The sequence below is a fragment of the Oryctolagus cuniculus genome, chromosome X, assembly GCF_964237555.1.
Source record: "Oryctolagus cuniculus chromosome X, mOryCun1.1, whole genome shotgun sequence".
NCBI classification, from domain to species: Eukaryota; Metazoa; Chordata; class Mammalia; order Lagomorpha; family Leporidae; genus Oryctolagus; species Oryctolagus cuniculus.
Window position 1 is genome coordinate 117794750 of NC_091453.1, and position 72089 is coordinate 117866838.

A 72089-nucleotide genomic window follows, 5' to 3' on the forward strand; every position below is an offset into this window, starting at 1 on the left:
TATGAAAACTCTTAAGACCCAGTTATTCTGCTCCTGGATATAAAACCCAAGTAAATTATCACACCGTTCTATAAGCCTACTCAAGACTGGGTATCCATTGTGGCATTATAATTTGCCTGTGGAAGCAAAGAGTTTTAGGCAATATGGATGTCAACCACTATAGGAATAGTTAGGAAAATTGTGGTATATATGCACACCGAGCAGCAGTTAGGAGCATTAAACTAGACATGTAGAAGGCACCAAAAATAGTCTTAAAATAATAAATAGCTGGTTTTAAAAGTTAAGAAACACAATGAGATATATAATATACTCACATTGATACCGGTTAAAATATTATATAAGGTTATGGTATTTTGTAGCACAGTGGGTAAAGCATTGCTTGTAATAACAGCATCCAATACAAGCATATGCTGGTTCAAGTTTTAATGCCTTTGCTTTCCATCCAGTTTCTTGCTAATGTGCCTGGAAAGACAGCAGAAGATGATCCAAGCACTTGGGTCCCTTCCATCCATGTTGGAAGACCAGGATGAAATTCCCAATACTTGGCTTCAGCCTGGCCCAGTCCTGGCTGTTGCAGCCATTTAGGGAGTGAACCAGTGGATGGACATTTTCTGTTATCTCTCTATCTCTCTCCCTCTCTGTGTGTGTGTGTGTGTGTCTGTATGTGCTCTCTCTCTGTGTGTATGTGTGTGCTCGCTCTCTCTCTCTTTCTCTGTGTGTGTGTGTGTGTGTATGACTCTTTCAAATAATAAATAGATCTTTAAAAATACCATACATGCATGCTAAACAGAATGAATTATTTAGAAATACATGTATGGGGGCAAATGATATTTTAAAAAGGAGGCAAGATAATACTAGGGATTAGTAAATGAATAGTGTTGAAAAATTCTATATTCTTATAAAACAAAAACCCCATAATTATTACCTCAGGCCAAATATAAAATCTATTTAAGCTATATGATAGCCTAAAACATAAAAGTTAAAACTATAAATCTTTTTAGAAACTCAGTGTCATAAAGGTGCTATATGTTGGCCCTCTCAGAGGCAGCAATAGTCAAAAAGGACTTCAGGGAGAAGGCAATATTTAGTACACACATAACATCAGTGATGGACTGTCAGTTTTTTACTTCCATATATCAAATTACCACAGACTTAGTGGCTTAAAACACCACTCCTTGGGGCCATTGCTGTGGCATAGCAGATAAAGCCGCCACCTGCACTGCCAGCATCCCATATGAGTGCCAATTCGAGTCCCAGCAGCTCCACTTCCAATCCAGCTCTTTATTATGGCCTGGGAAAGTAGTACAAGATGACCCAAGTCCTTGAGGCCCTGTACCCATGTGGGAGACCCGAAAGAAACTCCTGGCTTCTGGCTTCAGATCGGCCTGGCTCCGGTCATTGTGGCCATCTGGAGGGTGACACTATGGACCAAGTGGACCTGACTGATATATGCAAAACTTTTTACCCCACAGTTGCAGAATATACATTCTTCTTATCAGTACATGGAACTTTCTCTAGGATAGACCATATGCTAGGCTAAAAGCAAACCTCAGCAAATTAAAAAAAAAAAAAAAACACGAAATCACACCATCCATCTTCTCTGACAACAATGGAATAAATCTGGAAATCAACAACTCAAGAATCTCTAGATAATATGCAAACACATGGAGACAAAACAACATGTTCCTGAATAAACAATGGTTCATAGAAGAAATCAAAAGAGAAATTAAAAATATCTCTAGAAACAAAGAATATGACAACACATCATATCAAAATTTATGAAATACAGCAAAATCAGTTTTAAGAGGGAATTTTACAGCAATCAGTGCCTACATGAAGAAATTGGTAAGGTACCAAATAAATGAGCTTTTTGAAACCAAAAGAATACAAAAAAAAATCAGTGAAAAGACGAGCTGTTTTTTTGAGAAAATAAACAAAATTGATACAACATTGGCTGAATTAACCAAAAAAAGAGGGAGAAGACCAAAATCAATAAAATCAGTGATTATAAAAGGGAAATGTAACAACAGATACAACAGAAATATAAGGAATCATCAGAAATTACTACAAAGTGCTGTATGCCAACAAACTGGGAAACCTAAAAGAAATGGAAAAATTTCTAGATACATACAATCTACCAAAATTGAGTCAGGAAGACAGAAAACTTAAACAGACCAATAACCAAGATGGAGATTGAATCAGTTATAAAGACTGTCCCAACAACAACAACAACAAAAAAAGCCCAGAACCCGAGGCTTCATAGCTGAATTCTACCCGACATTCAAAGAAGAGCTAATTCAAATTCTTTCCAAGCTATTCAAAACAACTGAAAGGAAGGCAATCCTCCCAAACTCTTTCTATGAAGCCTGAATCATCTTCATTCCTAAGCCAACAGAGGAAGAGTACTATAAACCAATATCCCTGATGAACACAGATGCAAAAATCCTCAACAAAATATTAACAAACCAAATCCAACAACACATATGAAAGATCATTGTTCCAGACCAAGTGGGATTTATCCCTGGTATACAGGGATTGTTCAACATTCACAAATCAATCAGCATGTTACATCACATTAATAAACTGAACAACAAAAATCATATGGCTATCTCTACAGATGCAAAGAAAAAATTTGATAAAAATACAACATCCTTTCATGATGAAAACCTTAGGCAAATTGGGTATAGAAGAAATATTCTTCAATACACTCAAGGCAGGCCGGTGCCACGGCTCAATAGGCTAATCCTCCGCCTGCGGCACCAGCACACTGGGTTCTAGAGTCCCAGTCAGGGTGCCGGATTCTGTTCTGGTTGCCCCTCTTCCAGGCCAGCTCTCTGCTATGGCCCGGGAGTGCAGTGGAGGATGGCCCAAGTCCTTGGGCCCTGCACCCACATGGGAGACCAGAAGAAGCACCTGGCTCCTGGCTTCGGATCAGCGCGATGCGCTGGCTGCAACGGCCATTGAAGGGTGAACCAAGGGCAAAAGGAAGACCTTTCTCTCTGTCTCTGTCTCTCTCTCTCTCACTGTCCACTCTGCCTGTCAAAAAATAAATAAATAAATAAATAAATAAATAACAAAAATTTAAAAAAGAAAGCAATACACTCAAGGCAATCTATGAAAAAGCACGGCCAGTCTCCTATCCAATGGGGAAAAGCTGGAAGCATTCCCCCTAAGATCTAGAACCAGACAAGGATACCTACTTTTGTCATTGCTATTTAATACAGTCCTGGAAGTTTTAGCTGGAGCCATTAGGCAAGAATAACAAGTCAGAGGGATACAAATGGGAAAGAGGAAATCAAACTATCCCTATTTGCAGATGACATGATCCTATGTATAGGAAATCCAAAAGACTCCACTGAAAGATTACTGGAACTCAGAAAGGAGTTTGATAAAGAGGCATGATATAAAATCAACAAAGAAACATCAATAGCCTTTGTATACATAGATAATGTCATGGCCAAGAAAAACATTTGAAATCAGTTCCATTCACAATAATTAATAAAAGAATTAAATACCTTGAAATAATTTTTTTTTATTTTTTTTATTTGACAGAGTTAGACAGTGAGAGAGAGAGACAGAGAGAAAGGTCTTCCTTCCATTGATTCACCCCCGAAATGGCCGCCTCGGCTGGTGCTGCACCAATCCGAAGCCAGGAGCCAGGTGATTCTTCCGGGTCTCCCACGTGGGTGCAGGAGCCCAAGGACTTGGGCCATCCTCCACTGCTTTCCTGGGCCACAGCAGAGAGCCGGACAGGAAGAGGAGCAACCAGACTAGAACCCTGTGCCCATATGGGATGCCGGCACCGCAGGCGGAGGATTAACCAAGTGAGCCACGGCACCAGCCCTACCTTGAAATAAATTTAACAAAGGATGTCAAAGATCTCTGTGGGGGCCGGCGCTGTGGCATAGCGGGTTAAGCCACTGCCTGCAGTGCTGGCATATCATATGGGCACTGGTTCAAGTCTTGCCTGTTCCACTTCCAATCCTGTTCTCTACTATGGCCTAAGAAAGCAGTAGAAGATTGCCCAAGTCCTTGGGCCCCTACACCCGCATAGGAGACCTGGAAGAAGCTCCTGGCTCCTGGTTTCAGATCAGCACAACTCCAGCAGTTCCAAACAACTGGGGAGTAAACCAGCGGTTGGAAGAACTCTCTCTCTCTCTCTCTCTCTCTCTCTCTCTCTCTGCCTCTCCTTCTCTCTCTGTGTTACTCTGACTTTCAAGTAAATGAATAAATCTTTTTTAAAAAAACATCACTATTACAGATGGTTTTTTAAAAATATCTCTGTTGAAAATCACAAAATAATAAAGAAATAGAAGAAGACATTAAAATGGAAAAATTTTCCTTGTTTACAGATTGGAAGACCCAACATCATTAAAATGTCCATACTAACAAAGGCAATTTACAGATTCAATGAGATTCCAATCAACATACCAATGTCATTCTACACAGATCTAGAAAAAATGATGCTAAAATTCATACCAAAACACAAAAGATCCAAATAGCTAAAGCAATCTTACACAACCAAAAGAAAGATGGAGGCATCACTATGCCTGATTTCAAGATATATTACAGGACAGTTATAATCAAAACAGCCTAATACTGGCACAAAAACAGACTTGTAGACCAATGGAAGAGAATAGAAACTCCAGAAATCCATCCATGCATCTATAACTAACTTATCTTTGACAAAGGAGTGAAATTCAATCCCTGAAGCAAGGACAGTCTCTTTAAAAATAGTGCTGGAAAACTGGGTTTCCATGTGCAGAAATATGAAACTAGACTGCTACCTTACACCTTACACAAAAATCCACTCAAAATGGATCAAAGACCAAATCTGCAACCCAATAATATCAAATTACTAGAGAACCTTGGAGAAACTGCAAACTATGCATAGAAATAGGCAAAGACTTCTTGGAAAAGACCCCAGAAGCACAGGCAGTCAAAGCCAAAATTGACAAATGGAATTACATCAAGATGAGAAGCTTCCACACTGCAAAAGAAACACTCAGCAAAGGGAAGAGGCAATTGACAGAATAGAGAAAAAAAATTTTTAAGATTTATTTTATTTTTATTTGAAAGACAGAGTTATAGAGACAGATAGAGACAGAGAGAGAGGTTTTCCACATGCTGGTTCACTTCCCAGATGGCCACAAGGGCTAGAGCTGCGTCAAACCAAAGCCAGGGGCCAGGAGCTTCTTCCAGGTCTCCCACGTGGGAGTAGGGGCCCAAGGACTTGGGCCATCTTCTACTGCTTTCCCAGGCCATAGCAGAGAGCTTGATCAAAAGTGGAGTAGCTAGGACTAGAACCAGGACCCATATGGGATACCAGCACCTCAGGCCAGGGCTTTAACCCAACTGCACCACAGTGCCAGCCCCAGAGAAAATTTTTGTAAACTATGCAACTAATAATAGGTTAACATCCATAATCTATAAAGAGCTCAAGAAATTCAACAACAAGAAGAATTTGAATAGCCTTTTTCAAGAGAGGAAATTCAAATGGCCAACAGACATTTGAGAAAATGCTCAGCATCACTAGCCATTAAGGAAATGCAAATCAAAACCAAGGTGGGGTTTCACCTCATTCCAGTTAGAATGGCTCTTATACAGAAATCAACAAATGAAAAATGCTGCTGAGGATGTGAGGACAAAGGGTACCCTGGTCCACCTTTGGTGGGAATTTAAACTCGTGCGGCCACTGTGGGAAACAGTATGGAGATACCTCAGGAATCTCAGTATAGGCCTACCAAATGATCCAGCCGTCCCACTCTTGGGAATTTACCCAAAGCAAAATAACTCAGTATATGAAAGGTTTATCTGTACCCCCATGTTCAGTGCAGCACAATTTACAATAGATAAGATATGGAATGAACCCAGATGTCCCTCAACTGTTGACTGGATAAAAAAATAATGGTATATATACACTATGGAGTACCACTCAGTTGTAAAACAAGAGTGTTAAATTATTAAGTCAACAACAGGAGTCACTGTGTACTTACTCCTCATGTGGGATCTTGGTCCTTAATGTGTTGTCCAATGTGAATTAATGCTGTAAGTAGTACTGAAACAGTATTTTACATTTTATGTTCTGTGTGGGTGCAAACTGATGAAATCTTTACTTAATATATACTAAATCAATCTTCTGTATATAAAGATAATTGAAAATGAATCTTGATGTGAATGGAATGGGAGAGGGAGTGGGAGATGGGAGGGGTACGAGTAGGAGGGAAGTAATGGGTGGGGGAAAAGCTATTGTAATCCATAAACTGAACTTTGGAAATTTATATTTAATAAATAAAAGTTTAAAAAAAATGAAATCCCATCTTTGGCAACAAGATAGATGCAAATGGAAACTACCATACTTAGTGAAATATGCCCAACCCAAAAAGACAGATATCATATGTTTTCCCTGATCCAAGGTAACTAATAGAGTACTTGAAATATTATGCATTAGATGGCCGGCACCGTGGCTCACTAGGCTAATCCTCTGCCTGCGGCGCCGGCACACCGGGTTCTAGTCCCGGTCAGGGTGCCGGATTCTGTCCTGGTTGCTCCTCTTCCTGTCCATCTCTCTGTTATGGCCCGGGAGTGCAGTGGAGGATGGCCCAAGTCCTTGGGCCCTGCACTCCATGGGAGACCAGGAGAAGCACCTGGTTCCTGGCTTCGGATCAACGCAGTGCACCAGCCACAGTGGCCATTGGGGGGTGAACCAATGGAAAAAGAAGACCTTTCTCTCTGTCTTTTCTCTCTCACTGTCCACTCTGCCTGTCAAAAAAAAGAAATATAATGCATTAGAGTGAAATAGATATTTTGCAATTCAGTGATTGTTTATAGCCCTTGTCTGTTCCATTGAAGAACAGTGTTTGGTTTTGTTGTTATTTGTTTTTTGTTTTTTTGTTTTTTGTCTTCATACTATTTGTTGAACTCTTATTTAGTGTAGGGTTAACTGTACAATCATTAAGTAAACTGTAAATAAATCTTTGTAAAAATTAAGAATGGGAATGTGAGAGGGAGGCAGAGGAAGTATTGGAGCATGGGTGGGAGCGAAGGTAGTGTGCAAAGTGTCACTATGTTCCTAAATCTGTATATATGAAACACATGAAAATTGTATAACTAATTTAAAATTTTTTTTAATCTTTTATTTAATGAATATAAATTTCCAAAGTACGACTCATGTGTTACAATGGCTTCCCCCCCATACCGTCCCTCCCACCCACAACCCTCCCCTTTCCCACTCCCTCTCCCCTTCCATTCACATCAAGATTCATTTTCGATTATCTTAATATACAGAAGATCAGCTTAGTATACCTTAAGTAAGGATTTCAACAGTTTGCTCCCACACAGAAACATAAAGTGAAAAATAATAGATGATTTTTTTTAAATGATGATGAAATCAGATCAGACCTATTGTCATGTTTAATCCCAGTGAGAGTCAAGTTGGGAATTGATAATTTCTTTCTTTTTTTTTTTTTTTTTACAGAAGATCAGTTTAGTGTACATTAAGTAAAGATTTCAGTCGTTTGCACCCCCATAGAAACACAAAGTGAAATATACTGTTTGAGTACTCGTTATAGCATTAAGCCTCAGTGTACAGCACGTTAAGGACCGAGATCCTACATGAGGAGTAAGTGCACAGTGACTCCTGTTGTTGACTTTACCAATTGACACTCCTGTTTATGGCATCAGTAATCTCCCTATGCACCAGTTATGAGTTTCCAAGGCTATGGAAGCCCCTTGAGTTCTCCGACTCTTATCTTGTTTAGACACGTGTGCAAAGTGTCACTATGTTCCTAAATCTGTATATATGAAACACATGAAAATTGTATAACTAATTTAAAATTTTTTAAAAATAAGAAAAAAAGATTGTTCAATCAAAAGTAATAACAATATAGAGTTTATAACGTAGAAGTAAAATGTATCATAGCATCACAAAGAATGGCAAGTAAGTAGTTGTATACTGTTAGGAGTTTCTAATACTATATGTAAAATGACATAATACCACAAATTAATATGTACTATTACATAGTAATATTCATACATTTGTTTCATATGTATAATATAGTAGTGTGTATACATCTACATATATTCATCCATTTGTTCTGAGTCAGAACAAATGGGTCTGTATCTTGTGTCATATGGAGACATGGCACAACAATGATTATAGACTCCCAATTATGAGAATGAGCATGAAATGTTCCATCAGGTGACTCAGGGTATGTATTTTTTTAAACATTTTTTGATTGATTGATTTGAAAGGCAGGGCTACAGAGAGAAAGGGAGAGACAAAAAGAAAAATCATCTATCTGCTGGTTCACTCACCAATTGGCTGCAATGGCCGGGATGGGCCAGGCTAAAACTATTTAAAATTCCATCTAGGTGTCCCATGTGGGTGCAGGGGCCCAAGGACTTGGGTCATCTTCTGCTGCTTTCCCAGGCACATTAGCAGGGAGCTGGATCAGAAGCTGAGGACCAGAGACTGCAATACATGTTCATATAGGATTCTAGCTTAACCCGCTATGCCACAACACTGACCCCAAGGGCATGTATATTTTAAGTTGTTTTAAGGTCAGTGATCAAATAAATTTGTTCTTTCCAGCTCTTTACATTTAAACTATATGACATTAGTGAGCCCTGACAAGTATAAGGTAGGTCCCATGGATTAATTTTGCTGCCCCAGCAACTGTAGCCACCAAACTTATCCTCAGTCTGAATGTAAGTTACTTGCTGCTTCCTTCTCAAATAATCCACAGTGTCAGAGGCCCAGCATTCAGAGGTGAAGGTTAATGATGACCACTGGCCATTTTCATCACCTGACCCTAAAGGCCATTGTAAATAGCCCAAGGACCCACTGAGGGAGATGGACATTATTTCCCAGAAGTAAATACAGCTCAGCTTGTACTTTGGAACAATTGACCAACCTTGCCACTTGCACAACCTACTAGCAAAGGTTATGCAGTTCCTGAACACAATCATGGCAGAATCACCGGGCCTCATCACCATTTGCCTTTTGGGGTATCTACTCAGTGCTGAATGTACAGGTTTGTTTCCTTTTTAAAATACATTGAGTATGCTTGTGTTTTAGATATAGATATGGATGGTGTTATCTTTTTCTCTAAATAATGATTACATGATTTGATAGCAATATTTGAGATCCTAGCAAAGAGCATGTGCATTGGTAAGTACTGACTCCCCAGTAGCTGGGGTTTCTTCCTCATTATTAAAACTAAATAGAATTACAATGCTTCTAATTCATTTTTATTTAATGGACTCTGTGAAACTTATGATTTGACAATGCAATTTCTCTTAGAAAACATTCATCTCCTTAATTTAACAAATTGTTACCAAGTTGGGTAACAGGTTAGCAAGGAAACAGCAGAGTACAGAGAAAAATATGTTACATTTGCATTTTTTGGACTCACTACTTTGAATTAAAAATGGTAAACATTAAAACCACAACTGGTTTTATTTACACAAAAATCTGGTTTTCAGGTAGATGATATATTACAAAATTTAACAACATATAATGATATACATCTCTAATTTTGAAAATTACAACTAAATTTTAGTTGAAACATGAAGGTTAATCTTCCATTAGTAAGTTGTTGTTCACCAAAGTATTTTGTGTTTTGGGAAGAAATCCTTTGGTCTCTAATTTCAAATGTGTCAGAGTTGATACTTGGGGAAACTCAATACTCAGTTGAGCTCCCTAGAGAAGAGAAGAAAGTTCAAAACTAACATAAAGAATAGAAATGAAGTTAATGTAACATATATTACTTTGTTTTTTTCACAACTAAAGTGAATTTATATTCTCCCCAGAGGAGAGCAGACAGAAATGAACTTATCCCATTTGAACAAACAGCATGTGCTCACAGGAAGCATTTATCACACTTACTTGTCAACCTACTAGAATCAAATCTAGTGGGTGACTATGCTGGGATCAGGGGTGCCAACCCTAAGAATCCCCAGAAAGCAGACTGTCCTTGTGGTTCCCACTCCAGACATTATGTCAGCTAGGAAATCAGACCGAAACACTGAAATAATGATGCAATAATGCAAAGGTTAAATTGAACCAGCAAAGTAGGTAGAGTTAAAGTATAAGAAAATTTGTTGAAAAACTCACAAAATACATAAACACAAGTCATTACACATATCTGGGAAGACAAAGGCTCTAAAGCCTTCTTTAAGATAAGTAGTGGGATAATGGAAGTTGTTACACAGTGATTGTCCCCATGAAGAGCTGAGATGTTGGCAAAAAGATAGGGACAAAAGAAGAGGGACTAGGATTTCAGAGCTGGGGAAATATGGACTAGATTTAAACCTGAAGGAAGGTTAAATATATAACTCCCAGACAATACTGAGGAGAAAGACAGTATGATTCTGGAGCCACTGGAGTCAGAGATAATAGACCTTTGAGGAGAGGGCTGGGGGACTTTCCCTCAGGATGGACATTACTCTTCTGCTGCTAAGCTGTCATTGGCTTCTAAAAAATGATTTTGCATTTGTATAACTGCTGTCCTTTTATCTTATAACATCATCCAGGGTGACACAGGAGCCAGAACCTGGACAGTAGCTATACAGAGAAAAGGGAAATTCCAATGATATTAAAGAAGTAGAAATTGCAGCCTGACATTGTAGCATAATGGGTTAAGCTGACGCCTGGGAATCCAGCATCCCATATAGATGCCGGTTCATGTCCCAGCTGCTCCACTTCTGATCCAGATCCCTGCTAACAACCTGAGAAAAACAGAAGATTGTCCAAATGTTGGGGCCCCTGTATCCCTGTGGGAGTCCTGGATGAAGCTCCTGGCTTCAGCCTGGCCCAGCACTGCTCATTGCAACCATCTTGGAGGGTGAACCAGTAAATGGAAGATATCTCTCTGCCTTTTCCTCTCTCTCTGTACTTTCAAATCAATAAATAAATATTTTTAAAAAGAAGTGGAATTATACAACTTAATAACCATCTGAATGTGGAAGATAAACAGATTTAGGGCAAATACATAGAATATGTCTTAGACATTTCAAATCTGATATGATTAACAGGACACAGCATGGTACCTAAGAGCATGGGTACTGTATCTCAATGCCAGAGTCTAAATCTTGGCTCTAGGGGCAGGTGTTGTGGCACAGTAGGTTAAGTCACTTCTTCGGACACCTACATCCCATGTCAGAGTGCCAGTACTAGTCCCAGCTACTTCACTACCAATCCAACTTCCTGCTAATGCCTCTGGGAGGCAGCAGCAGATGGCCCAAGTACGTGAGTTCCTGCCCTCACATAGGAGACTTAGATATTGTTACTGGCTCCTGGCTTTGCCATGGCCCAGCCCTGGCTGCTGCAGGGATCTGAGGAGTGAACCAGTATTTGGAAGATCTCCCTGACTTTCTTTTACTATGACTTTCAAATAAATTAATTAATTTAAAAAATAAATCCTGGCTCTGATGCTCTAGCTTGTTACATTGGGCAATATATTTAACCTGCATGAATCTCAGTTTTCCTCGTTTACCAACCAGGATGACAGTATCTATCTTATGGAACTACTGCAATGATGAAATGAAATAATAGAAACAAAGTACTAACTATAATTCATAGCAGAAATACTACATAAACATCAGCTATCACTGGCCATATTATGTTGTGCAGTTAGGGAACTGGAAAGATGATCTCCAATTCAGAAGCTACATCTGGTTAGAGATTGGTACTTGGAATCCAGTGTAATATAAATAGTAGTTGCATCCATGTATGTGTGAGCACCAAGGGAGTGAGCATGGATATTGTGGCACCTAGTACAGTACTTGGAAGTCAGGGCTGAGTGCTAAGTAAATGTAATGAAAAAGGTCTGGGCCAGACTTAGGTACAGCAAGCAAGGCCACTATTTACACACCATGAGAGTGAGGGCTCCTTAATGTTGTGCCCTAGATGCCTTGTTTCCCCACCTTAATCCTGGTGCTAGCAAAGACATATAGAGTGCAAAGGAAAAAGACGGGCTAGATCCTGGGAGAACCATGACATATAAGGGTTAGCCAGAGAAAGGCAAGTTAATATATTCAAGAAATAGATGAATAACATCAGCTAGAGCAAAGAGTGGAGTGATTTCATGGAAAGACTTTCCAAAATGTATGAGATTGACAACTAGAAGTGCTTTAGAGGAGTCAACATTGTGATGCAGCAGGTTAAGCCACCACTTGCTATACCAGCATCCCACCCCATATTGGAACGCCATTTCAAGTCCTGGCTACTCCATTAGCTTTCTGTCAATGCACCTAGGAAGGCAGCAAAAGATATCCCAAGTGCTTGGGCTCCCACCACCCATATGGTTAACCAGGATGGAGCTTCAGCATAGCCCAGCCACCTGAGAGATGTGGCCGTTTGGGGAGTGAAATAGCAGATGGAGAATCTCTCTCTCTCTCTCTCTCTCTCTCTCTCTCTCTCTCTCAATGAGATAACCAGTATACACCAGTATACCAATTATCTCACTGATCCTGTTGACAACATTATGAGGTAGGTATTCTTATTACTGTAAAATCCATTTTACATTGGACAAAGTTAAGGTTCAGAGACAATGTATCAAAGGTCACACAGTCACTAGTAGGTCAATATGTCATTCAACCCCAAATCTGTCTGACCAGATTTAAAACCCTTTTTTTCCCACTCAACCACATTGTAAATGGATGCAGCCATAACCGCTACATATGGGCACCTAAGGCCAAGTAAATAAATTAACAAGAAGAGAGGTATGCCTGGTAGGGTGGGAGGGGACAACATGTGATTTTCCCCTATGGTAATCAGTTACCACAGAAAAGTAACAGGCAGATGGTTACCCTGATGTAGCGTTGGGTTTGTAGGGAAGGACTACTATTGACAAGAAGCAATGGAAACTGAGAAATTGGCAAATGAACATAGAAAAGAAAAATTCTAAGCTAAATGCAGAAAGTAAAGGCAAACCCAAAGGAGATGTGCAGAGCAAGAGATAAGCAAGGATGTCAAGGGACTAGAATTATCCATAAAGTGAACAGCTACAATGAAAATAAGGGAAGAAAATTTAGTTTATTTCTGGAATTTTTTTGAGCTAAAGAGAAAATAGTCCCAATGCCTTGGAAAGTTTATCTTATAAGCACTTGGTCCTATTGAGATAGTATCAGATACATTGCTGGTCTCTTGAAAAAACCAACTCCAGTCAACTTCTTGAGTATCTCTTATTAATTATATGTATTTGATCTGCTGTGGATCAAAAATTTCAAAAAAAAATCTGTCTCATTACTTGACATGTACCAATCATTTTTCTTGTCATTATTTCATGAATAACAGAACATAAAAACTAATTTATATAACATTTACATTGTAGTAATGTTAAAAGTATTTCTAGAGATCAGTTAAAGTAGATTGGAGAGTATGCGTAAGTAATATGAAAATATAGTACTATATCATTTTATGTAAGGGACTTGAGAATCCATGGGTTTTGAATCCTTAGAGGAGTTCGGGAATTGCCCATGGTTACCAAGAGTTGCCTGTATATACAAACATATATTCCTTTATACATTCACATATGTGTGTGCAGACAGAAGCAGAGAAACAGGCAAGGAAGAAAGAGGGAGGACATTTGATTCTCAATCTATCAAAGTTCAATAATATCCCTACAGATTAGACAGTCTTGGCAAAAATAAACCATGTCCTGAATTCCAGAGAAGTGCTTATATCACAGGAATTCCTGTAACACATGCCAAATGAAGGTGGTGTGTATCTGAAAATGAACTAATAATAATGCAGTGGTTTTTCATTAAAACCTAATGAGAGACACCAAGGTCTAACTTATAGCTGGGCCACAGTTAGGCTTCTATATTCTTCAGGACACATTCATTGCAAAGTCATTTAGGCAACTGCATCCTGAAATACAGCCCAGTGAGGGTAACGGATCACCTTGCAAGGATCTGCAATGAGCTATTTTCAAGTGATGACAGAGTGTGAAGTTAACTGCTTATTTAAGAACTTTCTTTTTCATCCAAGTAAATTCAAATATGATGGAAAACGTGACCCTTTATTAATGGAGCTCTTTGACTAAAACAGTAAAATTGAATTTTAATTCCTAAATCTGAATGTGTATACAGTGCAGTGGGAACATCGCTGATTTTTGGCTCCATGCCCCAAAGAGAAATTGGCTTTGGGATTAGTTGGATTAAAAACAAAGTCTTTCTTAAGAGATGTATTCAATTTTCATGATGTTTTCTTTTTTCTAAAGCTAAAGAATACTTCTTTTAAATTTCAGTTTTTCTTGATCATGAAAATGCCACCAAAATTCTGAATCGGGCAAAGAGGTACAATTCAGGTAAACTGGAAGAGTTTGTTTCAGGGAACCTTGAGAGAGAATGTATAGAAGAAAGGTGTAGTTTTGAAGAAGCTCGAGAAGTTTTTGAAAACACTGAAAAAACTGTGAGTATTTCCACATAATAACTTTTTTTTTTATTTTGACAGGTAGAGTTACAGACAGAGAGTGAGACAGAGAGCACAGAGAGAAAGGTCTTCCTTCCGTTGGTTCACCCCCACAATGGCCTCTATAGCTAGAGTTACGCCGATCCGAAGCCAGGAGCCAGGTGTTTCCTCCTGGTCTCCCATGCGGGTGCAGGGGCCCAAGCAACTTGGCCCATCCTCCACTGCCTTCCCAGGCCACAGCAGAGAGCTGGACTGGAAGGGGAGCAACCGGGACTAGAACTCGGTGCCCATATGGGATGCCGGCGCCACAGGCGGAGGATTAGCCAAGTGAGCCACGGCGCCAGCCCCTCCACATAATTTTCAAAAAAAAAAAAAAAAAAAAAAACTTGAAAGAAAAAGATACTTCTCTTTGGGTTTTTAAAATAGCCTTACATATAGATGTTACAAAGGAAAAGGAATCAATAACAAAACACTTTAAATTCTACCATTGACTTATATTCTTTTTTTCCCTTTATAGACTGAATTTTGGAAGCAGTATGTTGGTAAGCAATTCATTTTATCCTCTGGCTGATATACAACATATTCAAGAACTCTTTTTTTTTTCTTTGTACAAATAAATAATATATTAAACTGTCAAAAGGACTCAGGATATTCAGTCCAACCCTTTAACTCAAGATTAAGTGGTAATAGAGTACAAGTTTTTGCCAGCTTGATAAGTATCAGCTGGCAGATAAGTTCACTCCTCCCTAGGACTTCACAAAGAACATTGTTCCACCCTAGAAAGCTGGAAGGAAGAAAGTGAAATGATTGCATCTTTGGACTGAATGACAATTTGCAATCCTCTATAAACAATCAGGAAATGCTGATTGCCTTAAATGTTTCTTGTTTAAAAGTCCTCCTGCTTAATGATGTCCTTCAAGGCCATGATCACCTGTCCCCCCTCCTTCCTGTTGTCTTTCTGATCTCTTCTTTTGCTCTCCTTACACACTTGGCTCTAGCCATCCCAGCTTTCCTTCTGTTCCTTGCCAACACCAGGAATACTTGCATTTTAGAGACTATCTAAATGTTCCTATTAACTGGCTATTTCCAGCTTCTGCTGGCTCACTCCCTCACCTCCTTCAGTTCTTCTTTGCCCAAATGATACCAATCTCAGTGAGGCCTACCTTGATCATCTATTAATATTTCTTTTTTTAAATCAGTATACCCACGTTCTTTTTTGTGTTTTTATTTCTTTTTTTAACTTTCATTTAATAAATATAAATTTTGAAAGTACAACTTTTAGATTATAGCTGCTTTCCCCCCCATAACCACCCTCCCACCCGCAACTATCCCATCTCCTACTCCCTCTCCCACACCATTCTTCATCAAGATTCATTTTCAATTATCTTTATATACAGAGGATCAACTTAGTATATACTAAGTAAAGATTTCAACAGTTTGCACCCACACAGACACATCTATTAATATTTCAACCTGTCCCCTAGGCCCCACTACTCCAAACTCTGAAGTATTTTGCTCTTTACAAATGCAGGTTATGTATCCCTTACCCAGAATGCTTGGGATCAGAACTGTTTGAGACTTTTTTCATATTTTGGAATATCTGCATAGACTTAATGGGATATCTCAGGGATAGGACCCACATCTGAATATAAAATTCTTTTATGTTTCATATGTACATAACCTGAAGGTAATTTATCAAAATATTTTTAAATAATTTTGTTCATTAAACAAAGTTTCACAATAGGAAGCTTTCCATTTATTGCATTATGTCAACATTCCAAAAGTCTCAGATTTTGTAGATTTTCAGATTAGAGGGCTTTCCACCATATAATATATTCTACCATTTTCTTATACTACTTGGTATTTATTTTCCCAACTCACTAGAATCCAAGCTTCATGTTGACAGGAGTATTCATTTTGTTTAATGATTTATTTTCAGCACCTAGAACAATATATGAAACAGAGGCACTCAGTCAATATTGGTTCCATAAAATGATGTAAAGAAGAAAAAGCCAAAACTTTAGTGACAACTAATTTTAAATCTTACTTAAAATCCAGAAGTAGGATTTGAGGGAGTGTAAATTTTACAGGCTGACTTACCCAAACCATCTGCATGACTGGGAACAAATTAACCTGGACAACAAATCCATGGAGTCCCATCAATTTGAGACCCAATTCTATTTCCTTATTTCCTGTTCTGTATATACTACTAGATATTCTCAGAACTCATAATTCTTCCACTTTTTTTTCTAAGTCAAGAGAAAAAAGTTTTCTCTGTTATATTGCTTTATCTACCTTTCCTTACCCATAGTGATGAGTGCTACCATGCCTATTTCTACTGGGCTACCCTCCTATACTCCAAATCTTTTTATTCTCTATTCTTCTTGAATTTAACACTTTGAATCTCATGACTTCTTTTGAAAAGAAAATCAGTATGTAATTTTCAAAAAAAAAAAAAACACAAAAGTCCTGATTATATTTAAACTTCCATGTTCCTTCCCTTTATTGTCCACTCCCTAAACTACAGCCCCAGCAGTATAGTTTTAGTTGGGCTCCTGCCTTCTAGGTCACACAAGTACATTATTTTCTATACCTTGGGTATAGATACTTGGAAAGCATCAGGACCATGATTATGTCACTACTGCTTTGTACAACAAAAAATAAAGCAACAAAAGTAATAACTGAAACAGAAATAAATTCCATGGCTCTTTTCACTTGCAGTGGAGATTCCTAACTACCACAAAAGTAGCTGTCTCTAACAAATAAGAACCCAGGTCCAGGCTCCTCATTGCTGTCCCCTTCTCTACCATCAACTTACCATTTAAGCTTAGCTGAAGAACTATCACAAAACATGCTAACTAGCATCTGTCAAGCACTTTACAGTTTATAGAATACCTAATACATATAACCCTTACACTACCCCTGTGAGCAAAGTATTATTAATTCCATTTTACATGGGAGGAAACTTGCCAAAGGTCAACCAGTTAGGGAGTTCTGAAGCCCAGAAGCGAACCTCAACTCTCTAATGCACAACTCCTTGCTTTCATTATTTACCCCCATGGTCTTCAAATCTAAAAGCAGTTATTCATTTAACAGGAATCTCTCACTTGGCAAGGTCTTGTCTCTTGTTGTCTTTGACTGCTACTGTCTATGGCTTTGCCTCAACCCAAAGTACACACAGACAAGAACCCAAAGGACTAAACACGGGATAAAATGACACTCATTTTAAAGATATGTCAGAGCAAATGAGGTCCTGTGTAGCTGGCTGGAAGCCCAGACCTTTTCAGTTAAACATCCTAAATAATTCAGATTTGTTGGTCTATAATATAAAGTACAAATGTAGCTTATTTTTTAGACTAGTCCTGAACATTGATAATAGCATACCAAAGATATTGCATTTTTTTTCATAGAATTGAAACAAATTGAAGGACCTGTGTAAAAGCACATTGGATCAAGGAACAGAGGATACAAGGTCTAATTTTTACAGCAAGCAGATTTTTCCAGCGAAAGAGATATTAGTCCCTTAGTCAATGGAATCTGGATACATGCTTCTGACAGACAAGGGAGAAACAAGCAGGAATCCACACACTAGATGTCAGGGGACTTTCCTCTAAAGTATGATTGATAATTTGATATTTCTCATTGATTTCCCTCCCCATTTTTCTCATTCTTGGATTCTTATGGTTATCCTTATATTTTACATTTTGTTTTTATATATTCTTACTAATTTAGCTCCCATTTTTCCCTCAGGGCTATTATCCTTATTTCAAAATCTGAACCATTCTCCCTGCTGATTCTATTCCTTCTTTTCTTTTGGAGCTTCCTAAGAAGTATGAATTGATGCAGAGTGCTAAGAAACTAGACTTAACGGTTCCAGTCTCAGGCAGACCCATCTGCACTTGGCTATTCCTTCCTCATTTTCATGCCACTAATGTCTTCAAATGATTTCAGCAACTCTGTAAATGTAGAAATTCGGAATAATAAAATGGAAATACAGCCTAACCATATATAAATAAAACATACTGCACAAATTATTTATTATATATTAAACATTTTTTACTTTACTTAGACTATTTGGAATCTAGCTGGTAGATACATTACCTTGAAGCAGTAAAATATACTTCTGGCACATTATCTACTGCCTTGGAATGTCACTACATGGGATACTTAAAAGTTAAATGACAATACAAAGGAGTATATGCATTTACTCCAGGCCTATGCCATCAGTTCCTTGAGACAAGGCAACATACTATCACCTAGTCCATTTTACTCTGCAAACTTACAATGAAGTAGGTCTTGTATGACATAGAGGTAACACTTGTTGAAGTGACTTTATTTGGTTTAGAATTAACTCTGTCATCATTCTATAAGGAAGGATTGAAGAGGGAGGAGATGTACAGTTTGGGACATGCTCAATCTGACTTGCCCCAAATGGCAGAGTTAGAAACGTGCCAGGGTATTCCAATTGAATCCCATCAAGGTGGCATGTACCAATGCCATCTCACTAGTCCCAGTGATCAATTTCTGTTCACAATTGATCATAATGATAGGTCTCAGAGTCAAAGGGATCACACAAACAAGACTAGTGTCTGCTAATACTAACTGATAGAATAAAAAGGGGAGAGAACGATCCATCATGGGAAGCAGGATACACAGCAGACTCATAGAATAGCAGATGTCCTAAACAGCACTCTGGCCTCAGAATCAGCCCTTAAGGCATTTGAATCTGGCTGAAGAGCCCATGAGAGTATTTTAGGCATGGAAAGCCAAGACACTGGCAAAAAAAAAGAGGACCTAAATGAAAGTTCTCTGTGAGTGAGATCCCAGTGGAAAGAATGGGCCATCAAAGAAGGAGGTACCTTTCTCTGAAGGGAGGAGAGAACTTCCACTTTGACTATGATTTTGTCTAAATAAATAAGATCGGAGTAGGCAAACTCAAAAGGCTTCCATAGCCTAGGAAACTCATGACAGGAGCCTAGGGTGATTACTGATGCCATAAACAAGAGTGTCAATTTGTTAAGTCAACAACAGGAGTCATTGTGCACTTACTCCTCATGTAGGATCTCTGTCTTTAATGTGTTGTACAATGTGAATTAATCCTATAACTAGTACTCAAACAGTATTTTTACACTTTGTGTTTCTTTGTGGGTGCAAACTGTTGAAATCTTTACTTAATATATACTAAATTGATCTTCTGTATATAAAGAGAATTGAAAATGAATCTTGATGGGAATGGAATGGTAGAGGGAGCAGGAGATGGGAGGGTTGCGGGTGGGAGGGAAGTTATGGGGGGAAAAAGCATTGTAATCTGTAAGTTGTACTTTGGAAATGTATAATTATTAAATAAAAGTTAAAAAAAGAAAATCCTTCTTGTACCAATACAGCACATTTCTACACAAGATATTCTTTCTCTTCCCTTGGATTGCATAAACCATGTACATGTCTCCCTCTGAACAATTTTCTAGAACAGTGTTAGAAAGATCCTTTGTTATGAGATCCTTTGCTTGGGTGACTTTTAGAAACTCAGGAACACAGGAGCATGATTTGCCTACAGGCAGCTGGCTTCCAAGCTAACAGTTCTAATCTGACTAAAGAGTCAGACTCGTATCTCAGTAAGTCTATGTAAGGGATGATGGGCATTCTGAGAAACTTATCTGTTAACTTAATTTCTTAACTTATCTCAAAGATGGAGATCAGTGTGAGTCCAATCCATGTTTAAATGGTGGCAGTTGCAAGGATGACATTAATGCATATGAATGTTGGTGTCAATATGGATTTGAAGGAAAGAACTGTGAATTAGGTAAGTGATTATTTTTTAATTACTTGTGGTTCAAAGTTTCCCTTTGAAGCCAGATAAAACTGGAAAATGCAATATTTATGTATCATAAGTTTCTCTTAAAAACATACTTTCAAAGCTTATAAATATTCACTTCATCTCTAGTCACAGCTTTCATCTTATCAGTTCAAGAAATCATATTCAGAGCTAAAACAATATTTGGTAACTAATATAAAGTGGTAATTATGTTCCACTTACTTTATTTATTATCCCCACCCTATGCAGATGAGAAACCTGAACCTGCAACAGCTTAAAATGAAAGGCATATAGATAGTTGAATCAAGACTCAAATTTCAATTTTATAAAGACCCATGCTTGTAACTACAATATTCAAAAGTCAGAGAAAACTGAGCCCATAAAATTGTTTGAACTAATGGCTCATTTGCTGTCAATATAGGCAGTGGAAGTCAAGTATAGAACTGAGCTATGACAGGCCAATTATCCCATATAATAGGAACTTCTTCACACATGCAAACTGCTTCACATTAAATTTATGTACAAAAATCAGAGCTCTTTCCTCAACTTGACTATATTGGCTACATCAGAGGGGCTACATAGCAACTCTAGTATCACTGTGTACCATCTCATACCCTAGAATACTTTTTCTGAGGTTTTGCTAATTAGAGCAATAAACCTAAAATCCTTTACCTACTTGCCTACTTGATTGTTACCTCTGGGTGCAATATTGCTGGTGTTTTGACTCTAAGCAACACACAAAATTATTGAGGGGTTCTCTTTCTACTCTGAAATTTCAGGAAAATAGAGATATAATCCTAGGGAAAGAATTTAACACCATAGACTACATGAATAAGGACAAAGAGTGGAAAATTAGCAGGACACTATTAAAGCATTGAAGCTATCCATCTGACAGAAGAAAAAGGCATAAAATGAAATAAATGTAGCTGCTGCACTTGTCATATTGAGAAAGAGAAAGAAAGTCACCTATAATATTGTTCAGAAATCCTTTCAGTACTGAAAAGAAATGCATTGATCTTCATTTGAGATCTAAACCACCTTAGAAGATAAAAAAAGAAAAGGAGACAGGATAAAAGCATTTTAAAAAGAAAGAAAAGAGTGTACGCTGGTAGATTAAATAATACACCTTGCTTGCACTCCTATTCCCTTATGCTTCCCAGTGTGGGGACAAACCAGTGCCTGGGTTACCTTTCCTGTGGGTGTGTTTATTAGTTCAACATCTCTGAAGTGCTACTTTCATCTGAAAGGCTATAATTTTCAATTCAAATTTACCTAGATAAATTTGATCCAGCTATTATAGAAACCTACAGAAATCCTGGGAGTGGTTACTCATTATCAGCTTAAATAATATAGCTAGTAGAATTGAGGGCATAAGTAACACAATTAGTCTCAGTTAAGACTGAAGGGTACATTATAGTAAGGTTTAATTGAATAAATGTCTTTGTCTAGCTTAAAAGGAAATTTGAAAGGAGAAAGAGAATAGCCCTGAGAAATGTATATATAAGTACAAAGTTTCTCTAACCAAGTTACTCCACTTGTGAGATGATGGTCAATAGAGCAAAAATGCTAAATCTACAACTGGTACCATCTCAATCATATCAGGGCCCCACATCTCAGTTTGATTAGGCCTCTCCAGTTGAACTGCAGTCACCACACATCTGCCCTCTGGGGTATATTGATCTCACCTGGCCAATCTGATCAAGGTTTAGACAAATCTGTTCAGTTTATTTGCTTGAGAAACAAAATGGAAATTCAAAAAGTTCTAGAAGATACTAGAAGAAAGCAACAATAAGAGCATATATGAACTCCCATTTAAGCTTGTTGCTTCAAACTGAATTAAAGACTAATCTCAAAAGTTACTAGATAGTACAATTTGTAGAGTATCTGGGAGCCAACTCTCTTGCCTTACCCTAGCTTAAAAAGGAAAGATTTCCATTAAGACTTAGTTGTTTTCTTTTTCTCTTGTTTATCAGGGTCTTCATCAAGAGAGAGCTGCAAACAAGGCATGATTTCTAGCTAGAAGAATAGCAATTAACTAGCTACTGGTCACTTTTCCTAGAATAAAGAACTCCATATGTCCCCAGTGGCATAGAAAATGGAGATCACATATAAATCCAGATCTGTAAAAATGTAATCATTCCCATTCCTTCTTAAGAGTACCAGAGGCATTTTCCCATTATAGAATAGGATTGAAAGAAAAAGTAAATCACAAGCAAGTAAACATTTGTTTTCATTTTTGTAGCATGTCACAGACATTACTACCTTAATTTGTGTATTTCTGTTGGGGGGGGGGATAAAATGTTGAGCTTAGCTATATAACAAACTACTGTGCGATAAGCTTGAGTATCTTTTGTTAAATAGATATAGGTTGGCACATCAGTGGATGTATCTGGGAAGATGAAGGCAGAGTAAAATAAAACAGAACGTGTAACTTTTTTAAGGTGGTATGAAGGGAATTAGAAGTAGTGTGTGCTAACATGGAGGAACAGTTGCTTCCAGATGATCTTCAACAGATATTCTAGGTGCTGAGACAAGACTCAGCACCAGAAATAACCCATACCAAATGCACTGCCTGGTATCTAAGTGTTTAATAATTGATCCTTAGGTCCTACTCTACTGACCTATTCCCTGAAATTCCTTGTACTGTTTCTATTTCTAGAATTTTGAGTCTTTTTTCCTGAGGGCAAAAGACTGCTGTTTAGGAAGAAATACTTCCCACCACATGCACAAAAAAAATCAGAGAGAAACAGTACCAGCACTAGGCTAAAAGGGACAATGACTAATGAGGAAAATGATATAGAGGACTGGTTTCTCAACCAAGGACATGGAATCAGAACTGGAAAAACCACACTGAGTTTACTTATTCCCTTGTAAGTGTGTTGGACAAAACCAAACTGTTACCAACCTCCTCCCTGTGTTAACTTAGCCAAGTCTCATATTTACTGAACAGTGTCTACAGGTGATATGTGATTTGGCTAAACACTTAAGTATTGCTTGGTAGTAACAGAAAGATAGGTAGTAACATGAAAATAACCAGGAATTTTATCACCATTAGTAAAGAAAAAGTTATTAGCCAGCGCCGTGGCTCAATAGGCTAACCTTCCACCTGCGGCACCGGCACACCAGGTTCTAGTCCCGGTCGGGGCGCCGGATTCTGTCCCAGTTGCCCCTCTTCCAGGCCAGCTCTCTGCTGTGGCCCGGGAGTGCAGTGGAGGATGGCCCAAGTACTTGGGCCCTGCACCCGCATGGGAGACCAGGAGAAATACCTGGCTCCTGCCATCGGATCAGCGCGGTGCACCAGCCGCAGTGTGCCAGCCGCAGTGGCCATTTGAGGGTGAACCAACGGTAAAGGAAGACCTTTCTCTCTCTCTCTCTCTCTCTCTCTCTCTCTCTCTCTTTCTGTCCACTCTGCCTGTCAAAAATAAAGAAATAAATAAAAAGAAAAAGTTTTTAAAAATATGGACCAAGTGTCATCTTCTGAGACCAGGCACTTAGTGGATTATAGGCAACAAAGTTTACAGGTCAGGCTGGCAACGGTTGATTTATCTTACCTTATCTACTGAAGTATCAATAAGGACTATGAGCTAATTATTACATTAACCTATGTTAGTATATATAGAGTTTAAAATTTTAGATTTGTCACTCAAAAAATCATGATACTCCAAAACTACATGGTCACTCTGTTATCCCGTGTTCCTCCTAGAAAAACAAAAACAGCATGTGGCACAAGCTTGTTTATTATGGTGTGCAGTCCTTGGGGAGAAGGGTAATGGACAGGAAGCTGAAACAGTGGGGAAAAGAGAACCAATAAGAAGAGTTACAAAATCACTTGCTCATAACTGTAACTAATTGCTAGATCTCTTGGGACTGTCTCCAATAATCTATATGAACTGGCCTCCAGATAGTCTACCTAAAAAGATGATTTAAAAATGTGTCCACTGAAATCTGTCTCCCATTAGTTAAAGTTTTAGCCAATGGGACATTAACTCTCCCACATTTCCCAGCTGGGCATGCTAGCACCCAGAGAGTCATATGGCATCTTGTGCCTAAGCATCAACAGGGAAGCCCGGAGGCAAGAGGTGAGAGATGCCCAGTGCAGATACAAGCCAAAACAATTCAAGGTTATACTTCTATGCAGTTCATTGAAGTCCACCTAGAGCTAATTACTATAGAGTCTAAAAAAAAAAAAAAAACACAAGTGAGGCTAAGAGGAACAAAAGTGGTGCATAGGAGATACCTAATACACTGTCATTCATTTTCACACTTTCCATGTTATAATTGTACTCACAATTGAGCATTTCTATTGAAAGGGGTACGCTGGTTGAACATGTAGTTAGAAGGGAAGGCATCTTAAATTCATTGTGTTCCTGTGCTGTCCTAGGGACAGAAATAGGCCCAACGACTGAGCCTATTTCTCTTAACTCAGTAGGTCTCAGAGAGTACACCCTGAACTATGTTACTTCCTATTATTGAGACTGCAAAGAAGAAACAAAAGGAAAGCACAGTAATTAGAAAACACAAAATAAAATGGCAGGAATAAGCCAAGTATGTCAGTGAATTTGGATTAAACTAATATATTAATAATATTTTCATTTTGGAGTTAAAATTCTAATTGTGTATGTGGACAAAAGAGATGTCTAAAATAAAATCACACAAGGAGGCTAAAATAAAGGAATGTAAAAAGAACTACCAGGTAAACAAAAAGACATGGGCAAAGCAATCTGAAAATCAGACAAAATGGAATCCAAAATGAAAAATTTTACAAGAGGGGCCAGCTTGTAGCGTAGCAGGTTAAGCTGTTGCTTGCAATGCCAGCATCCCATGCAGAGTCCTTGTTTGAGTCCTGGCTGCTCCACTTCTGATCCAAATTCCTGCTATTGAGCCTAGGAAAGCAATGGATAATAATTCAAGTACTGGGGTCTCTGCCACCCATATGGAAGACCAGGATGGGGTAAGTAGCTCTTGGCATCAGCACGCCCCAGTCCTGGCTGTTGCAGCCATTTCGGGAGTAAAGGAGTGAATTAGCTGATGGAAGATTCATTCATTCATTCATTCTCTCTGTGTGTGTGTCTCTCTCTCTCTCTCTCTCTGCCTTTCAAATAAATCTTTTTGAAAAAAAAGAAAAATTTTGTAAGATACAAAGATATGTATTTTATATTAATAACAGAGACTGCATAGTAAAGAAAATGTGGGCCACTGGAATGCTTAGCACCATCAATACATACTGTCTTTGCATTCTAGTCAACTTAAAGGATGCTGTTTTATACTCTCATGTTTGATATCCACTTTTGCTAACTCCAATTTGCTTTTTGGCCCCAGTAGACCTCCCCAAAACTGAAACTTCTAGGGATCTCCAGATTTTACTTCTGGAGGTAACTTGTTAAACTGTCTACCTCTGGAACTCAAGTAACTTCTAGTATACTAAGTATAGAGACCACACTTCAGTGCAGAGAGGCAATGTCTACATGAGATTATGTAATTGTTGTTATTTTCTTATTCATTGAAAGATATAAGTGAAACTATAACTTTCAGAAAGATGATTATACAGATAGAAAACCCAAAGCACCTGAACAATTACAGTAAACAAGTACAAAGTCAATATACAAACATCAATTACATGTCTATGTATTAACAATTAGAAAGTTATTTTTATAATAGCATAAAAATTAAAAGTGGGAGATCACACAGTCTAGCAGTTCAGACGCCAATTACAATAGCCATATCCCACACTGATACTCAGTTCTGACTCCAGCTTTTTGCCAACATGGACCTTGGGAGGCAGCATTGATGATTCAATATTTGAGTCCCTGCCACTCATGTGGGATGCCTGGATTGAGTTCCTTGCTCCTGGCTTTGGCCCAGCCTGGCTCTCAAGCCCTGGCCAAGAACTATGGACATTTGGGAAGTGAGCCAGTGAATGGGAGTGCTTTCTCTCTGCCAATCATAGAAATTTTTAAAGTGCTTGGAAATAAAAGGAAACAAGATGTGGAAGAACTCTAAAAAAATTTATGAAACATGATGGGGAAGAATTAAGGAAGACATAAATAAATGGATAGGCCATGTTCATGGAGTAATAGATACAATATAATAAAAACAACTCTCTCAATAGATTCAATGCAACATGACTCAAAAGCTCTGATAGATTATTTTTAGTGATGGGGAAGGATTGATAAGCTAATTCTTAAATGTATGTATAGTGAAATGCAAAAGGCCAAAGATAGCCAATATATTTTTGAGAAAAAAAGCAATAAAATTCGGGTATTTACACTACCAAATATCAAGACTTATTATAGACAAATATTAATTAAGAGAGTATGGTATTGGCACAAAGATAGACAATTTGAGCAATGGAACTCAATAGAGTTTAGAAACATACCTGCTCTTGTATGGAGGTTTGATTTATGATAGAAGTGCCACTGCTGTAGAGTAGGGAATGGTTGTTTTTATATATATATATATATATATATATATATATATATACTGATGTATCATATGTTCTCCCTGATTGGCGACAACTAACTGAGCACCAAAGGGGAAACTTGTTGAAGTGAAATGGACACTATGAGAAACAGTGACGTGATCAGCTCTTGTCCTGACTGCTGATGTACAATGTAATACTTTATCCATGCCGGTGCCACGGCTCACTAGGCTAATCCTCCCCCTTGCGGCGCCGGCACACCGGGTTCTAGTCCTGGTCGGGGTGCAGGATTCTGTCCCGGTTGCCCTTCTTCCAGGCCAGCTCTCTGATGTGGCCTGGGAGTACAGTGGAGGATGGCCCAAGTCCTTGGGCCCTGCACCCCATGGAAGACCAGGATAAGTACCTGGCTCCTGCCATCGGATCAGCGCCGTGCGCTGGCCGCAGCGCACCGGTCACGGCAGCCATTGGAGGGTAAACCAACGGCAAAGGAAGACCTTTCTCTCTGTTTCTCTCTCTCACTGTCCACTCTGCCTGTCAAAAAAAAAATACTTTATCTATTTTAGTATTTTTTTTTTTGTTCTAGTACCATTGGTTGAACTCTGTAATTAACACACAATTATTCTTAGGTGTTTAAATTTTAATTGAAAAGTGATCCCTGTTAGGAATTTGTAAAACATTATGCTGAGTGAAATAAGCCAGTCCCAAAGGGACAAATATCATATGTTCTCCTTGATCGGTGACAACTAACTGAGCACCAAAAAGGAAACCTGTTAAAGTGAAATGAACACTATGAGAAATGGTGACTTGATCAGCCCTTGCCCTGACTGTTGATGAACTTAATACATTATCCCTCTTAGTATTTTTTTTGTTTGTTCTACTTAATACTTTTGGTTGAATACTGTAATCAATACACAGTTATTCTTAAGTGTTGAAACTTAACTGAAAAGTGATCGCTGTTAAATATAAGAGGGGGAATAAGAGAGGGAAGAGATGTGCAATTCAGGACATGCTCAAGCTGACTTGCCCCAAACAGTAGAGTTAGAAACATACCAGGGGATTCCAATTCAATCCCATCAAGGTGGCATGTACCAATGCCATCTCACTAGTCCCAGTGATCAATTTCTGTTCACAATTGATCATAATGATAGGACTAAGAGCCAAAGGGATCACATAAACAAGAATAGTGTCTGCAAATACTAGCTGATAGAACAAAAAAGGGAGAGAACGATCCAACATGGAAAGCGGGATACACAGCAGATTCATAGAATGGCAGATGTCCTAAACAGCACTCTGGCCTCAGAATCGGCCCTTAAGGCATGCAGATCCGGCTGAAAAGCCCATGAGAGTATTTTAGGCATGGAAAGCCAAGACACTCTGGCAAAAAAAAAAAAAACAACAACAACAACACCTAAATGAAAGATCTCTGCGAGTGAGATCCCAGTGGAAAGAACAGGTCATCAAAGAAGGAAGTACCTTTCTCTGAAGGGAGGAGAGAACTTCCACTTTGACTACGACCTTGTCTAAATATGATCAGAGTCGGCGAACTCAGGGGGCTTCCATAGCCTTGGCAGCTCATGACAAGAGCCTAGGGCGATTACTGATGCCATAAACAAGAGTGTCAATTTGTTAAGTCAACAACAGGAGTCACTGTGCACTTACTCCTCATGTAGGATCTCTGTCCTTAATGTGCTGTACATTGTGATTTAATGCTATAACTAGTACTCAAACAGTATTTTTCACTTTGTGTTTCTATGTGGGTGCAAACTGTTGAAATCTTTACTTAATATATACTAAACTGATCTTCTGCATATAAAGAGAATTGAAAATGAATCTTGATGTGAATGGAAGGGGAGAGGGAGCAGGAAAGGGGAGGGTTGCGGGTGGGAGGGAAGTTATGGGCAGGGGGAAGCCATTGTAATCCATAAGCTGTACTTTGGAAATTTATATTCATTAAACAAAAGTTTAAAAAAATATAGTGATATATCAATAAGATATTCATATGGAGAAAACTGAATCTGGCCCCCTACTTCACACTATAAACCATAAATCAATCCCAAGTGGACTAAAGATTTAAATATATAAAACAATAAAGCCTTATATTTTTACCTTGAGGGAAGTAAAATTCTCTTAAACAATACAAAAGGCAATTGCCACAAAAAGATTAATAAACTGGACTATATTTAAACCAAGAACTTTTCTTCAGTAAAAGACACTATTTAAAGAGAAAAGGCAAGTCACAAAATATACGAAGTTATTTGCAATACATATATATAATAACTGAAACTCTCATACACTAATGGTGGGAATTTTAATTTATAAAATCATTTTAGAAAATTGCTTGGCAGTATCTACTAGGCCTGAACATAAGTTGAATAATTTTGCTTGTAAGTCCAGTAAAACTGCATGCTTACGTTGCCAAAAATAATGTACAAGAATGTTCATTACAGTATACATAAGCTCCAAAAAAAATGGAAATGTCCCAAATAGATTGATGTTTTAATATTAAGACAATGGAATACTACACAGCAATGTAAATGAACTACTGTTATACAAAAACATGGATGAATCTTAAAGACAAAAAGAGAAATGAAAGACAGAGGAGTATCTATTGTGAGTTCATGAATGGCAAAACAGTTCACTGTGTCAGAAGTCCAGTTAATGGTAACCTTTGAAAAGGAAGAAGGGAAGAGTGATTGGGAGGGGGCATTAGGAGAGCTTCTGGGATGTTAATAATGTTTCATATAATTCTTTTTAATTTCTAGATGGGTACATTTACTTTATGGGAACTTTAGTATGTACTTTTCTGAATGTGTATTATACTTCAATAAGGTTGTTTAATTGCAGGTCATGATTCAGTGAAAGTAAAGTGAAAGGATTTTACATTTCTTTTCACTCTTAGCTCAAGGCTTCCAAGTTTTTCACCACAAATGCCCCCAGGGTACACTTGACCTATTCATGAATAAGTAGTTTCATGTACATGTTTGAAATGAATGCTACATGATGTTATTACTCTTTGTGTTACTTTCTTTTAGATTCAACTTGCAGCATTAAGAATGGCAGATGTGAGCAGTTTTGTAGAAAGAATCGTAATAACAAGATTATCTGCTCCTGTACTGAGGGATACCGACTTGCGGAAAACCAGAAGTCTTGTGAACCAGCAGGTCAAAATCAAAATAAGTATTTTAAAGAAAATCTATATTTGGACCTTCGACAATTTAAGTATCCTACATAATTTTAATCTCTACTTGTGTCTACTTACACTTGATATCAATGAAAAGATCAGTAGCCTGAATTATACAAATGAGTTTCCAAATTGCATTGTTTTAAATTTAAATCCTGTAATTATCTCCAGTGTAGACTCTTATTTTCATCCATTTTTTTCTTTCATGTCACAAAGCAATTGGTTTGATTTTTGTACAAGTATTTAAAATTCACTAAGTCAAACTAATGTAAAAATGCACTACTACACCATCAAAGATACACACATAGTGATAGATTTCTAGTACAAGGATGGTGAATTTTAAGCATGGTTCTAACAGGGCCAAGCTAGTTTACTTTTAGGAAGTTTTTTCCTACGCCTAGGTCTCAAGCTAAGTTTACACACTTAGTCTCAGTGGTTCTAGCAACTAACTTCTTCAAGTTTTCTAGATTGATCAACACAATCCATACAGCAGGGAAAAAAGTAATGTTTTCCAGTCATGTCAACCATGCTACCATGTTGACAGCAGATTTATATATTCGGTACCCCACACTCATACTATTCTTTTCTGAAGACAAAAGCAATAGAAACTGATTTTTTAAAAAGTGGACTCTGCAGGATCAATTATATTTGATAAATGAACTTTTTGAAGCTAACTAGATATAAATTTTTGCATTAGCAAAGCCTGATATCTTACTAAATTGGCACATTAAATCATGCACCATTCCTCTGAAACTGGGTTCAATGCATATCTTGACAGTGCACCAGGCAGAAGATATTAAAGAAAGGACCAGAAGCCCGGTGCATACATGCTGCAACTAAAATGAAGAGTCTCCAATGTTTCAGAACCTGCTTTCCTCTCCTTCTGATTTGTTTTCACATGCCTTAAAACTAGCCTCTCTTAGAAGGAGTGTGTGTGTCTTTAACATGAAAGTCCAACTTCTAGTCCAGACAGATAGTATAGACACTAAACCCTTACAAGCCCTTCTATGTTGTAAGAGAGAAAAAGAATTGAAAACCATCTCCTACTATTAAGTGTAATATTTGAATACAGCCTTAGCTTTAACAGAATAAGTAGGCCAAACATAAAATAAGCTTTTCTGTCTTTTCAATAACGGTCCCTTTTCTCTAGCCCATTGTTGATCATGTACATTTATACATAAGTATTTTGAACTAATTTCCTGTTTTCCCAACCACATGCTGTCTTCATGATACTTTGCCGCAGCTGGTTGCTATAGAAATGCCTGTTATAAGGAACATGGCTAGAAGGAAAGTCAGAAATGAAAATGAAATGTTAGGTGACTTTGTTTGACTACAAATTTCCATTCTGGTTGTCCCCAGCATATCAGTACACGATTTATTTTTTTTAGAAAATAAATTAACCCAGTGGAAAAGGGTGGCCAGACACCAAGTATATGTGGCTATGATAATCTTTAGTAATCTATTTGGTTAATATTTGACAGCCAGGTAATTGAATTATAATGATATCTTTCAAACAAATTCCTAAAATCCACCTTGGGATCTAGAAAGCATTCTAATCTACAAAAGAAATCCTATTAATGATAAAGAGCAGAATTCCCAATTACATAATTGCAAAGTTAGATTTCCATTCAGGGATGGCACTTAAGAGTAAGACGTTTTAGTAAAGAAACTAAACAGAAAGTCAGTATACTCTATAAAAGTCTTACCCAATTTAATTCTGGAACACCTACTCTATTTCCATAAAGATGATGGATCCCTGAGCCAAATGTTCTTTTTAGGAAGGGTTTGAAAACTTTCCACAAAAAAAATGCAAGCAACCTTCTAATTTGAGACAATATTTATTTATTAGATTTTAAAAATATATCTATGGGTCTGCTTCTGCTTCTCAGAAGTGATAAGGATGGGTCTCATTCTCAATTTTTGTAACTCATCTTCTACTTGCCAATGAGAAATCTCAGAATACTAACTATTTTTCTACTTTTCCAGTGCCATTTCCATGTGGAAGAGTTTCTGTTTCACATGCTTCTAAGAAAATCACCCGTGCTACGACAATTTTTTCCAATACGGAGTATGAAAATTTTACTGAAGCTGAAACCATTCGGGGTAATGTCACTCAAGATGCCCAATCATCTGATGACTTCACTCGGATTGTTGGTGGAGAAAATGCAAAACCGGGTCAATTTCCGTGGCAGGTACTCTCTGCTGATGGTATCTCAAAACTGGAGCTCAGCTGGCAAGGGACAGGCCTGGTGGGCGACTGAGGCTAGGACACTAGACAACCCTATGAGGTGAGAAAAGTATTTAGGAAAAGTTCAGCACTAAACAATATGAGAACACCTCCACAAGTGTGCAGCTGGTGAAAGAGAAATTCAGGTACAGATCTTATATGAAATTAAGAAGAACTGGGCATAAAGAAAATAACATAGGATTGCAGACAAGCAGCTGGTCAGCAATTGGGAGAGTTGGAAGTGAGGTCACAAGAGCTAGGGTTCTGGGTACTACTTCAGCTTCAGTCCCTGGAAAAACTGGTAAAAGTTAGAAAGTCTATAGCTCCAGAGATGCTGAAGTATTTTGAAAGGACATAAAGACTTGAGTAGGCAGAAGTAAGGCAAGAACTAGGTGCACAGAACCAGGATATGGGATAGGGGCTTGTTCTACAGCTAAGGTTTTATTTTTCTTTTTAACTTTTAATAGCACATATTTGTAAGATATGATGTGATAATTCAACACTTGTGTCTGTGGTTCTTTTTAATTTTTATTAATACAAAGAGAACAGATTTCATGTATTTCATAGGTACTGTTCCAAGAAGACAACCATAATTCCCTCCTCTCTTCTCTCTCTTCTTCAATACTCTCCCCTTTCAATTCTTTCTTCAATTTTTGTAAAGGCATGCCTTCAATCCACTCCATAATCACAGGCTTAATACATCACCAACCATAATATTCAACAAGCAAAAAGCAGGAAGACCATAGTTCCACAGCAGTATAAACAAGGGCTAAAAACAACAGTCATATCCAAAAAGTCCATTTCAATGTGGCAGCATCAGCATCACCTGGAAGTTGTCAGGAATGCAAATATTCATGCTTTACTCCAGATCTACTGAATCAGAATCTCTGGGAGTGAAACCTAGCACTCTGCAGGCAAACAAGCTCTCCAAGAGGTTCTGATGTATGCTCCAGTTTGAAAACCCCTGGTCCAAAGAAACAAACCTGTTAAAAAAAAGTCAGGGTCCAAAACAAAACAAAAAATATACTCATGGATTCATGGTACCTAGTCCTCCAAGTGTAGTCTGCAGACATCCACAGGTACAGAATTATCTATGCACATTTTTGATGTTACAAGCAAGAGCACACTTCTAGCAAAACCTGGGTTATAATTGAGCCCACAGTTAATGCCTAAGTGATTCTATCTGTGAAACTAGGACCCCTCTTCCAATAAGAAGCCAGGCAGGTCTTTATATTATGCTGTACTGTCCAATAAGGTAGCCACTAGCCATGTATAACCACTGAAATTTAGCTTAACTATAATTAAGTATAATGAAAAATTCAATTCCTCAATCACATCTGCCACAGTTCACAGCATAATGGCCACACGTGCTACTGGATACTGTATTGGACAGGGCAGAGCACTTCCATCAATTCAGAAATTTCTATTAGTGCTCATAATATTGCCGGGCAACTTAATTTGGTAGTCATTTCAAGGATGCTTCACTCCAAAGTATTCTCTCTACTGGGGTTTGAATTTTCATCATAAGAGACTCAACTTTACAGACTCTGCAATCATCAAATGGGTAACAAGATCAGGTGAATGTCCTGAGGTCACAGTGGAATTTTCTGAGATCAGTTATGTATCTATCCAGGTTCCTTCATAATTCCTGTCATTTTCCATTATGATGGATATAAGATATGGAACATATATCTGGGGATGGAGGGGCCATGAAGGACTCAAATAGACATTGTAGAGAATGGTATAGAAGAGTAGCCAAACATCACAACCAAAGTTTTGTATTTTCCTTTCCTTTACTTTTGCCTTCTTTAAAAAGCAATGTTGGTTGGCTCTTACAGCCAACACAATACACTGTATGTCACTTTACATCCCTTCAATCCCTACTTGAGCATATCCCACCAGCACTTCTTCCTTCATCCACCATTAACTATTTCTTTCACTTATCTATATTTACTCATCAACAACCCTTTGTAAGACTGACATTTTCCATCAATGTTTCCTTGAGTAATTTTTCTTGGGTACAGCTACCCTAATTATGCTTTCAATTCTCTTTAACAATCACATATCTCATTATATTTAATCTTGTTATTTGTGTTCTGTATTTTCACTTATAAGCTGGTTACAACAAAAGATCCTACTTTATGACAATTACCTTTCTTTGGTTTGTGGAACACAAAGCAGTGCTTAGAGCAAAAGATCCAGGAGCTCAGGGATGTATTAATAGCTAAGAAGATGACTTCCTCTAAAAAAGAAATCCTTTTTTTTTAACTCAAGGATACATGAATTGTGGGCTTAGCACTGTCCCCTTGTTATCCCAGAAATGAAATGGCAAATACACTTAAATGAGGGATAAGAAAAGGTAGGAGAGGGGTCTCAATTTATGTACATGATCTCTTTGCCTCCCACCCTCTTTAAACCAAATATTTGGCAGTGCTTTAACAATGCATGTCATTCCTAAAAGAAAGTTAGTAACCCTAGCAGACAGAGAAAACTTAGGTGATTGCAGATGCTCAATAAGACACAAATGATACACATCATTTCCAGTCTATCTGTGTCACTCTCACTGCACACTTGCAGTTATCGTACTTGTGTTCTTTTTCCTGGCAAGCTTAGCTAAGATCATTTGGAATGTGCACAATCTCTCATACATGTGAGTGCATGTAAGCACACACACATTCACTCCCTATTCATCCATATGAACTACGATTACTGACTCTAGAGGTCCAAAGCACAAAGTTTTATTTTCCAAAGTTGAGGAGCTGAGCTATTTTCTAGCATACTGAAGACAAACTCTGTCATACTACTTTGCATTGTTTTCTTTCTCACCAGAGAACTGTCTTCACTCCCTCCTCCACTCAGGTTCTCAGAATAGGTTACTAGCTTTTAAAATGAGATGAATTGAGTATACAAAAGTAACTTTTAGACAAAAACGAAACAGGAAATGAAAGAGACCAGACTCTCTTCTCATTTGTGGATGAATCATTTCCACCACCTCTAGGTTGATCTGTAGGGCAGAAACACTAAATTTGATTGCAATCAAGACTAGGACAAACCTGCTGTGGCCAAGGAATCAAGAGAAACCAAGCAATCGCTGGGGTTTCTGTGGCTAATGTCACATAGTGGCTCTGAAGTATAAAAACACTGTTCAGCAATGCCTGCTAGAAAGTTGTGTCTCAAAATGCTGATGTTTCATAAAAGCTTCTCTATCCAGAATTCTATTCTCTTTCAGATTGGTAGGAATGAGGGCTAAAGCCAACACTTGAGTGAAAAAAAAATCCCACAAAGAACAGAAAGTTCACTTTCATTTGGAGTAAAAAACAGTTTGCATGAACTAAACATTTCTATTCTTAAAGAACAGGTTTATGTGAGGTGACTTCCAAGAGCCACAGGGTTTGAAAGGGGTAGGCGACTCTTTCTTCGTGAACTGAGGGCTGAAAGGTGCAGGAAGGCTGTTTCAGGCCCTGGTTAAGAAGCCTTTCCAATCACTGGGCTGGCTATTAAGCTGGGCGGTTTGGAGAGGAAACGCTGCTTGAAAAAAATGTTTGGTGAATTGTTAACTGGGCAGAGCTGTTAACAGTAGTGGCTGGATAGCTCCATCCAGGAAGCGTGTTGAGGGTGTCCGGTGGGATCCAGCCCAGTGTTTGAGACCATGGGGAACGACGTTCACCTTCCACGTTGTCGGCCCACGGTCGCGGTATTTTCTTACCTTATTCTAGGGTTTCCACTTCAGCTTGCCGGGCTGGAGGAAAGGGCAAAGGGCGTAACTCGCCTCACTCTGGCCCTGACCCCAACAAGACCAAAGTCTCATGGGAGCCTGCCTCGCCTTTCATGTCTCAGCCTTAGAAAACCTGAGACCGGAGCTGTAGGCGGGGAGGGGCGGGACAGGCGGGGCCTGAGGCCAATCACAGGAGATACTTCCTACACTTTCCTCCGGATTCCCAGCGTGGGCTCAAACCTCAAACCGCTTTGAGAACTCGGGGAAAGAAGCAAGGAAGGGGAGAGCACCAGGCGGGCGTGGCCTAGGGAGTTAGTGCCCTCCAGGGGAGCAGAACGGAGTTGTTTTGTTTTGTTTTGTTTTTGTCTTGTTCTGTTTTAGAGCTTGTTTGTCAGAAACTAAAACAAGATTTGAATTTCAGACGGCTACGTAGGGAAGACTTGAAAACTTTTGAAAAAAGCTAAAAATGGGAATTGGCAACACCTGTATTACTAGGTAGCTTTTATCAACAGCTCAAAGGGTGAAATCTGAGGGAACACCACAATACATTGACTTTCTAAATGTTTAATTTGGTTTTTGTTCCATAACTGTGACCCTGGCTTTCGAGAATCGCGAGCATCTGCAACCTGGCCCCATGACTTCTCACCTTTTGTGCTTCAGGTTAAAATCTGTCTGGCCCCCTATAGGAAGAATTTGGTCATCCTATTTTCTCTCTAATCATGGACCTCAGTTCTATATGAGGTTTATTTATGCAACATTTAATAATTTTAAGATCATTCTGCTACATTGATAAAAGAAAATACAAGGGAACCCAAACAGTGAAGCTTTCCTTATCCTTATATTTGTTTCATTTGCATTTGCCAATATTTAACCGATTTAACCTACAGAAAAAAAGGCCAGAGAGGCAGTCTGCCAATTACTTATTTAATTCTTGGTCAAAATAATCTTTAAAAGATATGAACTTTTTCCCTAGTAATAGCTTCTGTCAGCTTTGGCGGGAAACTATCCTGAAATGTACCTGAGCTCTTGACCTGTACTGCTTACTACACAGATCAAATCTTTTCTGTTCAATTAAGATACAACTCAGTGGCAGACAGCATGCCAAATTACCATATGGACAAAAGTAAAATGGAATTGAAAAATAAGTGGTTTCCTTTGCTGAAAAGAATAATTTAACGCTCATAGTTTTCTCATAGCACAGTTTTCCATGAACTTTCTGAATACACTTCCTATGTATGGATTTCAAAAATTTTGCCCAAAACAAATTTATCTTTCAGTTACATTTTCAAAGAACTTTTTAAATTCCCCCTGTATAAACCAAAACTTTATTTTTTATAAGACTGGAAATGTTACATGAAGGTCTTAAGTCTACAGAAATACCATAAACTTGCCAAGGTAACCCTGTATTATTCCTAGCTGAGATGATAAAATTCCAATTAAGAGCAATAAGAACATGACATATACAATCTCACTTGGCTCCACAAACCTAATTTGGCCAGAACATTTGGATTATTATCCTCTAAAATTGTTTGTTCATTATATATTTCAATGACTAGCTAACCACTGAAAACTCAATGAATGCCCCCTCTGTGCCCAGAAAAATAACCTAAGACTAAGGGTTGCATAAACAACAGCTAAGAGCATAATAAGTTGAACATCATGTAGGAATGGTTTTTGCTTTGTATATGAGAATGTAAACATGCAAAGATAGAAAACTGGTTATTGCAAAGCTGCAGTGCATAAATAGAGAGAGTAAGGGTTTTATTGAAATCACAGGGAAAGGCCAGGTTGGGTTTTAAAGGTTGGGAAAAGAACAACCTGTCAACAGCTATTGCTATGTGTTGGCATTGTCAGTGAAGAACATAAATACAGATATGTGAATGTGTATTTTGTGGATGCATGTAGATATGTTTGGTGTGTATCTGTGTATGTTTGCAAGAGGGAAAACATGTTCCTGTTAGGCTGTGACAAACATGAAAGGATTTGGTGGTTTAAAACTCAGCTGCCTTGCTCAGAACATTTGCTTTTCCATTTTCCCCATCATTCTTTGAAGTCATATCTTGCAAGAACTTGTCTTTGGCCAAGCAGATAGCTCATCCCCTAAATAGCGAATATTCAAGTAACTGTAATCCAGGGTTAGCCAAGCAAATACTCCAAAAGCAACTCATTTGTAATATCTTTAAATACAAATATATTTTAGGCCTTTTTTGGCAAGATGTTTACTAAAATTTCTAATACCAATCAGGGATTGGCAATAAGCCTCTTCAGGCCTAAAAAAATACAACCGTATTTCTCTGCCATTCACCAGAAAGCAGTAGAAGCTCCAAGCAACAATTCTTTGGCAGGAGTCAGACAAGCCTCATCATAGTCTCTGCGCTTAGAGGCCAACGGTACCATTGCTTTGTCCTAACTAGCCCACTAATCTGGGAAATGTCCAGTTACCACCCCCAACCAAAAAAAAAAAAAAAAACAGTAGGCATAGGAGAAGCAGCATTCTGCCATTGCATCTGAATTATTAATACTAGTTACTTAAACAGATGTGTGCTGTTGGAACCATCAGGACTTGTGTAGAACTATGTTGCCCAAATTATCTTGGTTATGAAAGTCACTTGGGCTCAGGGTCAGTCATGTGGTCTTGTGACCCATGCACTTGCACAGGACTCTGCACTGAAAAGTGTCCTGCACTAATGTCTTGCATGTGTGTTCTGGACCTGAAGTACAATGAGAAACCTGAGCCTGGCCTGGGGACTTGGAAGCTTTGATATCTGCAGAGCCACAATTCATCACCTCCCTGGGTGCTTTCTCAACCTCTTTCTCCCCTACTATCTAGTGCCTTAACCAGCCCGGTGTCTTCCTCCCTACATCTGCCTACTAACTACAGCCATCCCAAACCCCTAGTGCATAGGCACATGCTGCTTCCTGATTCACACCCAACTACCATTGCCACACTCCTCTCCAAGCAGGGGCCTGGGCACAAGTGCAGTGAGGGTTAAAGTAAGATGCACAAGTGCTGTGCTGTCTCAGAAGGGGGTATGGCCACAGGCATGTCAAACCAGCAATGTGGCACAGCACATTTAGAGAGTGAATGGTGGGGGACGAGGCTCTTGCCCACCTGCATTCTAGGAAATGAGCTCATCCTTTGGGGACCAGGTCTGCCTTGATTGCTGCAGTAGGCCATGACAAGGGATGATTGAGTCAGCCTCCACTGTTGGGACCCAGCATCCTGTGGTTGGCAGACAGGGAGTCCACAGAGTGTACTGAATATAGGGTGTAACTTTTGGGCACCTCTGAAGGTCTGCACTCTCCCAACAAACTCTCCATCCTCTAAGGAACACGGCATTAAGTACCAAATATTTAAAAGTGATAAGTTGTAAGAGGAGACCATGGAATAAGTGGATAAGTTCTGAATTTTGGTATCATAGGTGACACTATTTTCCTGGCATTTGAACAAAGATTCCTGCATTTTCATTTTTCACTGAGTCCCTAAAAGTGTTTAACAGCCCTGTCTAGGGCATTTTTATAAGATTTATTTAGTTATCTAAAAGGTAGAATTATGGGGTGGGGAGAGAGAGAGAGTGATTTGGTTCACTCTCCAAATGGTCACAACATCCTGGACTGGGCCAGGCCAAAACTAGGAGCCTGAAACTCCACCAAGGTCTCCCTCATTGGTCCAAGGCCCACAGGACTTGAGCCATCTTCTGCTGCTTTCTCAGTTGCATTAGTGGGGAGCTGGATCAGAAATGCAGCATCCAGGACTCTGCTCATATGGCAGCTTAAAGCACTACACCACAGCACTGGCCCCTGAAGTGAGCACTTTTAAAACATAAAGAATGCCTAGCCTTGGAAATTCTGATTCATTATGTATCAAACTTAATTATGTATCAGAATATTCTGGACAGCTTCATTTTCTCCAGTTGTACCCACCAGATGTTTTGATTAATTAAATCTGAATAAGCCCCAAAGTCTGCATTCTATAAACAGCCTGAATGATTCTACTGCAATTGGCCCATAGACAACACTTGAAGAAATACTGGGTACTTAAGAGCACAAATGTAAGAGTCAGACAGACTTGGATTTGCTTCCTAGTTTCACCACTATCTAACATTAGGAGAGTTCATGTGAATTTCTATAGGAAAGGGTATATTAATATCACTTTATAAAAATAACATGTTAAGTATTAAATATATAAAGCACAAAGATTATAAGTATCCAATAAATGTTTAAAACTAGGAAGATTTTCAAGTCTAGGTGGTTATTATAGTATGTGGGTGTGTTTATTATATTATGTAGGGATGTTTCTATGTTTTAAAAAACTTTTCTAAATAAAAAGTAACAGCCAGACAAACAGCGAGGGCCAGAGTATAGAGAAGGAAGTCAGAGTACTCAGCCCAATAGGTCTCCAGTCTCCAAATAAGAAGCTAATGCTTTGGTGTCTAGGACAAAATAGATGTTCAGTAAGATGAATTCTGGACAAAAGGAACCTACAAAAAGACATGCCCCAGGAATTATCTGGGACACAGCCCTACTCCCTCTCTGTTTATGAACAGGTTTCTGCCTAGGACTACATGTGTTTTAGGAAAGGGGCATGAGTTCACACAGAGCCAGTCTGCGCCGGAACAGTGTTTACCAAATGTTGAGTGCGCCCTCTAGTGTTCACACATCTCAGAGTTCTTCATGAAAAGAGATCAAGGCCCCTGCTTACGTTGGAATTGAAATTCTCAAAAACTGATCTAGATATTGAGATAGTCATTGTCTTCTGTAATTATACAATGAGAAGAGGAAACAATGGATTGGCCGCTTATGTAATCATCCCTAGGCTGAACGCAGCACCCAAACACCTTTGTACACTTTGCCCCCACATCAAGTATAGCTAAGTAGACCTTTTTAGATTAAGGCAGGTTATGTATCCAACCAGGGAGGAGTGGAATATGACTAAGGGGAAAAGGGGAAGAGCTCATGAGTCCTACTTGTTCCTCACTGTCTGGCTGGTTATAAACACGCCTTTACGGAGGCCTCAGGTCACATTTCATCAAATTCCAGTTTGGAAAGGGCTTGAAAAGACTCCCAGAAAAATCAATAGTTTTACTCTTTCTCTATGGACCTACAGCAAAGAGCTCTCTTCTTACAGGGACAAGAGACTCAATAATAACCATTCTTCTCGAGGAGTCAAGTCAGTGTGTTTCCTAATGTACTTGCCATATTCCCACGAAGCAATTTGTGCCATCAGAAAATCTGACTCTAAGAGCCACACATCACCAAAAGAAGTCATTCCTCAGATTCGCCTCCACAAAGGCTCTCCTTTGTGGTTATCATTGTCTGTTCTCCCCAAGACAGTCACAGAAAAAATGCTTTTGGAGTGTGCCTCAGAAGTGCTAATTCACCTGCAAAGCTGATACTTTCCAGAGAAACTCCACTTCTGCCAGAACCTGTACACCAACTTGTTGCCCCCTCCTTTATAGAGCACACATATTTATTTTGCTCTGTATCAAATATATTATGTAGTAAGATTTCCTAATTTTGTTCCCACAGGTCCTTCTGAATGGCAAAGTTGAGGCGTTCTGTGGAGGTTCTATCATTAATGAAAAATGGGTCGTAACTGCAGCCCACTGTATCAAACCGGATGATAATATTACAGTTGTTGCAGGTAAAGAAACAAAAAGGGTAATCACCTGAAGCATCACCAGATCCTCCACATAATTGATGCATCATATTTTACTAAGATTTAGTAAGATCATTGCTCAATAAGTTGGGCAATGATAGAGGGGCCAGGATTTCAAAACTTAACTTGCTCCTTCCTCCAAGCTCCCATTGTTCTTTTAGAGTACTCATATTAACACTCATCTCAGTAGGGTACAATTATTTGGTTCACTCCCCAAATGCCCATAACAGCCAGGGCTGGGCCAGGCAAAAAGCAGAAGCTATTTCCCCAACCAGGCTGAGCCTTCTCAAAAGCCAGTGTCATGTCACTCATCTTTGTATCTCTGATGCCTGGAATGACCTATGTAAGTCCTCATCCAAAATTTGAGTTAGTGACTGAACCAATACTTAAAATTGGGAAAGTCTAGGATATATCATGACAAGTGGAATCGTTATCCCCATTGTAAGACCTTGTAACGGTATGCTTGAAGGGAACTGTCTTCATGATGGCCCTACGTTGTTCTTTGGTGTGAAAAATACTCACTGACTCTCATTACATTTAACCAAATCAACATAATGTAATATTGAGACCTTCAACATTTGAAAGCTGTTAGGTTGGGGATGCCAAGTGGACACTTGGAAAATCTGTTTCATTATGTGAAAGACTGTTATTGAAAATGAAATTTATCTTTTATAGGTGAATATAACATTCAGGAGACTGAGAATACAGAGCAAAAGCGAAATGTGATTCGAATTATTCCTTACCACAAATACAATGCAACTATCAATAAGTACAACCATGACATTGCCCTTCTGGAACTGGATAAACCCTTAACGCTAAACAGCTATGTAACACCTATTTGCATTGCCAACAGAGAATACACAAACATCTTCCTCAACTTTGGATCTGGCTATGTGAGTGGCTGGGGCAGAGTCTTCAACAGAGGGAGACAAGCTTCAATTCTTCAGTACCTTAGAGTTCCATTTGTGGACCGAGCCACATGCCTTCGGTCCACAAAATTCACCATCTATAATAACATGTTCTGTGCTGGTTTTGATGTGGGAGGTAAAGATTCATGTGAAGGAGACAGTGGAGGGCCCCATGTGACAGAAGTGGAAGGAACCAGTTTCTTAACTGGAATTATTAGCTGGGGTGAAGAATGTGCAATTAAAGGGAAATATGGAGTATATACCAGGGTATCCTGGTATGTCAACTGGATTAAGGAAAAAACAAAGCTCACTTAAAGAAAAATGTATTTCCAAGATTGATTCATTAGAATTGAAAATGGACAGGGCCTCTTAATAACTAATAACTTTCCCATCCCATCTCTTGTTATATACATTCCACAGATACTGCATTTTTCTCTTTATTGGGGAGAATTTTGTCTGGGATTCAGATTTTACAAGAGTAAGTGAATTAGAAAATATAATCACTGGATAAATGTAATGTGGTAGGAAATCATGACCATTCCTACAAACCCGGCTCTTGACAAAATTATGACATTCTCCACCCTGCCTGTCAAATACTATGATTTCTCCACTGAGGCAACTCACCTGATTCTCCCTTGGCAGCAGTTCATGTTCCAAACCTTTCTTGCCCCGCCCAGCAAAATAATCAATATTTATTAGGTGTGGATCCAGAATCTTGTTCCAGTCCATCATAAGGCTGGCACCACATTCATAATGAAAGAGCATAGGAGAAACTGACAGACAGATTAACTCATCAGAGACACCACTTATTTTCCTTTAACATTATTCCTGAATCCTTTATCTTTTACAACTCTCAGTCCCCAAATCAATTTTTCTATTTCTCAATCTCTTTCTCCATTTTTCTCCTTATGGCCATTAAAGCAGAAAAAGGGGCATTTTTTTTTACTGCTGTACACAAGAATATGAGTCTATCAGACCCACGCTGGCTTTCAGTTTGGTCGCAGACTTGCTTTTCCAAATGTAGAGATGAAGTAAGGTGCCTGAAGAACATGGGGAAAGTTTCTTTCACAAACTTATTGATATAAGTAAATGTTGGAAGCAATAAGTAATCAAAAACAGTTCCCTGAGAGCTTGTAATTGGACAGTTATGGAAGTTTGATTGGGGTGGTTCCATGAAGACAAGACTGGCATTTCATTATAACTCAAAAAACTGACATTAACCCAGATATATTGATCTCTGTCTGAAAAAAGAAAAGAATGCTAACACAAAGAAGAGAACAGTCAGTGTGCAACTTAGAACTTGTAGAGTGTTCAAGGAAGAATTCAACAGTGTGTCTCCAGCATTGCCCAGGGCCAAGTGAGAAGTTGCCTAGACCAGAGAATGGGAAAACCATGTCTCCTGGACTAGTATATCCCTACAGTGGAGAAGTATGCAGCAGGATCCAAGAGCCAATTAACTCCCTCCTTTCTGGTTTCACGCTCATCAAAGAATGTTTTGATCACAATTAATCCTTCTGTATTGAATTTTCCTGCTGCTTTCCTGACATCCTCAAACAGTCCTCAATCTTGCTTACTTCTTTGAAGTTCTGTTGGTTAAAATATTTTCACTTAAGTCTTTCAAGCACAAGTATCAATAAACATATTTTAAATGCCTTGTAGTGTTTCTTGTTAAATGGCTCACAGAGAAGTATCCCAAGCACTATATTCAGCCAAACACTAGGAAAAATATGTCCAAATGCAATGCAACACAGCAGAGAAGTAATGCTCTGTAACCACCCAGAGTTCATGAGTAAGTGTGCGCTGTCTCCTCGAGTGGACTGAGGTCTGTGTATCCAGAGAGAACTAGATCTAAGCAGCCGGGTTCACAACCCGGCACAAAGGTACATCACTCCCACTTTGGGGACTTGATTTCTCCATTTATGTATTGAGAGACTTTCATAGGATATTCCCCCAAGGCCCTTCTGACCTTGATAATCTATAATTTCATGGTTTTTTTCATTCATTTTACAACAAATATTATAACATGTAAGTTACCCTCTCAGTGCCCACTACACTGCTGCATAGTATCTGCTCAATAAACCTAGCTGACTCTGAATCCATGTTTATCCCACAGTAGAAATCAGTCATACATTGAGTATCATGAAAAGAGACAACAAATAAATAAAAATAATTTCTGAGATTTAGGTTTCATGAACAAGTGAAAGAGATCACTTCTGCTACTGTTGCCCAAGAAGACAAAAAGAGGATATACTATAATGTTTGCCTTGGCTTTAAGGAGATTGGTAATTCATGCATGAAACATGTTACTCCAAATTTGAATGACTAAAGGTCTGTTGCCTCAGAACTGTGCAACTGATAAAAGTGAGATGTTCTGGCCATGTTGCCATGGAGACCACCCCTCGTGAAGGCAGCAGTGGGGAACTGGCCTCATACATCCTGTGTCTGGTCTTCCCTATGGCAGAGGGAGGAGCTCCTGAGCCCGTAAACCTCTGAGCCAAAGTTATCATTTTTCCCATGAGCTACAAAATGACTGAATTTATCATGAGCCACTTGCAGCATGTTGCCAACACTAAACAAGTGGAACCTTTAAGCCCACCTGAGAGCCAGTGGATTCAGAGCCATGCCCTGGTTGGATTCTGCCTAGGGCATTTGCAGTTGTCATATATGAATCATTAGTGCTTTCAAAATTGCTGTAGCTACTTAACCTAAATGGGCTGAAACATGCTGCTATAATATTGGAAGTGACAGATTAAAATGGAAATCTTGCTGAGTTCAGAAAAGTGTGTTAATATAGTGTAGTCATTTTAACTTGCTGTTTAAATATGATTTTTTTGGTTCTTCTGAATATTAGTTCCTTTAGGGTGACAGGAACAAAGTACAGTCCAATGTTCTCTGTCAAAGGAAAAAAAATGGCTTTGTCCCCCAATTCTAACCCAGGGCAGACCAGTTTAAAAAATTGCTTGATTGGGTCCAGCGCTGTGGCATAGTGGGTAAAGCTGCCGACTGCCGTGCTGGCATCCCATATGGGCGCTGATTCGAGTCCCAGCTGCTCCGCTTCCAATCCAGCTCTCTGCTGTGACCTTGGGCCCCTGCACCCATGTGGGAGACCTATAAGAAGCTTCTGGCTTTGGATCAGCTCAGTTCCGGTCGTTGTGGCCAACTAGGGAGTGAACCAACAGATGGAAGACCTCTCTCTCTGCCTCTCCTTCTCTCTCTGTGTAACTCTGACTTTCAAGTAAATAAATAAATCTTTAAAAAATTTTCTTGATTGTAATTTCTAAACAACTTCTGAGTGCTTACAGACCCATCCTTGAATGGCAGAGCTACAAGCACGATTAAACACCATCCAATCCACTCTGCTCATTTAACAGATGAAATTGAAGCCAAGAAAAGACCAAGCCTGAGGTCACACAATAAAAGAACCAGGAATAGAACTCAGGTCTGCCACCCTGCACTGTAAAAGCATAGTGCTTTTAACTGGAGCACATTAACTCTACTGTATATTTTTAGAGCAGCTGAGGCCTTCTGCATTGATGACCATTCTTTCAGCAGACCTGGAACTAAAAATTACTTGGAATTCTTACCACTGATGGTCTAATTGACAAGCAGGTGACAAAATCAACACCAACATGTGGCCTGGAAGGCAGAGTGTCAGTCAACTAACAAAACAGGAGCTGCAGCCCCTGGCTCATAGCAGGTATTCAGTAAATACATGTAGAACAAACATATGGGATTGGTGTGTGATGTTTAGCCCAACTGTGAGCCCTGGGTCTTCCAGATGTGACATTTGACTCCTAGTGCAGGTTCATCAGCGTCATCTGGCACATTGCAAGTTTATTCTTTGGAGCTGTGCTGGGGAAGACACGTGCCATACACCGGCACAGCAGTCTACTCCAGAAGCTGTTGTCTGAGGGTTGAAGGCAGCGTCAAAGGGCCACTGAGGCCGGGAGCCTAACAATGCAGTACAGCTGTGGGTGACTGGGAACCCAAGCACAGCTGCTGACAGGCCCATCTGGGGAGAGCAATTGGGAATCAGATTTCGTTTTGAATACCAGGCTTATGCTACCTAGAAATCACCAGGTTTAAGTCACAAGCTTCATTATGCTCTGCAGACTGAGGAGGCAGCTGAAAGAGTCACAGCAGGATAAGGCCTGTGTGAACCCTACTGTTCTCAACCAATCCAGGTCTAGAGCTCCCTTTACTCATTTTCTCCTATAATACGTTCAAGGCATATATTTTTTCATTCTCTCCTCAGGGCTATGAGGTTTCTGAGTTAATTTCAACTTCTAATCCAAAGGGACAAACAGCGGGTAGATCCTTTCTCATATGAAGGGGCTTCAAAAATTCATGGAAATGCCTATTATGAAAAAACTATGCATGGATTTATAAAAAAAAACTTTGCACCCGAATAAACTTAGCTTTTAATTCCATTTTCCATGAATTTATTGAAGTATCCCTGTATTTATAGAGACAAAGACTTCTGGACCAAGATGAAGAAGTTTGCTCCATTCCCTCACAGAATATGACAGACCTACTTCAAACTGCTAGCCAGATCAATTCATTCCAGTAGAAGAGTTTCCTTTTTGTTAAGAGAAGGCTAGAGGGGTTGCTGTTGTGCAGCAGTGAGTTAAGCCCCTCACACAATGCCAGAACCCCTTTTGGAGTACTGGTTCACATCCCAGCTGCTCAGCTTCTGATTCAGCTTCCCTGTACCTGGGAAGGCAGTAGAAGACAGTCCAAGTGCTTGAGTCCCTGTCACTCATGTGGGAAGACCCAGATGGAGTGCTGAGCTCTTGGCTTCAGCCTGGCCCAGCCCAGGCCCTTGTGGCCATTTGGGGAGTAGATCAGTAGATAGAGGATCTCTCTCTCTCTCTATTTATCTCTCTCTCTCCCCTCCTCTTTCAAATAAATTAAAATAAATAATAATTTCATAAATTATAAAATAAAATAATTCCTCTAAAAGATTGCTTCATTGCAATGTTAAATATGAGCTCCTCATCAATAAAAACATAGTAATTGTCCCTGATATTTATTCTCACTTTCAGAAATACTGTAGTAGGCCTGCACCCTTGCTCAATAGGCTAATCCTCCACCTGGGGCGCTGGCACCCCGGGTTCTAGTCCCGGTCGGGGCGCCGAATTCTGTCCCGGTTGTCCCTCTTCCAGGCCAGCTCTATGCTGTGGCCCAGGAGTGCAGTGGAGGATGGCCCAAGTGCTTGGGTCCTGCATCCGCATGGGAGACCAGGAGAAGCACCTGGCTCCTGGCTTCAGATCAGTTCGGTGCACCGCAACGGCCAAGATGGCTGCGACGGCCACTGGGGGTGAACCAACGGAAAAAGGAAGACCTTTCTCTCTGTCTCTCTCTCTCACTGTCCACTCTGCTTGTCAAAAAAAAAAAAAAAAAAAAAGAAAAGAAAAGAAAAGAAATACTGTAGTATATAGCTTCTCTAGATCAGTAACCATGAATTGGCTTATGTGCTGATCTCATAAAGAGATCCCATGATACACACACGTTACATGCTTGCATGAAGATCTATCTATACGAGCCTAGTTTGCATATCTTCCTATACTACAAAAGTATAGGCCTATACTACAAAAGTAACCACACATTTTCATGAGATTAAAACCCAGCTCTAAATTTAGAAGCCAAATTAAGAATGCAACCAGTCTCTGAGAAATTCAGTTTATTCTTGTTAAATAAATGTGCTATTTATGAATGAAATGGAGGGAAGAGAAAGCTTTTGCTAACCACAACATCGTAAAATCCCCAGTCATCTATGGTAGGAATAAGATGTTTATCTTGAACACATCAAGGAATATGCCAAGGGAAACAAGTGCAAAAAGACAGGCTTCTACATTCACTTTCAATCGTTGTAGGATATAAGCAAGAGTCATCACATTTCCAGGAAACGTAAAATAATTAGAAGACTTTGGTTATAGCTTTGGCCTTTTCATTGCAGTTATTGCTTTTTGTTTGTGATCCACAGAAGTTGTTTTTATCTTGCTTATCTGTGATTTCTACACTCATTTAGACAGTTATTTTGTTATTGTGCCTCATGGTCATCTGTTAGTTTTCATCTTGATTTCATTCCCTAGAGAGTTATTATCCAATCAAATGACCCTGAAATGAAGTTTAGTGTCTGAATCAAACTGTTGTTCTAGGCAACATGAATTTAATTTCTCCCAGTACATCTCCCGTTTTTTCTTGTTCATATACTCTATTCCTAGATTAGCATGCTTAACAGTAGAATCTCTGTGAGTAGGCATTTAGCCTAGCAGTTAGGACACTTGTGTTCCACATCAGAGTGCCTGGGTTGGATTTCTGGCTCTACCCTTGACTTCAGGTTCCTGCCAATGCAGACTCTGGGTGACAGTCGTGATGGATCAAGTGGTTCGATTACTGCTGCCCTCATAGGAGACCTGGATTGTGTCCCCAGTTCCTGGCTCTACCCCCAGCCCAAGCTCAGCTATCGTGTGCTTTTACAGAGTGAGCCAGTGATGGAAGCTTTCTCTTTCTCTCTCCTCTTTTGATAGATAGATAGATAGATAGATACAGATTTTATATATACATATATATATATTCCCTCCCTCCTGTCTCATTCTCTTTTTCTGCTTCTCAAATAATTATTTAAAGGATTAGCATCTCCCCAAAAAGATTAGCGTTCCTACTTTCTTAGCTTATGAAATGTAAATTCAGGCAATAGATATGCTAAAAAGACAGTTACACATTACCTAATGCTGGGATTGCTATAATTCAGAAATTTTAGCACATAAGGAATTTTACTGAACACTTAATTTTATTTTTTGACAGGCAGAGTAGACAGTGAGAGAGAGAGAGACAGAGAGAAAGGTCTTCCATTACCATTGTTTCACCTTCCAATGGCCACTGAGGCCTGCACGCTTCAGCCAGCACACCGCGCTGATCCGAAGGCAGGAGCCAGGTGCTTCTCCTGGTCTCCCATGGGGTGCAGGGCCCAAGCACTTGGGCCATCCTCCACTGCACTCCCTGGCCACAGCATAGAGCTGGCCTGGAAGAGGAGCGACCGGGACAGAATCCAGCGCCCTGACCGGGACTAGAACCCGGTGTGCCAGCGCCGCAAGGCAGAGGATTAGCCTAGTGAGCTGCAGCGCTGGCGAACACTTAATATTTTACTGTACTGTTTCACAAGATACAGTCAGTGGTGTGATGGAACTGGCATGTACTAACTCATAAAAGCCAATTTAAAAAGAAAAACTTTAGGCAAAAGAAATCCAACAAAGAATGATTCCCTAATCGGGCAATGGTCAGAACCAGAAGAGGTTCAGAGAACTCCACTGCAGCAACACGGGGGGCAGTGAGCCTTTGTAGGAGGACACAAATGCAAGACAATGAAAACACATTTGATTGGTTAGAATGGAAAGATCCTGGGCCGGCGCCGTGGCTCAATAGGCTAATCCTCCACCTTGCGGCGCCGGCACACCGGGTTCTAGTCCCGGTCGGGGCGCCGGATTCTGTCCCGGTTGCCCCTCTTCCAGGCCAGCTCTCTGCTATGGCCAGGGAGTGCAGTGGAGGATGGCCCAGGTGCTTGGGCCCTGCACCCCATGGGAGACCAGGAAAAGCACCTGGATCCTGGCTCCTGCCATCGGATCAGCGCGGTGCGCCGGCTGCAGCGGCGGCCATTGGAGGGTGAACCAACGGCAAAGGAAGACCTTTCTCTCTGTCTCTCTCTCACTGTCCACTCTGCCTGTCAAAAAAAAAAAAAAAAAAAAAAAAAAAAAAAAAAAAAAAAAAAAGAATGGAAAGATCCTAAATGTTAGTTGGTAGTTTCTGATTGGTAAAGTCTCTAGTTTCACCTTACAGTTTACATTGGGCTTTAGTTTGCTTATGAAGATATGCTAGTGGCATGTCAATTTCATTGTTTTAAACACCAATTTTGTATATTTATTCCCAACTCCAAGTTCATTAACTTCATGTTGGTAGCTTGAAATCTTCCATGTTAGTAGTATTTACACCATAGAAATCAGCAAACACTACAACTAAGGCTTTGAGGTGTTAGTTTTTAAGACTCAGTTGTTTATCACTTAACACTCCATTGGACACGATGCAATGATTTGTCTAAAAGCTTCTCCTTTTAGCAATCCAACTACTCAATTATTGCTATGATTGATCACTAAATACACACTGTGAATTAAAATGTAAATGTTAAGGAGGCAAATGTTTGTTGAAGTATAAATATTAAGAAATCAGGCTTTTACCTATGTTTTCAAATGGGAACAGGCAGTTCTTTTTCATTGTAGAATAAAACAATCCTTATACACAAATATTTCTCCAATGCAATACATTTCACACATGAAGATTTATTTTATAGTATTTTTCTACCATGCTGGTAAGTTAGTTCAGAGTAGCTTGTAAGATATTTATAAACACTGTAGAAAAAAGTTATTGACCATTATTTTCAATCAGCATGTAAAAATACATAAAAAAAGAATCCCAGAGGGTGCATGGGAGATAAGTTTGATGGAGTTTCACTGCATTTCAATCAGCAGGGACAAGATATTACATCTTACTTATCCTGTACTGAGTTAAAGTGAGTAGAGTAGACTTCTTTTTTTAGTATGAAATGTTTATAACATATAAAAGTAGGATAACATATAAAAATTGGATCATGAAATCCCAAGTACCAACATCATCTGTGTCTACCCATCCTTCCTTCTATCTCCAACTCCCTGTCCCTGTCAGTCTTCAGAGGTATCTAGCAGGTACCTATACTTTATTCCAAATTAATAATTATTAGAATACACATTGTGTTTTTACATTAAAACTATATCAATGCTATTATATTTCGTCTGTCTTTCGCATTTTTCTTGTGAGATGAATTGATGATGATATGTGTGGCTGTTAAGTCATTTTATCTCCCACGTAGATTTTATTGAGTGAGATCCAATAATGTAGTTATCTAATCTTCTGCTCGTGGTCACTCATGTTGTCTCCAAATTATTTATTCTTCAAAAAGCTGCTATAAATATCCTGGCATGTGTATGGGTATTTGTCTGGGGTACATATTTAGGATAATTGCTCAGCCATAAAACTTTCGCCTCAGCTTTACTTGATTTTAGTAAATACCTCACCCAAGGATCGTACCAATTGATGCTCTCAGTAGCAGTATATGAAGATTCTTTTTGCTTCGTGTCCTTTACAATACTTGATGTTTTAGACATAGAGACATATTTTTATGCTATTGAGGCTAATATGTACAATCTCTACTTTGCATCAAACTCATGTATTTTGAAATTACTTGTAAATGTATATAGTCTTATGTCTGCCTGTGGGTCAGTAATTATTTTTGCCTCTAATATTAGATCCCTCAATTTTGCCCATAGTGTTTTTTTTTTCTTTTTCAGCTATTTTTAGTGTGATTGTAAAGTTAGGGCTCACTTAGTTTCTTAATATTTTATATAACTTGATATCTTATAACTGATCATATAAACAAGTGCATTCACTATCAAAATTTGCCACAAACTATTAAACAAGGTAATTGAGTCTACTGAGTTATTCTAATGCATCAAATATTACCAAAATTTTCTTTATTTCCTCTTCTGCTCAATTGTGATTTAAAAAAAAAATTTATTTATTTATTTATTTATTTGAAAGTCAAGTTACAGAGAGGGAGAGAGAGAGAGAGAAAGAGAGAATCTCCAAATCACTGGTTCACTCCCCAGAGGGTTACAACCACCAGGACTGGGCCAGGCCAAAGCCAGGAGCCAGGAGCCTCCTCCAGGTCTCCCATGTGGGTGGCAGAGGCCCAAACTTCTGAGCCATCCTCTGCTGTTCTTCTCAGGCCACTAGCAGGGAGCTGGATCAGATGTGGAGCAATTAGGACACAAACTGGTGCCCATTTGGTATGCTGGTGTTGCAAATAGCGTTACCTGTTATGCCACAATGCCTGCTCCTCCGCTGTAATTTTTAAATTTATTCTGCAGACTGATTGTGTTTGTTATTATGGAACTAATCAAGTCAGTGCATCTATTTCACAAATATTTAGGTGAAACCTATCTTTGAAATTGTTTACATTCTGCTTTGGTGTGGGATTAAGGAAAGTTTTATCGAGCTTAAGGAATTTATCCTCACAAAGTCCAACTTCATTGGCAGCCTCTTAAGATGCATTAGCAGGGATCTGGATTGGAAGTGGAATGGCAGAGATTCGAACAAGGACTCCAATATGGGTGGGATATAGGGATCCCAAGTATGGCTTAACTTGTCCCTAGTTTCACCTTTGACATTGGCTTCTTCATAAGCATTTTGTTCCTTAAGACTCCTTGCAAAGTGACCACTGTAAATCAATTTCCGGAAGTGTAGTGGAATGTAAGAAAAATGACTTATTTTGATATTTAATTGCTTGGGACTTGACCTGTAAAGCACTTAAGAGTCTTCTGCCCCTGTGGGGAAGAAGATTCTGTGCTCTAGTTCCTATTAAGAATAAGCATTTTTTTTTTCTCAGAAAAAGTCCATTGAGTGAAACCAGATTGATTTCTGACTAAACTCTGAACAGAATCACTGACCTAATTTTCCTTCAAGTGGAGTATTTCTTCTGTTCCCTTACACTTTCCAAAATATATTCTGAAATTTTCTCTATTAAGAGAATATTATAGGAACTGGCATTGTGGTACAGCAGGTTAAACAGCCATCTGCAATGCTGGCATCCCATATGTGCACCCATTCAAGTCCCAGATGCTCCATTTCTGATCCAACTCCCTGCTAATATGCCTAGGAAGGCAGTGGAAGATGGCTCAAGTCTATCTTCTGGCTTCTGGCTTCAGCCTGGCCCAGCCTGGTCCTGGGTGTTGCAGCCAATTTGGAGAGAGAACCAAAGCAGATAAAGCTCGCTCTCGCTCTGTGTGTGTGTGTGTGTGTGTCCACACCATCCCCCAAAAATCTGGCTTTCAAGTAAATAAATAAATCTCTCCTTTTTTATTTTTTATTTGTTTATTTGAAAGGCAGAGTTACAGAGGCAGAGAGAGAGAGAGAGAACTAGGCAGATCTGAAGCCAAGAGCCAGGAGCCAGGAGCTTCTTCTGGGTCTCCCATTCAGGTTTAGGGACCCAAGGACTTGGGCCATCTTCTACTGCTTTCCCAGGCCACAGTGGAGAGCTGGATTGGAAGTGGAGCAGCTGACACTTGAACTAGTTCCCACATGGGATGTTGGCACTGCAAGTGGTGGCTTTACCTGCTATGTCACAGTGCCAGCTCCATAAATAAATCTTTAAAAAAGAGAATATTATATAGCCCTGCTATGAAGGTGGCTTTTACAACTATGTATTCTGTTATGAAACTCATACTATTATGCAGTTTTGCAAATATTAGCAATAACATTTACTCTTCCCCCAACATGGAAATGGAAATTTGAATAGATATTTTAATTTGCAGGGAGCTTTGTGGAGAAAAAATTAACTTATTAATTAGCTAATTCACTGATGACGCTTCCTCCAAAATCTCAGAATAAGTTTTAAGTCAAAAGAGATCACTATGCTATGATGGAATGCTCATGAAGGCACCTAAAATCATTTCAGTTTTTCAGAAGTGAAAGATTCAGTCAAACCAATTTTGTAGGATTTGTCCCCCTCCAAATTAAGACACAAATTCTAGCTCCTGAATGGGCTATGAAAGAGACCATTAGGTCCAGCAGTCCCAAATAAATAGCCCTTTGCAACACCAAGTGAGGTTTAGAAAACAACTGCATGTTGTCTCAATGCTTTCCAGAGTTCCTTGAGCTCCATTATAATGAAGCAGACTTTCACAACGGATGGATCTACTCATAAACATGGCTATCTAACCCCTGAAAGAGCTGCTATTGCCAAACTTTTTGAGCAAAACATTTTCTTCTGACTCTAGTGATCTCTCTCTCTCTTTCTCTCTCTCTCTCTCCGTCTCTGTCTCTCTCTCAGAATCATGAAGCAAGACCAAAGGTAAACATTTCACTAAAATACTTACTCTGCCTTTAAGAGTATACTTTTTTTTTTTTTGACAGGCAGAGTGGATAATGAGAGAGAGAGAGGCAGAGAGAAAGGTCTTCCTTTGCCGTTGGTTCACCCTCCAATGGCCACCGCAGCTGGTGCGCTGCGGCTGGTGCGCTGCGGCCTGCGCAACGCGCTGATCCAAAGGCAGGAGCCAGGTGCTCATCCTGGTCTTCCATGGGGTGCAGGGCCCAAGCACTTGGGCCATCCTCCACTGTACTCCCTGGCCACAGCAAAGAGCTGGCCTGGAAGAGGGGCGACCGGGACAGAATCCAGCGCCCTGACAGGGACTAGAACCCGGTGTGCTAGCGCCGCAAGGCGCAGGATTAGCCTAGTGAGCCGCGGCGCTGACCTTTAAGAGTATACTTAATAAATTAGAGGAAAGGGATTTTTAATGTATAATTAATACCATAGTAAACTGAAAAAATATATGAATGAATTTACAGTCAGATATTTTTAACGTGAAATTAAGGCAAGTGCATGTACATTGTAAGTACATTTACAATTTAATTAAATTTTAAAGATGTAAAGGGAAATTGCTGCTGTGTTTTATAGTATCACACATTTACAACCTAATAAACCTAATAAAGTACAGTTACATTTGTAAACATACAAATATAGCATTCATTGTGCAGTGATTAAAACATTAAAAGACTGTAGCTATACATTTGATCTACAGAACTAAGTATTATCTTAAAAGATTTAAATATCCATGGTTTAACATCATGAAATTAAAACATTTTGTGAAAGCATATTTATTACTATTCAAAGTTTTGTCTCCTAATTCTATTTCCTAAGCACAATATCAGTACACAAAAAATGTATTGTAATTTCATTTTTTGTTGATGCATTAATTAAGAAAAATATCAAACATATGGATATTTTCATGAGTAACTTATAAATTGATCATAATGAATTCCAGCAATTTGACCTTAGATTTTTAATTTGCAGATGTCTTTGAATAAAATACAGTTGGCTTCTCATACAAATTGCTACAACAAGTGATGCCACTAGCATAATCTATAACTTTGATACAATATGCAACCCTATTTGAATTATATATCATATAGTTATCATGTTTATTGCCTGTTATAAAACCAATCAGAAAAACATGTAGCTAATAACTCATAATTCATCATTTAAAAGGCAGAAATATCAAATTATTGTCTTCAGTGGTTTATAATATAAAATACTTCAAGCATAAATTCAATTCTGCATGCAACATCTGGCCCTGTACTTCAAAACAAGTGATCACAGTGTTTACATATTTAAAATAAACACATTTGTACATGTATAGACAAAAATGCAATATCATTAAAAAATGTTTACTAGGATTGATAGTGCTAGGAAATTCAAAAATAAGTGAAGAAACTAACTGTAGACTTTTGGTACATGAACATCTCTAGTATAAATATGAATATTTAACTTAAAGCTATGTGAATATTTAACTTAAAGCTATGACATATACATCTAAATTTCAGCACAGAAAACATAAGCGTCAACACATCAAAATAATAAGACTTTAAACTTTGGGTCTTTAGAACCCTAACACTGCTCCAACAATGCTAAATACCAAACTGCAAAAGAAGGCCTTCAGAATATGTTCCTTTGGTACACTATAGTCACATACACAGCACAGAATTAATAAACTATTAATTAAGGAGTTTAAAATCTGATTATCTTGATTCTCTCTTTGAATTTTTGATACCGAACATTACTGAAAAGTTAATTATAAAAGTTCAAAAGAACTGATTTCAAGTTTTCAGATGGAACTTGAGTGAATTCCATGAGCAACTTTAATTGGACACAAAATAGCACTGTGCTTTCACCTAGGGGGAATGGAAAGTGTGAAGATGGTTTCTTGCAAGACTGAGACAAACTGCGAATGATGAAGTCCACTTCAGTGCGAGGAAATTCTGTAAATGTCCCAGGCAATGGCAATGTAAGATAAACCTGACTATAGTGCTGCTTATCTGTAACACTTAAGAAATATAATCTAGGCCGGCGCCACGGCTCAATAGGTTAATCCTCCACCTAGCGGCGCCGGCACACCGGGTTCTAGTCCCGGTCGGGGCGCCGGATTCTGTCCTGGTTGCCCCCCTTCCAGGCCAGCTCTCTGCTGTGGCCAGGGAGTACAGTGGAGGATGGCCCAAGTGCTTGGGCCCTGCACCCCATGGGAGACCAGGAGAAGCACCTGGCTCCTGCCTTGGTATCAGCACAGTGCGCCGGCCGCAGCGCGCCAGCCGTGGCGGCCTTTGGAGGGTGAACCAACGGCAAAAGGAAGACCTTTCTCTCTGTCTCTCTCTCACTATCCACTCTGACTGTCAAGAAAAAAAAAAAAAGAAATATAATCTGGTTCACATCTCCAAAGGAATTTTTTTTAAAAAAAAAAAGGTCTATTCATTTTCCTTTCATTCAAGGGAAACGATTTCCTTATGTTACCTAAGTGGTATCTACAAAATAATTAAGAATGAATTCAAGTGACTTTGTTGTTTTTACTATAACATCTAACACTAAATATAAGGGTTCAAAAGGTCCTTTATAAATTCAAGATGATGTCTTCTTGTTGTTTATTTTAATAAATGTTATTTGGTTTCACATTTATTTACTACAGGAATCTGTTTATGAAAGTATGCTTCACTGGATAAAAAATAAAAGAAGCAGAATTCACATTTTCTACAACTGGACTTCACAAATATTACATGACTTATGTTTGTGCATGGAGATAAAATGAAACATGTTAAGTGTATAAGTATCAAAGAAATCTTTATATTCTATTTGATAGAAAACAAATGAGATACCTTAGTATGGTTGTTAAAACCTAAATACTGTAGAAAGCTGCATGTTTACTCAATTATAATTCTGTAATTAATTTACTGATACACATTACAATATATTTTTATGAGCCACAATATATTATTTTTTCTATGCAATGTAACATGAGGGTAGACCTCAGTCAAGATAACATGACATTATAACATCAACAAATACTACAGTGAAGTATTAATTTGACATTTCAAAATATCATACATGCATGCTATTTGAAAGAATGTGTATTTTAATATCTTAAGAAGCTTCAAGAGAACAAGGACCAGTGAAATCCTGTCCTATTACATAATAGCATGCCACACTGGGAAGAGACTAATGCTTGGAAAGCTGATGGTATATCAATACATTATACGTCAACTCTTCAAAAGGACTTCAGAAACAAAGATAATGAAAAAGTTCACTCACAGTAGAAAATAAGTGACTAGAAAGGACCAATATGATTTTCCCCAAAATGAACTGTATGCATGTTAATAAATACATAGTAAGCTCTATACTCTGTAAAAAAATAAGCACAAGCTAAAAGTATATTGAAACTATTATTTTATCATGCACTTCTGAAAGGGTATTAATATGACCTAAATCTACTGGGGTTACAGTAATGGAACCATTTCAAATTAAAACTAATCAAATATGTAATTTTATATGTCCTGCATTACAGTTAGCTAAAAATTCATATAATTAACTTTGTCCTGAATTAAGTGTGAGAAGATTCTGCTCTCTGTTTTTTTTTTTTTTTTTTTTTTTGACAGGCAGAGTGGACAGTGAGAGAGAGAGACAGAGAGAGAAAGGTCTTCCTTTTGCCGCTGGTTCACCCTCCAATGGCCGCCGCTGCAGCCGGCGCACCGCGCTGATCCTGGCAGGAGCCAGGAGCCAGGTGCTTTTCCTGGTCTCCCATGGGGTGCAGGGCCCAAGCACCTGGGCCATCCTCCACTGCACTCCCTGGCCATAGCAGAGAGCTGGCCTGGAAGAGGGGCAACCGGGACAGAATCCGGCGCCCCAACCGGGACTAGAACCCGGTGTGCCGGCGCCGCAAGGTGGAGGATTAGCCTATTGAGCCACGGCGCCGGCTCTCTGCTCTCTGTTTAAAATAATGATGATAAAAGTTACAGAAAATTTACTCTGAGTATTCTTCATCTTGAATACAAATGTCAACATTAAATGAAAGTTGGATGAACATGGGTATTTTCACTTTTGAATCTTGGAGACATGAGCACAAAAAAGGCCACTATTTTCTAGTAAATACACTGTGCTGTTATTTCATGTCTTTATTGAATTTTTAATTGCTTTATAAAAACCTGATTTATTCAAATCTGATTTATGCATTAATTTAAACAGCTTTGTGAGGACACAGTTTAAGTGACTCCTGTTTATTTTCTTTTATTAACCATTTAAATAAACACAAAGCAGTTGATAAAGCTGGCTATATTCATTTTCAAACTTTTTTTTAAATATTGATTTATTTATTTGAAAGTCAGAGTTACACACAGAGAGGCAGGAAGAGAGCGAGAGAGCGAGAGCGAGAGCGAGAGAGAGAATCTCCCATCTGCTGGTTCACTCCGCAACTGGCCGTAAGGGCCGGAGCTAAGCTGATCTGAAGCCAGGAACCAGGAGCTTCTTTTGCTCTCCCACGCTGGTGCAGGGGCCCAAGGACTTGGGCCATCTTCTACTGCTATCCCAGGCCATATCAGAGAGCTGGATCAGAAGAGGAGCAGCCGGGACTAGGACCGGTGCCTGTATGGGAATGTCAGCACTTCAGGCAGTGGCTTTACCTGCTACACCACACCGACCCCTCAAACTTTAAAAAAAAAAAAGATTTTATTAATTTGAAAAGCACCATGATGGGGTGAAGACATCTTCCATTCACTGATTCACGTCCCAAACGTCCACAACAGGCAACAGCTGAGGCTATGCCAGGCCAGAGCCAGCAGCCAGGAGCTCCATCCACATCTCACACTTGCCTGGCAGGGACTCAAGGACTTGGGCCATCTTCTGCTGCTTCCCAGGTACATCGCAGAGAGCTGCATCAGAAGTGGAGTAGCCACAACTCGAACTGGCACTCTGACATGGGATGCAGGTGTCCCAAGTGGCAAATTAATCTTCTGTCTCACAACACCTGTCTCTCAAACTTAACGTGTGATATGAAATCAGTTCATTTTGGGGGGAAAAGTGACTAGTAAGGATCATTGGGCTTTTGTAAGTGTTTAAAATGTTACAGTCTTAGATTTCATCTTATTCCAATAGGTATGCATTTTTAAAGTTATAAATTACTAAGTTCAGCATGTGAAATATTTAATTGAGTTTTTCTAATACTATTTATTGCTAGTGGAGTTTTTTTTTTTTTTTTTGGCATCTTGTGGAAGAAACTAATAGCCGTCCAAAATCATGCAGCTGTTAGCACATGTTTGCTTTTACAAATTTTATGATTGCAGTGTTTGCGCTTAGATCTGTGATCCAACTCAAATTACTTTTTCTCCTATGGAGTGAGGTATAAAGATGGAAGTTCATTTCTCTTTCCATAGGAATAACCAGTTGCCGGCAACCATTTTTTCCAACAACCTTCCATTCCCCATTCAAGTGACCTGAAACTTTGATGAAAAATGTTTTTAGATTCTGTATATGAGTGAGATCCTGCACTAGTTTGTAATTCTGTGCCTGGTTACCAGGGAGTGGAGCAGTTAGGGAAGAAGGGTCGGGGAGACATTGATCAAAGAATATAAAATACAAGGAATAAGTTCAAGAGACCTATCAGATAGTACAAAGACTTTATATGACTCAAATATTTTGAAATTTATTAATATTCATTTCATGACACAGTAAATGGTAGATCTTGATGAATGTTCCATGTATACTTAAAAATAATGATGTATCCAACAGTTGTTCAGTGTAGCTTTTTTTTTTTTTTTTTGACATGCAGAGTGGACAGTGAGAGAGAGAGACAGAGAGAAAGGTCTTCCTTTGCCGTTGGTTCACCCTCCAATGGCCGCCATGGCTGGCACGCTGCGGCCGGCGCACCGCGCCTATCCGAAGGCAGGAGCCAGGTGCTTCTCCTGGTCTCCCATGGGATGCAGGGCCCAAGCACTTGGGCCATCCTCCACTGCACTCCCCGGCCACAGCAGAGAACTAGCCTGGAAGAGGGGCAACCGGGACAGAATCCGGTGCCCCGACCGGGACTAGAACCCAGTGTGCCAGCGCTGCAAGGCGGAGGATTAGCCTACTGAGCCACAGCGCTGGCCCAGTGTAGCTTTTAAATAAGTGTCAGTTCTAATTGTATAATGGACTGTTCAGATTACTATTATCTAAATAATTCAATAATTGGAGCAGAAAATATTTGAGAGGTGACCCAGATTAGAATAACCAAACTGATAAACATAAAGCTGACTCCATTTGAGGAGTTCCCAAATTCAAACACAAGGCCCAAACTAACATTTCAGAGGAATTATGAGGACAATAACAGTAATAATCTTATTCACCAACAAGTGTGTTTTCCTTTTCTGTGCTGCCCTTTTATAGGCAGCTAAGTGTCACTAAGGGGAAAAATCTATAAAAACACTGTTTTTATATATAAAAAGTAAAGTTTGGGTTAATAGAAATGAACAGGGGTTACTTCTCTTTTTTTTATACTGCCTTTACACATAAGTCTTGTCCGAGACACAGGTATGTGTATGCATATATGTAGTAGAAACCTACCACAAGTAAATAATATGGCCCAATAGGACAGATAAAAAGCACACTGGTAAATAGTTCTTAGACAGTAAGGCTGATACCTTAAAAGCATAGCCTCAATATTTAATTCTGAAGGATCTTACAGGACACTACGATATCTGAATTCTATTTCAAGGCTATCAATCCTCTAGGGAAGTTTAATGTGTTTTAAAACTCTTTTCATGAATTTCAAACAATCAAAGGAAAAATAAATCCTAACTAACATGTTTTCAGCCTTATTTCTAAGTACAGACAGGTTCTTAAGCTATGCCAATGTCATATTTCTGGAATGTTAAAAAAAATTTTAGCTTTCAGGGTACAGTTTGTTCATATTATACTTATAATTTTAACATTCTGAAACCCAGAGTCACCAATTACACTGTGTACTTGTCCCCTGAAATCAGTCCTTCTTTTCTTCTGTTTAGTTTTTCACCAACCTAAATAATAAATGAATTAGTAGCCAAAAATGTAATATTAAGGTAATAAAAGCAAATAGGATATATTGCAGCTCAAATTTTCACCAAGTTATTGCATGTACTCAAAGATCTTCATGATGCAGTTCTTGAGTCCTTTGAGTAACCAACAAAGGACTTACATGACTGGAAATAAATGGCTATTGTTTTAAGAATTCATCACTAACTTAGGCCCCCATGTACATGCTTCTACTTTTAGGGTTGTGGTACATTGTCATTTTAGAATTTAAGTTCCAGTTATTGACAAAATAAAAACAGAATTGTTTCATTTTAAATTTCCAATAAAATGATGGAAACTTCAGTCCCCTTCCAAACAGTATTCCCTACCTGCTTTGGGTTTTTCTCTAATTAGACGGTACACTTGACACAACTATCTTTGCAATCAGTGTTATGCTAAGTAAAATGCCTAAGTATAGAATGACAAAGTTGAAAAGTCAATATTGAAACTGATAAAGAGAAGTGTACCATGTACCGTGTTGTAAAGTGGCAAAGCATGGTCTCTGACACATAGTAGGCATTCCTTAAATATTTGATTATTGAGTAATGTAAATGACCAAATGGAATGTGATGTATAGCCACTGTGAAGCCCAGATGTGCCAGCTAAAACATCTGAGGCAAAGGTAAACCACAAAAGAACATGCAGACTCATAGCGTTTCATTCTCTAAAAGCATCTTTCACTCAAGAAAGGCTAACATTCCTTTCAGTGAGCTATACAGGCACAGCTGAAGCACTGAAAATGAAAGCCATCACTGTGATATCTCTGCTTGCTGGAGACCATATAACAAAGATAGAGATACAGCCAAACGTTTCAATAGCTACCCACGTGCCCCAGCAGAGGCCATTACCGGCATTGCAAACGCACCTACCATTGACCCTCAGCATCCTCAAGTGGAAGCTGAATGGCATCTCCATTTCTAATCAGGAGGTCTTCTGAGCCTCTCCTCCTGCATGCTGTTAGGGCTTTATATTTGCCTGGAGACTGTAAAGTTGTTTCGAAAAATTATATTACAAATGCGATCGCAAAACTCCTTGCATAACTGTCTGTTACATAAAGAATTAACTGTTTCAATGGGAAATGTGAGTGAGGCAGCTGCTTTCCAGTTTGTCATGGAAAAGAAAAAGCAGAACATGTGTTTATATAACCTGAAGAATTAATTTTTATTTTAAAAAAAGAGAATTACAGCATGAAATGTACAGAAAATAATAGCACAACTAATTTAAGTTACATGAATTAAAAGCCTAAAATTAGGAAAAACAGCAGGAAAATATTAATTTTTAAATACTATTATTTGTAAACTACTCTTATGAAAATTTTACCTCGGCACATACAAAAGCAATAGCCCTGAAAGAAATTACTGATGCGCCCAAAAGGATTTCTGGGCTTTGGATCACTTTGCACAGGTTAAAATAATGGGTACAAAAGCTCTGGGCCCGATCAAAGCATATTAAATGATAATTTTGTGCTTTACTCAACCTTAATCATTTTGCAGCCATATTAACTTAATTAATAATAAGCTAAATAATCAAAGGCACACTGATTGCATGTGGTTACACAGTAGATGGAAAAGAAATAATTTTCAAGTCCAAAATTGTTCTGAGACGAGAAATTTTCCAGCACAATATCTTACACATTGAATACAGCATTTTAAAAATAAAGAATACCATAAGTAAAATGATTTAGAAGTGAAAGAAAAGAAATAATTATGGGCTGTTGATTCTTTGCATGTCCAAAGATTTAACCTGGAAACAACATCAGCATCATTTGGGCTGAACATCTTTTGAGCAGTATTTTTTCCACATGGGTTGAGGAGCAGGCAGGAAAGAGCTACTTGCCATTTGACATAGTAGCTTCATCAAAATAGGAGAGCCATCTCTGACATGTGTCTCTACAAGGGAAGCAGCACTCATTATTTCAGTTTCTAAATTGAAAAGTGAAGCCAAACAGTAGCTCATTCCAACTTCACTTGGGGAGAAGGGTATTATGGAATGCATTGCATTGGTCTTTTGTATTTATTCTTTAGTAGTGCAACTCAGGAAATTATTGGGAAAAGAGAAGAAAACTATTCAATTTTTCTGCATTCTCATCCTTTGTGATTAAAGCATCAGTCAATTCTGCATATTTATGTTCAGACATCATATTTGAAATAAAAGCTTACTTAATTTTTGACAATCACTTCATAGAACACTGAAAGCAAATGCTTAAACTGGCTTCCTTGACTTTCTCATCACATTTGAAGACTACTCCATTCATTCCATCCTCAGATTATATTAATAAAGGAAATCAAATTTGTTATTATCATCATGCTATACCAGTTGTTCCCAAAGTGTGGCAGGCAGATCATTGTGGGTTTCTGAGACATTTTCAAAGGGTCTGAAAGGTCAAACCTATATATTAATTTATTTTTAAGACATTATTTGCCTTTTTGCCTTTTTTACACTCATCCTCTCACAAACACACAGTGGAGTTTTCTAGAGGGCACTTGATGTTTAATAGCACGATATAGAGAATGCAAAAGCAGATATGAGAACTCAGCTGTCTTTTACTGAGCCAAATCTTAAAGAGATTTACAGATTTATTTTAAATGTTATTCTTACTACTTTTTGTTTTGAAAATGTATTTTTAGTGAAAATTTTATTCATACAAATTTACAATTGGTTAATTAATAATTTAGAATAATGGATACATTCTAAAACATTTATTTCCCAGTTTTAGCTTAGAATATAGTAAATCCCGGTAGATAGAACCTACATAAACAAGAGTTCTTTGGGGAACTAAAATTGTTATAAAGGGTTCCTTCATTTAAAGGTTTGAGATCTGTTGCTGGTCTAGACAATTAACTCTCACCAGGTCTGAACCTCAGTTTCCTTCTTATGATTTGGAGGTATAATGCCTGGCCTTTTTCACATTAACATTGGGAATATTCATTTAGGCATCATTTGGTAAAATATAAGCTACCATACAAATATGTATTATGGTCATCTTATTGTTAGAAGAAAGAGTATCAGTTATTTTTTAGAGAAAGCATTTCTGAATTAATGCTGTGCAACTCTGTGATCATCCATGCCATTACTCTCTCACACCAACATTACACCTGCCAAGTTGAGTTGTTTCCTCTGAAGGACACCAAGGAACAGTCAACCACAAGGCATCATGCCCAATCTGATGACTTGGACAAAGTAGGAATTTACCCTAAAAAGTCCAAATTCCTTTCTAATAACTCACCAAGATCCTAACAACTTGTGAATCATTTCTTCTGTGAAATTTTTACTTTTACCCTAAAGCAACCTCCTTAAATTTATGGATGTCCTTTTGTTCAAATATGTTGAGGCTTGGTATCATTAGCACATTTTTGATAACTCATTAAAATACATTCCCCAGAGAGTATTAAATAATTTTTAATGTATAACCTTTATTTTCTATGTTTTCCAATCTGGAATCTAGACTGATTTGAAAATGTATTTGAAGATTCTTTGTTCTCTTATTCGATGACACATGCCTAAATGGAGAGCACAGTGGTGGATAAAATTACAGAAGTTTATATACACATATACAAATGAGTACATAGGAAATGGAGGGAATCTGAATAAGGTCTGTGGATAGTACCATTGTCAATTTCCAGATTCTGATGCTATGCTGAAGTTTGTTATCATTGGAGGAAACTGGGTGTAACATACAAAAGATCACTTTGTACTATTTGTATAACTTCCCATGTATATATAATTGTTTAAAAATAAAAACTTAAAGTAAATCTAGAGACATGGGAAGAACGACTGTTTCATCAACTTCAGTAAGAACTCCATGTACAGCTTAAGAACAAGCTCTACTTAAAGAAGGAAGTGCTTACTGAATGTTCGTAAGATTTGCTTCACATTTTTTGACCATGGACTATGCCTAATGGCCTTAAGGATGCTGGCAAAAGATTGTTCCTCTGTGCCTCCTCTATTTCAGCAGTAAAAATGCTTCAAGAGTTTTAATCGAATATGTCATTACTAACCATAAGGGGCCTTTCTTCTTCTCCATTGCCATCACATGTAGGGTAGAAAAAGTTGCTTGACCATTCCACAGTCTCCTCAGAGATTTCTGCAGATTCTGATGTCTCAGCCCAAACTACAAGAAAAACAGGCAGTGTGGTAGTTAATTGAAGGTACCAATTCACCACAAGATGATGAGTCAACTAACAATATTCAGTGGACCAAGAATAGTAACTTTCTATGATAAAATCTCCAATTTGATTGAGCTATTTTAGAAGTCCTGGTATTCCAAAAAGCGCCTGAACTCACATTTACTTCTTTTATTTTGTTTAGAATGGTAATAAGTTAGGGTTTGTGGGAGATTTGTTAAATGTAGTAAGAAGGGGTGGGCATTTGGCCTAGTGGTTAAGACACACACACTCGGCCGGCACCGCGGCTCACTAGGCTAATCCTCCACCTTGCGGCGCTAGCACACCGGGTTCTAGTCCCGGTCTGGGCACCAGATTCTGTCCCGGTTGCCCCTCTTCCAGGCCAGCTCTCTGCTGTGGCCCGGGAGTGCAGTGGAGGATAGCCAAAGTCCTTGGGCCCTGCATCCCACGGGAGACCAGGAGAAGTACCTGGCTCCTGCCATTGGATCAGCGCGGTGCGCCAGCTGCAGCGCGCCGGCCGTGGCGGCCATTGGAGGGTGAACCAACAGCAAAGGAAGACCTTTCTCTCTGTCTCTCTCTCTCACTGTCCACTCTGCCTGTCAAAAAAAAAAAAAAAAAAAAGACATACACACTCTTTGTATCAGAGTGCCTTGGATTTAATACCCAGCTCTGGCTCCTGAATCCAGCTTCCTATTATTAAGCATATCTTGGGAGAAACTGACAATGGCTCAAGTAATTCAGTTCCTTCCACCCACAGAGGAGGCCCTAAATGGAGTTCTAGGCTCCCAACTTCAGCTCTGGCCCTGCCCCAGCCATGGTGGGCATTTGGAGAGTGAACTAGCAAATGAGAGCTCTCTTTCTCTCTCTCTCCCTAAAATAAACAAAAAGTAATAATAAGTCAAATAATATTGTGGAGAATATTTACCCTATCTTGCAGAAAATCATCTGTTATGAAACTTCCATGGGTTTATATTGATTCAATTCAAATAGCACCTATAGTCTGCCTGGTATTACTATTTTGACTTGTTTCTGTTAGTAGGCAGAGACACTATATTATCTCTTAAGAGCCTTATGTAAGATATGCTTTATTTTTGAAAAATTAAATAGCACCTCTAACAGATGTTGCAAATTAACAGAAACTCATCTTAGCTACACTAAGCTACTAATATAAACTTGGAAAAATCAGCTGACTTTCTCTGACTTGGTTTCCTTGCCTTGAAATGCAGGTGTTGAAACTAGCCTCTCTTTATTGTTCTAGGGATCACAGCATAGATGATCTGAGGGAAATGAACTTTAAATGGATAGATAAAACCTGAGCAATATCATCATTACTTTTGTCTCCTCAACCAGTGGAGAACTCTTCTAGATTAAGGACCATCATATTTCAGTATTGAATATCAAACACTCTATTAGGCATTTCTTCAGTGAAAACTATGCTGTTGAAATGAGAATTGTTTAGGTGATCTGCTGTGGGATTCTACAGCACCTAGTACTTTCCTGTTTTAACTCTTATGACAATTTAATTTTAATTGCTTTTTGGATCATCTTTCCACCCTAATAGTTTCATGGGGATGGAAGCTGAATGTATTTTAATTAGACCATATGCACAACACTTTGCATAATTCCTGGCAACCAAGATCATGTTAACATTTGTTGAATTAAATAAATTGTTTAAAATCACTTCAAATAGCACAATTATCATAAGAACAATAATTATTAGAGCTGTAAATCAATCTTCTGACTTCATTAAGCCAAGAGTAAGTTGAGTGTGCATTCCTCGAATCCAGCACATGTGCCTTTCATCTCTGTAACAGGGGTTACTGTCGCTCCCCCACTCGCGGAGGAATGACACCGGACCCTGCGCTGTTCTTTTTCCCCCCGGCCCTTCCCGGATTTGCTGCCGCTCCCCGCCCCCGCCCCGCCTCTGCGGAGGGGTGGCAACCCCACCACTTTCCCCACTTCTGTGGAGGAGCAGCACACCGCCGGCCGACTCTCTCAGGGGTTCCTCAGATGTTCCTGGTGCATGTTGTCTCTCTCCTCCTTTATAGTCCTCTTCCACCAATCCCAACTCTGCTGGCGTTCTCTCCCCACGTGCTGAGCACGCTGCTCTCCTCCAATCAAGAACAGGATCAGCTCCTGCAGCTTGTTAGTCGAATTCGTGAGGCAGCTGTGTGGAAGCTGTTTATTCCCTCTCAGCGCCATATGGTGGGAGATCAGATGCATAGATTTAGTCTTAGCAGCTTCAGTAATTTAGTCAAGTCTTGGTTGCTCCCCACAGGTTACCAAAGTTGAGCAGGCATCAGAATCACATAGAAAACATGTTGAAGTTCATGTGGCTGGGCTTCTCTCCCAGGTTCTTATTCAGAAGGTTTGAGTTAGAGTCAGAGAACCTACCTTTCATACAAGTTCCAAGGTGTTTCTGATGCTACTGGTGCAGAGGCCACACTTTAACAACCACTGCTCTGTAGTGCCCAGAGGGTCTTGCATATGCAAGACATGAGTGCCTTATTAAAATGTGTTAGTTTCATTTTCTCTATACAAAAATAACAGACAAGTAGATTTTCCAAGTTAACAATAGGACAATGGGAGATATAATCTTGCACAGACATGAATTGTACCTTGGGATGACCATGACACATACCTTTGTTTGGTTGTGCCTGAACTGACACGATTGCTTCACTGACCTCCACCATAGCACTGGGGTGTTCCAATTCAGTTTCCTTAGCATTTGCAAATGCTCCTTGTTGCTTTCTGAAATAGTAATATATAAAAATAAGTGAGCTTTTCTATAGCCTAAGAGTAGCAAGAAATTTAAAATGGTATTTCCTCCACCAAAACCATGTGCTAAAAACAAGCTAGGAGAATCCATTCAAACATTTAACATTCCACTATTTAAGTGTGAGCATAAGCATATTAAGTTCATAATATACAAAACCTTAAATACTGGGATTCAAGCCAACAGATTCTATCTTCATTGTGCAAGGAAAAAAATACTCCCTTCTAGACCCAAGGAATATATATTGTGCCCATGGCCAGTCCCTGTTGCTCTGCATATTTTAACCTTAATGAACCAAATAAGGTTCATATAAGATGAAACCTGATCGATGTTTAGTTTGTACCAGTTACTATTAAGTCAGTTACCTACAAGAAACCTAAAGACTTTACTACTATACACTAGGCTAAAATATTGAGTATCCTAGACCCTGGAAGATAATGATTTTGATTATAATTTGGATTTTCCAAAAGCTCCAGATGAACTACCACACATTATGCCTGGTTTTAGCTACCTCTGAAAGATGATTACAACAAAGGGTAAAACAGTGTTTATACACAGAAAATGACCCAGCAAAATTACAAATGAAATCCAAAATACATAAATAAGATTATTTAAGGAAACATGGCAGGGCAAAGACAGTATTTAACAATAGTCACACTGAATGTAAATGGTCTCAACCCCCCAGTTAAAAGACACAGACTGGTTGAATGCATTAAAAAAGTAAACCCATTGGCCGGCACCGCGGCTCACTAGGCTAATCCTCCGCCTTGTGGCACCGGCACACCGGGTTCTAGTCCTGGTCGAGGCGCTGGATTCTGTCCCGGTTGCCCCTCTTCCAGGCCAGCTCTCTGCTCTGGCCAGGGAGTACAGTGGAGGATGGCCCAAGTACTTGGGCCCTGCACCCCATGGGAGACCAGGATAAGTACCTGGCTCCTGCCATCGGATAGGTGCGGTGCGCCAGCTGCAGCGCGCCGGCCACGGCGGCCATTGGAGGGTGAACCAACGGCAAAGGAAGACCTTTCTCTCTGTCTCTCTCTCTCACTGTTCACTCTGCCTGTCAAAAAAAAAAGTAAACCCATCTATTTGTTGCCTACAAAAAACACATCTTACCAACAAAGATGCACGTGGACTGAAAGTGAAAGGATGGAAAAAGATAATCCATGCTAGGAGAAGCCAAAAAAGGAGCTGTTGTGCCATCCTAATATCAGAAAAAATAGACTTTAACACAAAAACTATTAAAGGAGACAAAGAATGACATTATATAATGATTAAAGGATCAATTCAACAGGAAGATGTGACTATTATAAATGAATATGCACCTAATTACAGGGCACCTGGCTATTTAAAAGAATTGTTAAGAGATTTAAAGTGAGATATGGAACCAAATACAATAGTAATGGGGTCTTCAATACACGACTTTCAGCAATGGAGAGATCAACCAGACAGAAAATCAACAAGGAACAACAGAGCTAATTGACGCCATAGACCAAATAGACCTAGCAGATATCTACAGAGCCTTCCACCCTAAAGCCACGGAGTACACATTTTTTTTCTCCAGTGTATGGAACTTCCACTAGAATTGACCATATGCTATGCCATAAAGTGAGTCTCAGCAAATTCAAAAAATTCAAAATCATATCATGCATCTTCTCAGACCACAATGCAATGAAACTAGAAGTCACCAACTCAAGAATCTCTACATTATTCAAACACATGGAGAATAAACAACATGTTTCTGAATGAAAAATGGGTCATAGAAGAACTCAAAAGAGAAATCAGAAAATATCTGGAAACAAATGAAGATGGAAATACAACATACCAAAATTTGTGAAATACAGCAAAAGCGGTGTTAAGAGGAAAGTCTATATCAATTGGTAACTCCATCAAGAAACTGGAAAGGTATCAAATAAATGAACTATCTATGCACCTAAAGGATCTAGAAAAACAACATCAAACCAAACCCAAACTAGTAGAAGAAAAGAAATAATGAAAATTAGAGAAGAAATCAACAAAATTGACACCAAAAATAATACAAAAGATTAGCAAAATGAAGAGGTTTTTTTTGAAAAAATAAACAAAATTAACGCATCATTGACTCAACTAACCAAAAAAAGGAGAAGACCCAAATCCATGAAATTAGAGATGAAAAAGAAAATGTAACAACAGATACCACAGAAATAAAAAGAATTATCAGAAATTACTACAAAGAGATGTATGCCAATAACCTGGGCAACCTAGAAAAAATGGACAGATTCCTGAACACATACAGCCTACCTAAATTGAACCATGAAGACACAGAAAACCTAAACAGACCCATACCCAAGACAGAAATTGAGCCATTTTAAAAGGCCTTCCCAACAAAGAAAAGTCCAGGACTCAATGACTTCACTGTTGAATTCTAACAGACATTTAAAGAAGAACAAACTCCACTTCTTCTCAAATTATTCAAAACAATTGAAAGAGTGGGAATCCTCCCAAATCCTCTCTATTAAGCCAGCATCACCTTAATTCCTAAACCTGAAATAGATGCATCAGAGAAATTGAACTACAGACCAATTTTTCCTGATGAACATAGATGCAAAAATCCTCAATAAATTTCTGGCCAATCCAATCCAACAACACATCAGAAATATCCCAGCTGGACCAAGTAGGATTTATCCATGGTATGCAGAGATGGTTCAACACTTGCAAATCAATGTGATACATCACATTAACAAATTGAAAAACAAAAACTACATGATTATCTAAACAAAGGCAGAGAAAGCATTTGACAAAATACAACACCCTTTCATGATGAAAACTTTAAGCAAATTGGGTTTAGAAGGAACATCACTCAACACAATCAAGGCAATTTATGAGAAACCCACGGGCAGCACCATATTGAATGGGGAAACGTTGGAAGCATTCCCACTGAGACCTAGTACAAGATAAGGATGCCCATTCTCACCATTGCTATAAAATACAGCCCTGGAAGTTTTAGCTAGAACCATTAAGCAAGAAAAAAAGGAATTGAAGGGATAGAAATTGGGACAGAGGAAGTCAAATTATCCCTATTTGCAGATTATATGATTCTATATAAAAGGGATCCAAAAGACTCCATTAAGAGACTATTGGAACTCATAGAAGAGTTTAGGAAACTAGCAGGATATAAAGTCAGTACACAAAAATCAACAGACTTTTTATACACAGACAATGCTATGGCTGAGAAAGAACTTCTAAGATCAATCCCATTCACAATAGCAACCAAAAAAATCAAATACCTTGGAATAAATTTAACCAAGGAAGTCAAAGATCTCTACAATGAGAATTATAAGACATTAAAGAAAGAAGAAGATATTAAAAAATGGAAAAATCTTCCATGTTCATTGATTGGAAGAATCAATATTGTCAAAGTGTCCATTCTTCCAAAAGCAATTTACAGATATATGTGCTACCAATCAAAATACCAAAGACATCCTTCCCAGATCTAGAAAAAAATGGTGCTGAAATTCATTGTAGCCACAGGAGACCTCGAATAGCTAAAGCAATATCATACAACAAAAATGAAGCTGGATCTTAAGACATACTACAAGGCAGTTATAAACAAAACAGCATATATAGACATATGGACCAAAATAGAAACACCAGAAATCAATCCAAACATCTACAACCAACTTGTATTTGACCAAAGAGCTAAAACCACTCCCTGGAGCAAGGACAGTCTTTTCAACATATGGTAATGGGAAAACTGGATTTCCACATGTAGAAGTATGAAGCAAGACCCCCAACTTACCCATTACATAAAAATCAATTCAAAATGAATTAAAGATATAAATCTATGACCTGACACCATCAAATTAATTGAGAACATTGGAGAAAT

General features: G+C 38.8%; 2 protein-coding genes across 13 annotated transcripts in view; one reads left to right on the forward strand and one right to left on the reverse strand.

Annotated features, from left to right (window-relative positions):
- The first annotated feature begins 8947 nt into the window (after positions 1–8947).
- F9 (coagulation factor IX) lies at positions 8948–42654 on the forward strand. Its single transcript, NM_001195725.2, has 8 exons — positions 8948–9035; positions 14256–14419; positions 14937–14961; positions 20106–20219; positions 29682–29810; positions 31817–32022; positions 41302–41416; positions 42107–42654. Exons 1-8 carry the CDS (start codon positions 8948–8950, stop codon positions 42652–42654), a joined length of 1389 nt encoding a protein of 462 aa, NP_001182654.1.
- A 12167-nt stretch (positions 42655–54821) lies between these two features.
- The window catches only part of MCF2 (MCF.2 cell line derived transforming sequence), a 128518-nt gene continuing 111250 nt past the window's right edge, over positions 54822–72089 (reverse strand). For 6 of the 12 annotated variants that reach the window (XM_070066955.1, XM_070066952.1, XM_070066957.1 and 3 more), the window contains 3 exons: positions 68096–68205; positions 65329–65441; positions 54823–62312 (listed from right to left, as the gene is read on the reverse strand). In XM_070066955.1, the coding sequence (XP_069923056.1) occupies positions 62196–62312; positions 65329–65441; positions 68096–68205 (340 nt within the window). In that variant the 3' untranslated portion in view covers positions 54823–62195. Of the gene's footprint in view, positions 62313–62361; positions 63220–65328; positions 65442–68095; positions 68206–72089 lie in introns of those variants that run through there. The other 6 variants (XM_070066954.1, XM_070066951.1, XM_070066950.1 and 3 more) reach the window with 4 other exon arrangements.

Coding starts and splice junctions, on each gene's coding strand:
- F9 (NM_001195725.2), top strand. CDS start 8,948: ATGCAGTTCCTGAACACAATCATGGCAGAATCACCGGGCCTCATCACC. Junction 9,036..14,255: donor ACTCAGTGCTGAATGTACAG/GTTTGTTTCCTT, acceptor TTTAAATTTCAG/TTTTTCTTGATCATGAAAAT. Junction 29,811..31,816: donor GAAGTCTTGTGAACCAGCAG/GTCAAAATCAAA, acceptor CTACTTTTCCAG/TGCCATTTCCATGTGGAAGA.